We start from the raw sequence: 72,089 nt of genomic DNA, 5'->3' as shown, positions 1-72,089 counted from the left end.
GTATGCACTTTCATCCAAGGCATTTATGAATTAACTCCATAGCTAAATAAGTATTTATAGTTTTTTGACCCATGTGAACTAGTAAGAGTATAGAGCATTTTGTACAGGTGAGGGAGTGTATCTGCATTCCAGAAATGATAGGGCACATAGACATTGGGCTTCCAAAGAGAGGTTGATGCCCACAGTTCCATAACATTGTGGTATACATTTTAGCTTCACTGCGGGTGAAGTTGAGGGCAGGTTACTAGATTGGCATGGTTAAAAAAAAAAAAGGGGGGGGGTTGATGAATTAAATCACTCCAATCATTTGGTTTTTCCCTCAACGAGCCTATGTAAACCTACCTCTTGTGTGCCCATCGGGAAAATATTCCAGTTTCATCCTGTGGAAAGTGTGATCGGTTTATGCATAGAAACATTGTGAATATGTTCAGTTTGTGTGTTGCTGTTGCGGGAGCCTTTTCCAATCAGTGAATCAATAACGACAGCAGGGTTAGGATTTCTACTGCTGGGAAATCAGCATCCCATTTGCATGCCTGCAGTATTTTGTGTGTGCTGTAGATGCCCATACAGCACAGAAGGTCTTCTGGGTTTAGATGACCTGTCTGTAAATTAGTTAATAGTATTGTATTGGACCTTTAGTCAATACCCAGTGGTCACTGATACCAGTGTGATAAAAGCATCAGAAATGTATTGGTATCACACGAGTTGTGTTGGGCAATGGGTTATATCACAAAGAGTGAAACACGTGGTCAAATGATGTAGTTTAGAGAGGTCAAATAACTTCTATAGTAGCAAGCCACTTGCATCAAAGAGACTTTCTCACCTCTTTAAAATGTGTTGTACTAAACTGGGTTCAAGTCACTCATACACTTGATATTTTCAATAATAGTACATTTGGTTTGTAACCAATGTTATCACCACGTGTTATGACTACTTTTATGCGTGTCTGTTGCATAACATAGACTTCACAAAGGTGTTACGAATCTAATATAAAATGTCCAAATAAAGCTAATATATTATTACTCTGTTCCCTGCTCCTTCTTTAAGAAGGTCGGTTTTGAAAGTTAAAAGATTCTTAATCTTCTAAGTGTCTGGTTCAGTTTTATTGCCAGTCCTGAGTATCTGTGCAGTCATGGAGATTTACGAGAGTCGCATTGCTCGCAGATCACTTTTGGGCAGACAGGAACGGAAGTCTGGGAAGGTCATGGAACAGCATCAGGGCACTGTGTTGATTCACAGACAGCCTCTCTGACAAGACAAGAGCACTAGCATTGAGCATTCTGCTCTGATAAAATAATGCTGCTGCTTAGCGCTCTGCATGGGGACACAGTGCTGAAGAGAATTCTTGCTTTAAGTGCTTCGGTTGAGGGAATCTTGTCCGTGTTCTTAGAACTGTATGCCTCTGATAGAACTGATACCATAAAGTTTCAATAGTTTACTGTTTGACTGAAATATAATAAAAACTATAATAACTATCTGTCATCAGTAATTAGGACCATAATATAGAAATACATTTTTCAATACAAGTGAAATAAAGTCAAGGAACCTCGTTCACTCACTAGAATACGGTCTGGGTAAATGAAGTATATGTGCAAGTCAAGTACCAAGTCAGATCAATGTTTTGGTGCCCTGCGTCTTCATCAGGATTCAAAAGACATAGAAATGAGTACAAGTGAATGAAAGCAGCCACAGATGCTCAATAAATTTGGTGACCCGTCACATTTGCATTGCAAGCCGCTAATCCAACACAAGCACTTAGTAAATGTTTCTGTGAAGCTGAATGCCTTGCTCTAACCTAGGAGAAGCTCCGGAGGAGGTGGATTGTAAGCGACAAAGCAGCTGACTGTTGTTTACAAAGTCTTGCCATGGTAAGAGCACAGCTTTCAAAAGCAGCTCTAGAATAGTCTCAAAAAAATGCAATTACCGATGCAGTATTCCAGAAGTTTATGGTTAATGACGCGTATCAGAAATTGATCCATTTAAAAGGAGACAAACCCATACATTTATAAAGGTTTGATCAATATCCTTTCGGCATTGTTGGCTCTCAGAGGTGCTTGCAATGCAAGTAGCCCTGAGCGCAGATGGACAGCTTGTAATGGTTTTCAATCTCATTTCCCTCTTGCTTTGTCTGAGGGCTTTTAAAGTATTGCAATCTCATCACTGGTGCTGGAACGGATGGAAGTTTTTAAAGGAAGGGTGGCTGACCACTTTATATAACGCGTCGACCCATGCAGTGTGATCTTTCTTACCAAGGTGTTATTAGAGTCTGATGTTTTTCAATTCAAAAGAGTCCATTTCTGATAGATGACGATTTTCATTTCTTACTTTCAAAAATGTTCTTTTGCACAGTTCTCTTTGTGTGCAGAATGTACTACAAAATTTACCAACTGGACTCCATCTTAAACAGAGGTGGATAATATTATGCAGGGGGCACACATTTTGTTTTAGTGACACTATGTGTCTGAGAGGTTTAAAGCTGCAGTTTTTAGAAATTAAAATAGTGCTGTAGTGGAAATTAGGAATTGCCCTTACTAGAAATATTGGAATGGTCTTTGAAAACAATAATATAATTACAGTACATTGTCTGTTAGGTAAAAAAAAAATTGAATAGGATTCTAGCTCTGATCAGCATTGGTTTTACCCAGGCCGAAGCTGCTGGTACAGCATTGAGGCAGGTCCAAACACTTCCATGCTGGTTCAATCTGGTAAATGTCGTGGAGTTATAAAACAGGGCTTGAGATACTTTTAAACCTATCCTCTGTCCTCTTATTAGAACTAGCACTAGCATCACTGCTCCACCTCGTCTGAAGACCTTTCTTTGCTTGTATTTTATACTTCAATTTGAAATGTGAAGACACCTCAACGTCAACACTGTAGATGAAAAGGTGCTGTTTATTCCTTAGACCTGACCACTTCATTGGATGCTGTACTGTAGTTCAAACTCAAAACCAAAAAAATTGTGATCATGTTCCCAAAATATAAACCATTTCTAGGTTCTAGGTCCAAATTACCCAATCTGTGACCCCTTCATTGCAACCAGGGTTTTTTTTTTCTACTTCATCAAACTGCAGACAAGCACACTGTCCTCAAATGTCCGCGCTGATAAACTGCCACCAACTTGCCTGAAGACATTTATTTGAATAAATTGGTGACAACACAAATCTCAACTCTGGTTAACTGCTGCTGTGTATTCTTGCCTTCACAGTTCTACTGGGAGTACCAGTGGCCAGGCACACTTGCTCTTTTAAATTCCACTTGGGTAACACAAAGACAAGGGTATCTCTACTGCTTACTGTTGCAATGAAATGTGCATTAACGCAAATCCCTTGAGAAGCCTATTCATTTTCTGAGAGGAGAGCAAACACATTTAATTTTCTACCATCACAATGTCCTACCTGTCATTTACTTTTGAATGAGGAATCTGCAAGTTTAATCTGCTGATGTACATGGATCAGGTTCGAAAATAGCATACGGGCTGACAGCCTGCTCTTTTAGAGGAGAAAACAATGTAATACAGTGTGTCAAGAATAGACATTTACTTTATATAAACCCAAAAGGATAATGGTTTGTTATCATGTAATGGTTCACATATAGTCAGATCTGAAGTGATAACATTTTGGCAATGTCCTGTTGTGTTTAATATACTGTACATTTTTTATGAGAAGCTAGCTTATTCGTTTTGACATATACTTCCTTGACAGTTTCAGAGCCCAGATACAAAACAAGAAAATAATATTTTTAATGCCGCAGATTCATTTTAACTATGGGTAGGCAATAAAACTCCTGTTGCATAACAATATGAACAAATGCAGGTCTTACTGTGAATTTAAACAAGTTATGATAATTAAAATCAATGTTCGTTTCCTTTGAAAGCCATAGCAACATTATTTCATAATGCTATTCAGGTATGTACAGCTATGGCCAAAAGTTTTGCATCGCCCTACAGAATTAATTAATTTGGCTTCATAAAGTCGAATGAAACCTGCTGAATAATGTTATATTTAATTACATACCACTTTGTAGTTTTCCATATACTTAACGAAAAACTGACAACAAAATTAAAGAGGTGCCATTTAAGAAGTCGGTTACTGTACGACTACACCGTGTAACAAATTTTTTTTTTTTTTGTTCCTGGGTAGTAAGGTACTAATTGCTTATGCCTCAAAAGTAAAGAAAATGGCTATTATTCCCTGCAAACTTTGCTTTTGTGACCAGGACAGTGATATTTTGGAATTTACCTATTTCCAATGAGAAAACGGGCAAATTTGTGTCTTTTCGTTCACATAGTCAGAAAAAAACAACATATGAATCCAAATTAACATGTGTTTATACTAAAGTAATACAAAAATGACTACAAAAGAGTTAGAAGTGAATGGTTTTTCGAGATTTACGATTATACTGCACAGGGTCAGAAAAAAACAGGTTCCTAATTTTATCCCTGTCTTTTTTCCCTGAGGGGGGCTGTTGAGCTGTGCTGTCCACCATTCAGCTCTGTTTAGCTGTCCCGCAGTCCCGCTGAGAGCTTTCAAGCAGAACAAGGTTTTGGTGGGCATTGAATAATGCAGAACCCTCACTCCGAATTCAAGTGGGTGGCAGACAGCAGTGCTCAGCTAATCCTAGAGTCTGCACAGAGCAGCTTTAAAAGGAATTGTACAGACTCTGACCCACCCTTGCACAAGTGTCTCATATCTTAAAAGAAGCAGGAGATCAGTGCTTTGAGCGTTAGGCTGCAGTGTAGAGGCTCGGGGGTTATCGATTTGGAGAATCATTTGGAGTTATTTCTATATGGTTCTCAGTCCTTAACCCTATTGCTGTCTGCTGATGCCTACAGGACATCTTTTTTTGTGGTTTCTTTTAACTCTATGTGGCATGCATAATTGTACGCCAAGGCACTGATGATCATTTTTGACTGTTTACATATAGTAAGGGTGGTTTTTACATGGGGAATACATGCTTATGGAAATAAAAATAAATAAATCATAACCTATATTTAAATCTGTTTTCGTCAGTCATAAAAAAGGAAGTGACTGCAAGAGGGGATCAATAGAGTTTCATTGGTTATTGTCAAATATCTCACGTTGTATTCCTTGGTGATCAATTCAGAGACGGTCAAATGCCCAGAGATTTTTACAATGGATTTTCAATGATCCTTCCACCTGTCTTATTAAACTCTTTTTGTAACGCAAGAGCAGCTGAGTAGTACTCATTCACATGTGTCAGGAGGCAGGCTGTCTGGGTGACTTTGTATCAATACATGCATTGATTAGATAACGCAGGGGTTGCATAATAAAAAGAGCAGCCTCCAAAAGATAAGTTGTACTGCCAGCTGTGGTCTAACCAGATTTAAAGAGTAATACAACAAATATATCTGGCAGCGTTTGTCCCAGGAGTCTGTATTCAGCCTGGATCTGACTCACAAGGCAGTCTGAGTCAATAACATTTCTGCAAACCATCCCATTTTAATGTCTCTGGAGAAGCAAAGATGCTTCCTCTGCACTCTGCTTCGGAATACAGAACCACCATAGTACATCTACCCTTCTCAATGCACTGCTCATTATTTCTGTGTGTGCGTGTGTGTGTGTGTGTGTGTGTGTGTGTGTGTGTGTGTGTGTGTGTGTGTGTGTGCGTGCGTGTGTCTGTGACTTGTGACAGCTTTAATTAGGAGAAATGAGGAAAACATATCCATGTCCATCTGACTTCTTTTGTGGTCTAATAAAAGTATGAGGGACTGCACAGAATTACCAAGCAGAAATAGATTGATTGAAAGATGGATGGCAATGCACCATGCGTGCCATCACTATTCACCCCTAAGAAGCATAATCTTCCTACATTAGTATACCTGCATTTACAGATCCTTTAGATCCTTTGTCGCCCCCCCCCCCCCCCCCCCCCCCCCCCCCGTAGTTTCTTTGTCGCCCCCCCCCCCCCCCCCCCCCCCCCCCCCCCCCCCCCCCCCCCCCCCCCCCCCCCCCCCCCCCCCCCCCCCCCCCCCCCCTGTTATGCGCAGGGCTGTATAGCTGCCAAGGACATTTTCAGCCCCCCCCCCACAGGCTATAACCTCAGTCTCATTTGGCACCTTCATCCTGGTACAATACCATCTGTCACTTGCCCTTACAAGCTAATAATATGAGTAGCGTTATTATTCCATTCTCCTGTGCTGAAAGAGTGCAGCGGGTCTATTCATTCCAAGCTGATACATAAAACTGAACAGCAGAAACCGTTCAACTTGAACTTCTAATTTGGAACTGTCTTGGTAAAAACGAATGGATGCATTGCTGAACAAATGTTTTGCATTACCGGTAACATTTCCTTTTAACACATTGCGTTTCCGCATTATCTAACTTTTGCCTCAATCGAAGATCTGATTGGCTAGGTCTTTAATTCCTTGTTAATGGTCCTCAAATGTGTACTGTCTGCAAAGTAAAACAAGCTTCCTTAAAACCATGCTGCAGTTTCCTTAATTACCTTCTCACCTCTTTGCCATAATGACCTTCTCTCACATCCCTGTCAAAATGAAAATAAATACGCTATTTTGCTCGTATCTAGTCCTGAAAGTTAGTCCAATAGAACATATCAAAAACTGAACCTATTTCAGAAAACCCATTAAAAAAAAAACATTGTTCTCTTAATTTCATTTAATTAAGATAGTGAACATTCTCGCTGCAGGGAATTCCAAAAGAATTACTTTTGAACTTAATTGTTTTAAGCTTAAACAATTACCTGAGCAAAATGGAACTGTGCAAATACAACATAAAAGTCTATCTGTTACAATGGAGCAAATTAATTATTCAACCAGGGGGGTGAAGTGTAGTACATTAAAACTTGGAGAGACGTCAGCTCATGTTAAAGTGAAAACGATAATAATGAAAAATCTGAAGATGCAGAATTCATTTAAAATGAATAACTGATTGCACTGATGAAAGACAGTATACATAAAAAAATGAGAGGGAGAGACAAATCCAATTTAAAAATGTTTTCACTTAATTGAAAAATCATTATTCTGTAATGAGAAAACAGTTTGCAGTTCCTTTAATATATATGTAGTGATCTAAATAACATGCTAAATCATTTTATATTTTACTATATAATAATAATAATAATAATAATAATAATAATAATAATAATAATAATAATAATAATAATAATAATATCTTTATATAGCGCCTCTTTTCACAACCAACATAAAGCGCTTTACAGAGGCAGGCTGTGAACTGTGCATTATATGCAGAGTCACTTACAATAGGACATTGATTTAACATTTCATCTGCAGGATGGAGCACACGGAGGTCAAGTGACTTGCTCAGGGTCACACGGTGAGTCACTCAGTGGCATTTGATCCACAGGATATGTGTTTGGTAATATGTAATAAATTAATTATGATGCAGTAATGTGATAATGTGATAGCTATAAACAAAGAGAAAGAGCTTTTAAAATGGTATACTTGCTGTATTTGTAAAATTTGGGATTTGCAATCAATTGGTGTATTTTTTCCCTTACATGCACGGTATGTTTCAAAACATTGCGATACATTGTAAATGATTCAACATAATTAAAAGGCTGAACTGATTTGTTGTATCAGTTTCTGCTTCTCATCTGACAAAAGGACCTTTCTCGTGCCGAAAGCTAGTGTGTCCTACTAGACTATAATATCTCATCCTATTCTTGATTCAACATCTGTTATCCAACGTATGCTAACTTTTAAAGAAAGAAAGAAAGAAAGAAAGAAAGAAAGAAAGAAAGAAAGAAAGAAAGAAGCCCACAACATATACAGTGCACACACCCTTATTCTCCCCATGATAACAGCAGTGTGACCTGACTAGGTTAGTGTTCCCTGAAAATAGTACAGAGCTAGTGTGGTTGCAGAGGATTTAAAGATTTAACAATCCATGGAAAACCAAAATCAATACCCGCTTTCTAAAACACAGCTAAAAAGGGCTCACGGAAAACTGCTGTAGCCATGAATGGAAATGAAATGAAGCTGCTGATTTATTGCTACAAAGATTTGAGAGCAGATTCTGATTTAATATATTAGGGGGTGCCTTCTTTTTGGGCTCCAGTTATCTACTGAGCAAATTATTACAAATTGGAATAGAGAGTAGGACAAGAAGGAGAAGGGTTGTCCATTAGATTGTGATCTCCTGTGTGGTAGTCCATCAAACTATGTTTAATAGGATGTACTACTCTAGAAGGGTCATCAAATAGCAATGTCCATGCAGGACAGTGTGCACTGCCAATCAGAGTCACAGGCATTGCATTGTTGTAGACCTAATAGCTGTTGCTCCCTGTTATATCAGCCAATCGGATTGTAATCAACTTATTAAAAAGAGCATTATCAAGGAAAATCATCCCATTCATAAGTGCGTGGCCCAGCATGGGCAATGGGTTGCTTTCTAAGGTGTATGATCAGAAGCAAAGCAAATTGCAATCTACCTACCACTTCAATTTTAATTTAAGGGCGGTCAATAATAGATTTTCCTGAGAAGGTTGTAATCAGTCAAATGAACTGATTTGCTTCTAGGTAAAAGGTCCCATCTGGTCCATATCAATGGACTGATATTAAGCAATAGAATCTTGATTTGAGGGCAGTACCATCTGTTCATTACCTGCCAGGAAGGACAGGAGCAGACCCTAGGTCAACATACAAGACTACTACACAGACCAGGTAATAATCAAGGTTGTACTGCAATTAGAAACTAGTAAACAGTGTCTTTTAAAATGACTCAACTCTCTAATTTGTAGGCATATTTAATTATTCAATATTTTGCTTTAGTTGCACTTTTTGAAAGCTTGCCATTCTAATTGAAAGTTATGTGTAGTAGTACCCTGCAATGCAGCTTGCTGATTGGTGGATGACAGTGCTGAGGTTACAAATCCTATTTGCTCCATGGACAGACCAGAGGTCACTGGTGATAAAAGGTTGAAAAAACACTTTTTGCAAAGAGGATAATACAAGTGTGGCATAGTTTACTGAGTGAAAGAAATTAAAACTGACTAGACCCTGGGGCTATACTGTATTATATTCTTTGTTCTTCTGGTTAATGATGGCTGAGGTGCTGAACAAGTACACACAGCAGGTTTTAGGCTAGATAATTTGGAGCAGTTCTTTCAGGCTAGGAAATATGTTCCAATTATGTGGTGAATCCAGAGTGGTCCAGTCAAAAAGACCCTAGTACAGGAGTTAAATGCAATTCACCGCAGAACATTAATCTGTGAAAAAACTGTAAAAATTATTCATGGTATGTCAATTGTTGTTTTATCCACTTCCTTTAAAAAAAACGAACAGGTGCAAGCCTTTCCTTCTGCTATTGTATAATGTTCATGGATGATGTACAGTTTCTGTTATATTTCTAAAAGATGTTCACAGTAGCAAAAATATATCAATTCCAAAGCAATGGTAGGTTTTCTTATTTTTATTTTTTCATGATTATAGATCAAACTAAAATATTGAAAGAGTTATAAAGGCAAGACATAATCCTATCAAATATGTATAAACTGATAACCCAATGCAAATGTGAACATCTAGTGCTTTAGCCATACAGCTCAGCATGCCAGCGAGGCTTTACTGGAGATTCAGCACCATTTTCTCGGGACAGCTCCCTTTGTAATTAGATTCTAAGACATAATGAACTCATTTGTAGGGTTGTATTTCAGTAGAAAGAATAGTTTATTTTAAATCCCCTCCTTTGTGCATTTCAATCTCTATTTTTGATGCACACAATTTGTGGTTATTTTGTTTAGCCCAAATGGGCAATCTTTTTTTTTTTTTTTTCTTGCAGTATTTGGATCTGATATAGCTGTGTGCTGTTTTAAGTCACTGTCTTATTAGGATCAATTGATAACTCCTCTCGGGTCCACCTAGCCTATTTGTTTCACAGTATTCAGACATTCTAACCCAGAACTGTTAAACCAAACACATGCTTTTTATTACTCTATCTTCTGCCAGGGCGACCATTTTCAGCAGCGACGGAGACAGACAATTCCCTGACACCTTGGCTTGATAGCTGCCCTGGCGTGCTCTGCACTAACAAGCTATTTTAGTTGTGAATGAGCCAAGGAGACTTTATATATCTGTCAGTATCTGGGGCAGAGTGCCTGGCTGGCCTACTTTCCGTGACCTTCTGCAGGGGTGGTAAAGACACTGCAGGGAGCAAAAGAGACTTTCTCAGCAGGAGAGCAAACAGGAGTGCCTGTGTGAGAAATCATTCCTCTCACTGCCAGGACTATCACTGGCCCTGTAAGTATTGATCTATAGGCACATGTAAGTTTTTTTTTTTTTTTAAAGATGATACACAAATGCAATCCCTAACTTGTATTCTGTAATATATTAAAGTCCTGTGTTCCTTATGGAATGACCAAAATGGCAGAACTGATAGACTTCGTTACAGGGCAGATAACAAGTGTTCGGTTAGCAGTTGCTTCCATAACCACAACAAAATTAGTGAATCCAGACAAAGAACAACTTCTCAAACACGATGACCGCACAGACCATTCTACAGACCAGCTGCCACTGCCGCGAGGCTAAATGGTCATCGTTTCAGACACCTTATCAACTCTGCAAATTGTGTCATTGCTGACTATGCTGGCCCTAGACCCTTTTGATAGAGTCATGGTAGAGCAGTTGTGTAGTCCCCTGTAGACGAGGGTTGATGATATGGGATTGCCGGTCCTTGAACATAAAGATACAGTATGCAATAAGGACATAAAGACACAGTATGTAATAGTCAAATTAACTGTTTATTTATCCTTCCTGCTGATGTTTTTGGCCCGTGTGGTGGGAATCTTATTTCTTTCCTAAGACTCACTGTGAGAGGAACAGCATGTAATGGTGGAGCAGAAGTCAAGATCGATCAGTCCTTGTGCCCTGGGATTCATGACTTTCCTATAATTGTCTTAGCCAGCAGGGGGAGCTTGTTAGTCAGCACAAGTGCTTTAGGCATTATTGATGGAGCCCTTTGATAAAAGAGGGGAGGGGCTTTTCCCATATCTTAACTGTTAGGAAAGGTTCATTCATTTATATTCCTTTTCCATATAAGCCAAGGCTGTTGTTCAAGGGAGGAAGAATGGGGGCTTGCTTCTCTAAACAATTCCTTCACCCCAACTTAGTTGAACCTCAAAGAAACCAAAACACTCACAGCTGCAACTTCACCGTCTTTCAGAGGGCAGTGGCTTCCTTCTTCTCTTGAGACACAGGACAAGCTGACCTTAAAAAAGTAACCATGCTCCAGATATTGAATCAGTGCTCATGAAAAGTAAATGATTCATATTACTGGTTCCTGACAGGGTGGATGCTATATAAGCCTCCTCATAATGCAGATCCAATGCACCTCAGCAATCCTGAGCTGATTAACTTCCCTGTCCTCCCTAACATGGCTTGCAGACTGAGACAAATCGGGTCAAATCTGACAACATCAGGCCTCCGCAGGTCAGCCACTGTGTTTCTGGGAAAGTGAAGGGCTGAGAGGCTAGTGTCAGTGTGTCAGAGACAGCATCTGCTGCAGATTTGGAAGCTAAGTGATAAAAGTGACAAGTTAGACAACAGATTATCAGGCTTCAAAGAAAATATTCACCCCAAATTGCCAGGTGGCAGTTAACTGTATCGCATCCAGTAGAGTCATTTCTTTTTGCTGATCTGAAGTAAAAACAAACCCACGTAAAACCATTAAAATAATCCAGTTTAAAGTTTGAAATGTTTTCTCTATGCTGAATTCTTTATTCAGTAAGTCATGTGCTTTTTATGAAGTCTTTCGATGACAATGGGAGTCTTTTTAATAGTATATACAGATTACAAATGCACACTGCAGTAGAATCACTTTGTACATACAATGGTATATGATCAAGTCTTTGCCGAACCAGGCTGTGTAATATTTAGTGCTAGCACTATATCTATAATTCAAAGACATGAATAATAGCTGTGAACATGTGTGTAGATACTTCATTGGCTGCAAGATTAATGCGAGCTTCTGCATGATTAGCAGGTGCCTATGCCAAGATAAACAACCACTACTGATCAGACATCCTTCTTTAATGCATTGAGTGCATTTGTAACACTTATGCATGGTGGGCAATTACTGGACTATATAGACATATAACAAAGTTAGGCAAATGTAAATAGATAAGAATTGATAGTTTGTTAGATTGTCAAATAAGACAATTAAAATGCCACCAGTGATACATCTTCCCCAGTTAAGCAGGCATTACCATTAGTCATGCAATTTTAGAAAGCCTCATCTTAAATAGCTGCCTGATAAAAACAATGTATCCAATACCCACCCCTCTCCCTACACACACACACACACACAGACACACACACACACACACACACACACACACACACACACACACACACACACACACACACACACACACACACACACACACACACACACACACACACACACACACACACAACACACACACACACACACACACACACACATGTGTGCACACTACCAGTTGCTATGTTAGTGTTTCCATGTATCTAAAGTTACACACACACACAGCTTACACATTTAGTGTTAGACACAACACATGTGGCACCATTGCGTACCTTCAGATAATCCTAAATATTTTTGCCCACTCTGAGAAATGCAGCAGCCTTTAAATGCTAACAGTGGATGGAGCTGATTAGGAGGCAGTGATTATATAAGATTCAGATACAGTTTCATTCATGTCAGCAATATCTTCTGTTACAGCACCAACAGCCTAAATGCTGAGTTATTTTCCAGCATTAGTTCTTTCTTTTTTTTTAATTTGTTTTTGCTTAAAAAGACCATTCAAGATCAGGTGTCAGTAAATCCCCAGCACCAGGCAGGCAGACTAGCTGACTTAGAAGTTCCTAGTCTTTAATCACAGTTTAAAGAAAAGCTCTGTATATTTGGTATTTGCTCAGTTGGATTTGAGCTAGATACCGGCAGTGAAAGTTGAAATAAAAATGCCAGCAATTTCCCTTCAACACACATTTACTAAACATATCTTGCCACAGAGAATTGCACTCCTGTAACCATCCACTATATTGTAGGGTAGTTTCTCTCAATTCTCTCCCAGCTCCAAGATACTGAACCCTGGAGTCGAGGACAGGCCGAGACTGGGAAGTCTCCTCAGGCCTGACCAGTAGGGGGCGTATAACCTAGCTGAGCAGACCTAACTCCGGCCTGTATTCCTCTCTAACCCTTGCCGGAGCACGAAGCCAATACCAGTGGAGCTCCAGCTGAGATTGTCAAACTGACCCATATAAAAAGATACCAGAAATGAGTTAATGGCGGTGAAAATCACAAAATGCCCTAAGCAGCTGTGTGACCATAAGCAGTGCCAGAGCAAGTGGTCCCGTTGGGGACATCATGCTCTGATTAACGAGGGTTCTTTGTGCTTCTCGTGTACCTAATTTCCAGTAAAGCGTAGTTCAAGAGCCAGGCACACCCTTGTGTGGCTACGCATGCCCTGTCACACAAGTGCTTAATCCTATTATGGGGTCACATACTTTCATTTAATGCCTAAATGGATTCACTCAAGGGGTACCCAAGGATAGTGGGGAGACGCAATGCAGTATCAATAAATCTGAGCCTTTGTATTTCTTAAAGGTGTACAGCTGAATGGATTTAATATGAAGGGTCAAGGTTTCCTTTTTCATAACAAACGACTCAGTCATGTGCAACAGTGTGCTGTATAGCATGGCTAGAGTGGTGCTGGTCCATTCTTTTGGATACAATCCCCCTAAATTAATCGAGGCAACATTATATTGATAGACAGGATATAGATAGTTAAAGTGGTTTCCATGTGGAAGGTTTATTTGTATTTAGTTTGCTGCAATTATGTGAAAGCACTGTGGTTATTTAAAGAAAGAGTACAGCGTAAGGGCAGGCTGCAAATCAATCCAGCTACTGTGCAGGGTACAACAATTATAATTAAGTGTTTGTTGTACCAACAATACAGAACAAAACCTTTGAAATACTTTGCTTTATGGTGAAACAGTTTAGAAGAGGTCCAGATAATATGATTGGTTTAATTTAAAACGCTGTCACTATAATTTTGCTGGAATTAAATGATAGGCTCTTGTTGTTTTGCTGTAGAATACTGTTTATATAAAGGGCTCTGACCTACAGTAAAAATACACCGACGTGTTCAGGATGCACAAAATTTTTATTAAATAGAGCTGTGCTGCTTGATTTGCGCTGGTTTTCCGACATTTAAAGGGCATTTCGTTTCAACAGAAGCTGCGTTTGATGTGAAAAGCCCATTCAAGTTATCAACACTTTGACAGAGTGCCTAAGCTTGTTAGAAAAAAAAAAAACACGAAAACAAACAAACAAACAAACAAAAAGAGTCCATTAGTACTGTTTCACTAGCGCGCACAAGCACACACTAGGGCAGGCGCGAGGTTGCATGTAGTGCAGGCGTAGAGAGGTATTATGCAAATGTTTCGTCAAGCCGAGAAATTCAATTGAACCGAGGCACTGCAGCATGTAATGCAGATTTGGAGCGCAGTTTATCATAGCTGTCAGAGCGGGAGTAACTGCAGACCCGGGGTGTGTTTGTCGCAGCGTTTGTCGCCAGTGGGGCTGTGCTTACTGAGGTAGGGTGTGTTGTAAATCCCAAAGCGGCTACAGTGGGAGATTGAGCATCTTCACTGAGCTTCAATCGGATTTTTTTTTTTTTTTTTTTTTTTTTTTGGCAACGCGCTCAAAGAGATTTTTGATTCTGCAGCACACGCAGGTGAAAGTAAAACCGCGAATGAGCAGGCAACGTAGCTCCACCCCGCGACCTCCTGTTAAAGACGTAGTGGTGACAATCAAGTTGCACATATCGAGTTTAATTAAGACGCACATACGTATATTGTCCCCTCTGCAGAATCTCATAAAGTCGCTTGTGAAAAAGCAACGACAAAGATACATGCAGAAAAACGACGAATAGGCGTTCATAAGTGTTTTGAACAGTGGAGCTGTCCGCGTTATGTGGTGCTGAATCTTCAGAGCTGAGTAGAGGAACTGTCTACAAAACGCTAAAACATATTTCAGTTTATATATATATATATATATATATATATATATATATATATATATATATATATATATATATAATATATATATATATATAGATAGATAGATAGATAGATAGATAGATAGATAGATAGATAGATAGATAGATATCACTATATAGCACTGCATTATCCATCTATTGCATTGTCTTACAGGTTACATTAGCTGTTGCTTCCCCTAGTGTTTCTCACTGATCTCTATTCCCCAACACAACTTAAATACATCTTAATCATATCACAGTGTATCAGGGACCAGCCCTTATTCCCTGTGATTCACTGGCATGTATGTGTATATAATGATGATATTGGGCTGAGCTGCAGTCTGTAGTTTCACTTTACACCAATAGGGGGCTTAGCAATCCGCTCCATTAATTTTACTAGCCAAAATGAACAATACAGAACCATTCAACATTCTCACGCTTGAGGTTCCCAGAGTTACTTAAGAGCTTCAACAACCAGCATGGGGAGATTTAAAAAAAAAAAGAAAAAGTTAAACAGAATTAAAGAGTAAAACAAATCCATGAAAAGCATTTGCTCATAAGTATAAGTGACAAAAACAGGCATCTTTAATCCAGAAATTAAGCTATAATAATGATAATGAGATTAGTAAATGATTACAAGTTAGGAAACTATCAAAAAGCTATAACTGCCCCTCCTTCAACACAACTGTTTCTTGCTAGCTGGGTAAGAATAGGTACAGACTTGCACTCTCTTTAAAATCAGGACTCAAATGTGTCTAAAACTCAAATGTTTCTCCTTGGCAACTTAAATCCCTGTGTTGGTGCGCTTCTGAGGTCAGTTTGTAATGTAGGTTTTAATGAAAGTAATTGAAAAAATGCTCCCCTTATTTCAGAATTGATCTCTCAGTTAATTATCACAGAGCTCTCAGGTCAATATATTTAATCACAACTGGATAAAAGGCAGCTAATGACATTGGGGAGACATATATCTGTTCTACATGGACTCCCTTGTCTAAAACAGCAGCCGTAATGAAGAAACCCAGGTAGAAACAGGGATTGATGTTTTCTGAGAATGATCAAGTTTTCTGGATTATAAATGCGACTGGATGGATTTATTTTTCTGGGACATGTGGTTGGTCTTGGTCCTGCTTGGCTGGCTCAATCTGAGGTATACAAAGTGAGAAACTGTAATTCTTGCATTCACTTGACCTGGTAGGCCCGAGAGCTGTTTGTTTTGGGTAAACTTACTTGCTTTTGTTATTATCAGCACTTGTAATCGACCCAAGCTAACTATAATTTGCTTATATGTTATGCAGTATTGTACAAGGTTTTGTTTGTGGTGCTGAGACCCAGGATACACCTTGTATATTTTATTCATTATTGGTGCACATTGTCTGCTTTTAATAAAGCCCTAAGCATCTTCAGCTTTTGGATTCTCTTGACTTCTCTGTGGTTTTTCAACTTGAGTGCTGCCTTCTAAAGATATGAGGACAGCTCTCGTTCCAATCGCAGACTTGCTCTCCGCACAGCTGAGCTTCGCTCTCTTTAGACAAAAAGTCAGTCAACAAATAGATGATCTAAGCAGTATTTAGCCATTTGGAGTGGTGATATGAGAGTCCCTTAACCCTGCATGCAGTCATGCATTATGCATCACAGGTCAGCTTTTGAACATTAAAAAAGGCTGCATAGTCTCAAGAGGAGAGATCAATTCAAAGATTCAGGATACAGTTTCTAAAAAGCCTGAATAAAGTAATGAAGGCACCAGGCCCAAATGAGATTCATCTCCAGTTTTATTAAATGTGTAGTATAAACAGATTTATGGATATATTAGTTATGTGCTGTAAATTGAAGCCAGGCTAATAAAAAGCCTATAGCTTTCATGCTGAAGTGTCTTAATTTAGGATATATTTATTCAGGACGGGCCGAAAGAGACTTCCCTTGAGACTCTTTTCCCCAGCTACTGTAGCGTGAGGAAACAATGATATATCCAGGGTAATGTTTCAGCCTGTGTGCATCTTTCCCCAGAGCATCAACCCTTTGCAGGGCTCGTTAAGTGATTATATTTCACTGATTACTTGATCCTTATGTACATATACACACTCTGACAAATAAACTGCACTCCAGCCAAAATCCAGGGCCTCCTAAACATGCTGGCATCCGTTCTAATTGGCAGGGCTATGCAGATGCACATATTGTAACAGGCCTGTTCATTATGTTCCAGGCAGTGTACAGAGCCTGACAACTCAGAAAGTGTCCAGGTGTTGCTCTCAGAGTGATAGTCATTGCGTCTGCGTCTGAGATTGTCGTGTTTCACAAGGATAGCTGCTCGCTCAGAGGTTTTGCGAACTCTTCTTTACCATTGTAAAAATAAACACTGTCAGATCTTTCTCTGTGTGAGTGTGATCACAGCTGGTTATAGCTTATAAGAACAAGAAATGGAAATATTGTGCTGTTGACTTTATAGAACAGTGGAAAGCAATTCTGAAGATGAGCAAGCCGGTGGACTAACCTGAGTCTTGGTTTTACAGAGGGGAAATGATGGTTCCTAGTAATGAACTGGGAGCACTGCTACTGTAATGGGCCAGAGATTGTTAGAGCTGAAATCTTCTTCACTCTTGTGTAGTTTGTTCAAAAGCAGAGCCATCTGTACCCTGGCACTGCTTGGCACCCGTGGATCAGCTCAGAACAGATGTTGGAGTCCCTCAATAGTGGCACTCACTAGCCCATGGGGCTGAGTTTAACCTGTGCTGCCCTAGGGCTGATTCTAAACACAGCAGATGTTAACGCTGCATGCTGGAGAGGCACAATTCACCACCGAGGCAGGAGGCTGGCTTTTGCAGCATTTGGAGAATAACATGACAGGGGCACAGATGCCATTGTTATGGAATAGGCAGAAGTGAAATTTCGAAACCAGGCTCGCGCTTGATATAAATAGAGCCATCATTGGTATTGTTTAAATTGGAAGCTCTCAGTGTTGTTTTTCTATATTGTTGTTACACAAAGGCACATTGGATTACCCAAATGGCAGCTACATTTCAATCTACAGCAGCTTAGTTAGTTACAATTAGTCTGGAAAGCAAACCTGAGAAATCATGAATTTCAGACTCCCCAAAGCCTGCTGTGTAATATTTCTGACTAGCAGCACTCATCACTGCAGGCTGAGAGCATGCACAGGACCTAGCAAAGAATAAGATGTCATAGGATGCAACATCAGAGCATATTGGACTTAGCTGTGGAGAATAAACAGAGAGACAGCAAGGATTAAGCGAGCCAGTAATGTAAATTGTAAAGGTTAGAGGTGGCTAACGCAAATACTCACTCCACACATACAAAGGTACATACAGAAAGAGACTGAGAAGAGCACTTTGTTTTTCAAGAACAAGGATAGTATTTTGCTTTATGCTTCTCATACACACATTATTAAACTGATAATTGGATAATACAGTAATAAATAATCTTCTCACATTGATACAAATGAATGACAAATGTGTGTAACGCTCTTGTGATGAGTGCAGGTGTGTGTGTGTGTGTGTGTGTGTGTGTGTGTGTGTGTGTGTGTGTGTGTGTGTGTGTGTGTGTGTGTGTGTGTGTGTTTGTGTGTGTGTATGTGTGTTTCTGAGTGTGTATACTGCACACGTGCCTTTTCTGGCAGTACAACCCTAAACAGACATGACTGTGTCCTATATTTCCTCAACCCTACCTTTCTATATACCGGTATAATAATAGGCACGTATTAATCATCAAGCACTTTCCTCTTTTTTCAGCACAGTGCATTTTCTGGGTGCAGTAAACTTGCCCACTTTTAAGTCTATTGCTTTTTAACTTTGTTCCTCGCATCTTTACAACACAAGGATGAACCAGTGCGTTGTGCAAATGAATGACAGCATATCAAAGAACCTCCCAAACGTTGTGGATAAACCGTAAAAACAAAAACCCTTATAAAAGACACTTTTCCTAAACTTACCCGAGGAGTACTGTTTCATTTTATTCTGCTGTCCTTATGGTGTCTTTTTTAAAAGTACTAAACGACAAAAACTGTGAGAACGAACATTGCATGGTGGTATTATTATCTGCCTCTGTTTAGATCATCAATCATACATCCTCAGTGGTCCTTAAAGCTGCATCTGGGATATCAACCAAAACAATGTGTAATACTGCGATAATGAGGTCCAAAAGTAGCAGGGGAAGTCATTAAAATCTACTGCAGCATTTTTCACATTAACAGACAAAATATTTCCTGTATATCCTATAATTGCATAGAAATATGTCCAAACATGCAAAGGTAAGACCACAACAATGTTAAACCTTCTAAGAAATGTGGAACCAGCCAGCAATAAGCAAGAATGGGTATACTGGGTAACACTTTGCTTTACATGAAGTGTCTCTAATTACTGTCCGTTTACATATTAGTTACATAGTAAATACAAGTGTACTTACACGTAATTACAATGCTATAATGCATACTTACAATGTACTTAATGTATACATCTTTTTGCTCAATATATGGAAGTACACAATTGTATCAGAAAAGGGTTGGGATTAGGTTTACAGCTAGGGGTAGGGGTAGGGGTAGGGTTAGAATTAGGGTTATATCATATTTAAAAAAATGACACATTAAGTACTTTGTAACTATGCATAATAACATTGTAATTATATGTAAGCATGCATGTATTTACTAAGTAACTACTATGTAAATACACAGTAATGAGAGACACCATGTAAAGTGTTACTGTACACTGCACCACACGTGGAGACACATCTAAGTTAAAGGACTGACCCAAAGCTGTCTGGATCTTTAGCCCTGGCTCTCTCTGAAGCTATATTGTGCTGACTGGTGTGAGGAGCTGCTCAGTCTAAGAGGAAGCTGATATCTCATGCCTCAGATGCTACTGGGGAAAGGTAATGTGGTTTTCACAGTGAATGAACTCAGAATACCCTAATGGCTTCCTGCATCATGCTCTTAAGGCATGGCTCTAGTTTCTCTGAGGTATGCAAGCAGGAGCGAGCGTGAATACATTCTGTTTTATTGAAAACACCATCTGTAAGAATGTCCTACTTTAGAGGCGCCATCACTTTTGAAAATATTCCTTGTAAAATGTCAATAATTAGTGTTGGATGCAGCAACACCGATCAGCTGATCCCCTGCTAGAGACTGACTTGCTGACGTGAAACACATGCCTCGTATTTCTTCTGAATGCTCTCATTATTGAGGCGTAACTGATGTTCAATGGTCTTTTACTACAGAGTGCAATTTACACCATTTGACTTGAAACACAATCACAATTAATTTACCGATACAGAATAACTTTCGATAAATGTGCTCCTAAATCTCAAAGTTAAATAATAAGAAAACTGAAGTCTTGACATGCACCTTGATAATATAATTGTCTAATTAATGTATTCTTTAATTAGATCCATTAATGTAGTATTGATATGGTTCAATGTTTTCCTGGTGACAGTACTGCAGTCTGTTTTGACTCTCACTGCTATAGCAGGCATGCTCAATGCATCTCTCACTATTAAACCCCTGCAATGCAGTACTGCCTGACAGCATCTGACAGGGAGCAGTTTTTTATTGTTCTAGCCTCTATAGAACGTGCTTTGAAAGATATCACCTAATTGCATTTACATAAATCCTTTGTTGAAACACATGTGTTTTTGTCTCCTGTGAAATCATTTGTAAACATTTCAAAGCCACTACGGGTAACCCAGTGGGGTTTGGAGTAGAGGGAAGGTAGGAATATTAAATATTCAGATCTGTTTTCAGTTTGAGCAAGTATGCAGAGATTGATGGTTCCAGTACTGAGGTTGCAGTGTGGAGGGTTTGAGTAGCTTTGAGGTGAGAGTGTTGTATTGCAGCGTGGAAGGTACACTAGAGGTTTTAGGTGGCTCAGTGGTTAGAGTGCTGAACTGCGGTGTGGAAGGTAGTGGGTTTCAGAAGCAGACCACCACATTACCAATAACACAATGGCTTAGGAATAAAAAATATGACATTATAGTTCTGCTATAGTTCTGATATAATACTGTGGTGTTGTAATGGATTACCAGCTAGAAATGGTTTGTATGTCAACATATACAATTATTCCTCTGCTGTACCATTCTAGTGATGACTTATGTTATGATAGTAGCTGCTGTGCTACCGTTTCCCTTAGTCCAAAACCTTTGTGTTATCATTGAAGAGCAATAGGCAAGGGCAGCATGGAAACATGCAGTACAGGAGAGGTTAATATTACCTTGGCTGGATTCCTTCATGCAGAACCTAAAATGTACCCCTCGCTGTGGCCTGTATCTCTCCAAGGACACTTTTGAAAATAAGCTGTGACATCTCAATTACTGATGTGTCAAACCAGCATCGCTGCTTGGCATGCTGTAGACGAAGAATCACAAATTCTCATCGGTGAGATCTCTTGACATTTTTATATGAAACGGGACAGATTTCTAAATTAGCAGTCATTTGTCAACACAATTAAAACGTATCGGTCTGGTCCTGGTAGAAACAATGGTAATTTAATAACCCTGATTTGTCTTCAAATAGATCATTGCTAGAAATTCTGACCAATTTTAACAAAAAACATAATTTTAACCATAGTTAGCAACCATGTTTCTATGATTTCCGTGTCACAGTGAGATAGTACACTGTATGACAGTCCCAAATGGATGACTTACCCAGTATCTATTGTACTACCTTTAAGTACCTTCAAATGCAACAGGGCTATGCGAAAGAGCTTCCTCATCTCACCACCAGGGGTCAGAATCTGTAACGGCAATGCATCACAATACACTGTCCCTTACTCCAAACTCTCTCACAGTCTCTTACCCCTGTCCCAATCAATGGGTTGGGATGACTTTCGCATTATTACAGATGTGCTTTGATTTAGTAACTGATGCAGTAGCTAAGCTTTCCAAAGATTGATTGGCAATTTCCCACCCCCATTATCTAAAATAAATACAACTTCCTGGTTTCCTTTGTCTCGTGTCACTTCGAATCCAATGATCTCTAGTTGTTCTCGACTGACGCCGTGACACAGGCAAGGCATAAATAAAAGCAAAGTAGGAAGCTCAAACTAATTAAGGTACCTGGGGGGAAGATGATCTGTTACAGCCAGCACCAACTCAGGCTCCAGAAGCTTTACACAAGCTCCACTATCTGCAAGGATTTAAAAAAAATTATGCTCCGAAACGTGTAGCATTCTTAGGCTTCTTCAATTGTGGTGTTTTAATGATCATCATATATTTTGTTTGATTATTACTTAAAAAAGGAAATGTATAATTTGACATCTGCAAACGAGTGCACACAATAGCAACAGCTTCTTTAGTGAGTTTCCATTTATTAATTCCAATATTCAAAAGTACCTTCATCGACAGCGTAAACATTTATCGTTAGACGCAACAAATGTGGCACCTAATTATAAACAGAAATCAGATTAGGACCTAATGTGCTGGGAGATAGCTCAGGTATGGAAATGGTCTGTCATCAGGATTGAGGTATCTTGTCTAGCTCACACTAATGAGCGCCTGTCTTATATAACCTACCTGCCTGCAAGTGTGAGACGCTGAACCTGCTTTGCTTGTGCTCTGCTTTCGTATCATTATCATCTATTTCTTGACGTGAGTTATAATGTTGTTCCAGACAAACTTATGCAAGGTTACGTGTAACACAGTTTATCAATTCCTAGTTCCTGGGTTGAAAACATCCCTCTGTTGATAACAGCATACCTTTCAGCTGTGCTCGGCATAGAGCTCTCTTCTCAAAGGAAGAAACCAATTATTTCAAGCAGCTAAAAACAAGTAAGAAAATGATCCCCTGCAACTGATCCATAAGCTTGTTACCTGTAGTCACGATGGCAATGCAGATACATATTAAAGTGCATTATAACTATACATAATAACTTTGCAATTATGTGTAAGTGCACAGGTATTTACTAAGTAACTGCTATGTAAATACACAGTAATTACAGTCACTTCATGTAAAGTGTTACTCTGGACCCTTATACACTAGTTAGCAATTGCATCTGTATATAGTTAAAATGTACCGCTAGTTTCCTGATTTCAGAGTGCCTGTTTTGTTATCTACACTGATATATTTCCAAACAAGCAGATTTTTTTTTTTAAAAGTGTCTGGATATTTCCGATAAAAATCGACCTGATTAAATGGCAACTGCAAGGTGAGTGCATTGCTATGGTTGCTATGGTAAATGTGTGTGATGTAGCAAAGATTAAGCGGGAAAGACGTTTTATTTTATTTGATCCCAAACTCTATATTCACAGAACATGCATCACAGAAGATGATAGGGTTGAAAGACCTTCTCTGTTGTGTCACATAAATTCTAGCAAAGACTGCTGCATGTGGCACTTTATTACAATTAAAAAAAAAAGTTTTTCTTTCTATAGCTAAAGTTAACAAAACCTCAACTTGTGTTCAAATTGATCACATGCTGGGCATCATTTTATCTGAGAACACAGGGAATTGCAAATATGTGCTGTGATTGTGTCCCTCAACAGGGTTTGTGTGATTGCAGTCAATCTGACCTGACTACAATTATCTCCAGAGGGTCCCAAATCAATAAGAATTGAGGAGCTGACATTTTTCACATGTGTTCAAATGTAATTTTTAATTTCAACTCAATCTGCAATGATTATGTTGGAACATAGTTCACTATTGAGCGATTTGACTTGGGATAACGTAGCATTTTGCTCTGCCAGAGTTACTTTCCGAATTTAGACATACATTTCTCTTTATTTATCTTGAACTGAGTCACAACAGCCATCAATAAGCAAAACCTCCTAATTCACCGCTGCTTTTTTTTGTGTTGGTTCGAGATGGTATTTATATTGTCTTTGCAAGTTTATCAGAGCGCCACATTTCCTGTAAGAAAAGCAGGTCGCTTTGTCTCATGTTAAATGCTCCGGAAACGTCCAGTGGCTTCAGTTGTAGAAAAAGAATAATATTTAAGCAGAATAACAATTTAGCAATCTTCCGATAACTAAAGAACCGTTTACAGGAGTAGATTACTTACAGCATATTTCTGTCAACAGTTAATTGCTTTTGACGCTGTACAAAATGTGATTTTAAAGTGTTTGTTCTCAAGGCCATTAATGTAACTAAAAACTGCAAGGTTTTTTTTTTTAATATGGAGTTTGACCTTCTTATTCTCTTACAGTTTGGCTAGCTTCAGGTCCCTTGTATTCCGTGTTATTATATTCCTTGGAGGAAAACACTCCATGATGCAAAGGATCACAAGTAGCATTGTGTTTATAGTATCGCTATACAGTTGCATTCACTTCATAACAGTGTTTAGAATAACATTCATGGTGTATATATATATATATATATATATATATATATATATATATATATATATATATATAGACACACACACACACACACACACACACACACACACACACACAAGGGTTTTATGTGTTTTAAGCTTCTACCAAACTCATGGCTAACACAATCATCCTCTCGTGTTGACCAGGATTCAAGGTAATGGACTGAGCATCCACTCTTTATGTAAGTATGCACACTTTCTTCCTAATTATTACTTTAATGCATCTCAGAGAAATTGAATATTTTACTTGTAATTATTTTTATGTAAGATTACCTAAGTATTGCTGAACGGATTTGAATTTAAAATCTGCTTTCACTAAAGTCAATCACGTTAGATTGTTTTTTTTTTTTTTTTTTTTAATCAGCATCCGTTTGCAGTAATTATTGACAAACTGCTTTTGATTTCCTAATGAATAAGTTAAATTAATTTAATCACTGATAACTGAAAAACATACTTGATGGAGTTAATCTTTCACTGTTTATTTAATGAGTTTGGACAGCAGTGGCCATATTGTTCTACTCTGGAAATCTTGAAAGAATATTAATATAGACATAGAAAGCTGGAGAGATTAATTTTATTAAGTGTTTTTCTTTTCAATTAAAAAAAATCATTTTTTCATCATCTTGTTATTTCATTATGAAGACAGGACAGTTGTATGGTAATTACATTATCACAGCTTTCATGCTTTGATAAGGACATGCAAACCTGTTTTTATTTGTATTTCTTTGGAGATTACTTGGCCATTCTAACAAAATGGATTATTTTCTCTGGTAGCTGTTTATCATTTTTGCCAGCATTGGCGGGTTCTGTTCTGTCTGTGAATATCTTTGCCATAATAAATGCTACAGTTCAGGACATATTTGGTTTGACTAGTAAAATGGAGCTTTGGTCACCCCTGGCTACAGAGATGCCTTTTGGCAGCTTTTTTGCTCTTCTGTTTGTGGAAACAGCTGCTAATACTAATGAGAAGTTGCAGTGCAGCAATAGGTTATTGTTATAATCTCATTACGTTATTTAACAAAGTGAATACAAGATTAATTCCCATATTTAAAAACACATTATTAAAGAAACATATACTGTAATATTACATTATAATAAGAAATAGTGTTTGCAGAAAAAAAAGTATTGAGGTGAAAATGCATTTAAATCATTTTAAATAATTTACGATACCAATGTTACATGTAGGTTTGTGTATTATTTTGGAGTATGGCTGCTATAGTTGAAATATGATTCGTACAGCAATTGTTATACAAAAGTCTTCTACCAAACATATAGTTGCGATAGGAGTTATTCTTCATAAGCTATATATTTTCTGAATGAGAATTTACCACTGTAGATTGGAAAAATAAATGGAAAATATTCCAGTTAAGGAGTCTTTTCAGAAGAAGCTTGTCTGGTTATAAAGTCTTCAAGCCAAATAATAAGTAAAAAAAATATATATAGTAAGACAAGTTTGGTTATTATACATCATTTTGCAAAAACCTTAGAAATGTCAGTTCCATGAGCCTCATTCTTATACTTAATGATTAGTCATGTTGTACCTCTCTGAATAAGAAGCTGTCGTTTATTGCGTTCGGTGCCAGGGGGCATGGCAGGCAGTGGTATTAATGTGCCACGGTCGAGAGGCTAGCCTGCAGGTACAGTGCAGTGCAGTCGGGGGGAGTATTATAGGTGCAATCTCTTACCGGCGGCAGATTTACCTTAAAACACATTTCCATAAAGGGTGTTTTGGCGCTGCCCCAGAAGGCAGTAGTTTCTAAACAGGAAAGGATTAATCACCTGCTTTCCTTCAGGTGACGTACAGACTTCATGAAGCTAATGCTGGTATACGGCTTGTGCTGTACACTAATAGCCCTTCGTGATTCAGTCCCTGTGGAATTCTGCATTCCTGTAAAATCACAGGGCTAGCAATGAAGGGGAATGGAAAGCGAGGCATGGGGGGTGGGGTGGATTGGAAATAGACAAAGCCACCCTGCTATAGAGCTAGATCCTTTAACTGCATCCATGTCTGCTTCCAGAGGTCAAGGAGGTTTAGTTGGTTCAATTAAACAATTCGGAACAGAGTTGGGACCAGGAGTGGAAGGACTCACTTTGCCGGCCCACCTGAGCTAGAATCACTCAGAATTATAGCAAACACCATATTTGAATCGAGATTCTTGAAGACATTAACAGTAGACATTAAGTGATTGTGGAACAATAACAAGTCAAAAGACTCAATTAAATCGGCCAAAATAAAGTTGATATTTGGTTTTACCATCTAAATGTATGCTTTGCTTGTTTATTGTAAAACCAAATTGTAAAAGAAATAACACACACACACACACACACACACACACACACACACACACACACACACACACACACAAACACATACACACACACACAAAATAAGTATTTTATAAGGGTTTCTCAATTATAAACCATGTCATATTCTATAAATAGCAGACATTTTAAACTGGCTCCCATTGAGATACCTGTTTAAGACACAGTGCAGCTGCAGTGGGTAGCAAGAGAGGACTCACTTTCTGGATAGAGAAAGACTGAACCAGCCAGCAATCTGCCTGACAGAGAGGGATGTCTGCGCACCTGTCCAATACGAACACATTGAAGCCACCCCAGGGAAGTGTAATGAGAATAATTTCAAGGTAATTTAATTAAAGACTGAAGACTCGCTCTAATCAGAGGGATTAAACGCTTCCAGCACAATTTCACTCTTCATTTCTCCTGATTACAAAACGGCCACCAACCAACAAATATCAGCTGTGGCTGAGTGACTGGACATTGAAACGGAGAGTGGTTTCATTTTTGCAGGCTGTACAAATTACTGACGTCTTACGGGGGAGACAACCTCAGGGGTGCTGACTTTGTGGGCAGAACAGACAGTGCTGCACATTTTGATGAAGGAATCAGACAGCAATTCTTGAGGAATCCAGAGCAACTGAAATCTGTGAGATCGTTGAATGGGCAGCATCCTGTTTGACCATGGCGTTCCTCGACCACGTTGCTAGAGTGTGTGGGGAAAGGCCAGGTTCTGAACTCATCTCTACCTAGTTTTGTGTTTTCAAGGCAGCTCTTGCAGCTTTTGACACGCCACGAAAAGTGCTGGTGCAGTTTGGAAAAGAAGGTAAGAGCGTGAGCGAGCCAGGATCAGAGATGGAGGCTTTATTTGTAAAAGCTAATGATCTATACTTCAATAACCATCAGTCACCTGGCACTATTGATCCAAGAACAGGTGTGGTGTGTGTGTGTGTGTGTGTGTGTGTGTGTGTGTGTGTGTGTGTGTGTGTGTGTGTGTGTGTGTGTGTGTGTGTGTGGGTGTGTGTGTGTGTGTGTGTGTGTGTGTGTGTGTGTGTGTGTGTGTGTGTGTGTGTGTGTGTGTGTGTGTGTGTGTGTGTGTGTGTGTGTGTGTGGGTGTGTGTGTGTGTGTGTGTGTGTGTGTGTGTGTGTGTGTGTGTGTGTGTGTGTGTGTGTGTGTGTGTGTGTGTGTGTGTGTGGGTGGGTGTGTGTGTGTGTGTGTGTGTGTGTGGGTGTGTGTGTGTGTGTGTGTGTCTGCAAGCCTTTCTATAGAAGATAAGATCATTTTGTTTTCCATTTATATGAAAGCATAAATTAATAAAATAGTGAGAGCCGACATGAGAGTTATATGCATGTTTTAAAAGAGTGCAAGGCTTTTAAATGCAAGATTTCAGAAGTCTGTTTCCTTACTTCCTGTTCCCATTAGTAACATTATTACTGGTGCCCTTTTTTTTCACAGAATGTTTTTGTTTATAAGATAAGTTTATAAGAGAAAGGATCTCTGAATCACCATTCGCTATTGAGAGCACCTGCACTGCTAGATAATTGCAGCGCCCCAGATTATAACTCTGGGTTTTTCCTCTTTTCATCCACTTGTAGGATGTGGAGGGCTATTCTGATTAGGAGTTTGGCTATATTACGAGTCAATGCGCTGAAGCTGCAAGCCGCTAAAGCTGTTTTAAGTCCTGTGTTGTGAAGCCACAGACCCAAATCCTAAAGTTTAAATTGCTTCAAATGACATTTCAACATTTCTTTCACCATCTTCTTACCTTTGTATTGTGTTATCAACTGTTCTAATTGGTTCTAAATGCTCAGGCTCAAGTTCTATTGCCGGTTTTGATTGCTTTGAGCAGTGTGGGGAATGTTTAGTTATACTGGTACATTCTCTTTCATTGTATTGTTCCATTGATGTTCGATTGCTCTACTGTGTTTGGAAACAGATCTATATGCTGCTGCTCTTTAGATCACAAAAAAGATCTGCTGTGTGCCAAGGTTAAGAAAGCATGATAATCGACCAAGGCAATAATTGATACTGAGGCGGTAATATCAACAGTGACATTTATTTTTAAATAAAAGACAATGCAGCATACTGCTCAGCACAATACACAGCACTGCCACAAAATTGTTTGCCATTTTATAACACATTCATTGTGTCTAATATATGATTATGATGATTCCCTTATATCAGTGGCTCTTTCAATCTATTGCATCCCAGGACCTTGTTCCAGTCATATCCTTCATCGCTGGATTAAGCCATGCGGTGCCCTTTTCCAGACAGGTCTTACGAATTACGAACCTTGGTGTCCTGGTTTCAAATGCACTGAAAGAGCCAGCAGCTAGGGCCGCTGCCTTCTGCACGTGGATCCCATAAGCTATTCTGCATCACTGAAACAGAAACTCTGCAGCGTGTCAAGCTGTGCCTTTGGAGCTGGCAAGGCTGTGGTGCTCATCTCCTTGCTAAGCGTTTGGCCAATTATGACATAAGCAGAATCAGTGTTTGTTCAGTTGGCTTAACCCCTGAGTAATCTTCCATTCACACCCAGGTTCAGTGGGTTTGTTCTAACCTTTGATCAAACAGCTGGCTTTTAAAGCTGTCTGATTTCCACCTCTTAAAAAAGGTCAACCTACTTATTTAAGACAGAGGCTAAATTAATCTCAAGAACCCTGCAGTGGCTCAGTTCAGATGAAGCTTCAGTCACTTCACAAGTGACCAGCATGAACCCTACACTATAACACCTGAAACCATTGTCATTATCCACACATAAGAAACACTTTAGGTCATGCAAAGTTAAGCAGCATGCCAACATGTACAGCAAAAGCCAAACATTTTCAGATTGTGACAAGATTTTAAAAAAGGAATATATAAATAATTTTAAAATAGTGATAGATTCTAATATATATATATATATATATATATATATATATATATATATAGTTATAATTAATTGTAATTGACAACCGTAATTAACAACGTGCAATCAAAGTTATTAACATCATGTGTATTGCACTGTGTGTGTTGTGTGTGTGTGTGTGTGTGTGTGTGTGAGAGAGTGTGTGTGTCACGATCACCAAGTGTGTGTGTGTGTGTGTGAGAGTGTGTGTGTGTGTGTGTGTGTCAGCAGTGTGTGTGTGTGTGTGTGTGTGGTGTGTGATTGTGTGTGTGTGTGTGTGTGTGTGTGTGTGTGAGTGTGTGTGTGTGTGTTTGATTCACGTGTGTGTGTGAATGTGTGTGTGTGTGTGTGTCATTTGAATGTCAGTGTGTGTGTGTGTGTGTAAAGTGTGTGTGTGTGTGTGTGTGTGTGTGAGAGTGTGTGTTTGTGTGTGTGTGTGTGTGTAGTGTCAGCTCCCATCAGTGGGTGTGTGTGTGTGTGCATCTGTGCATTACAAGGTCCTGTTATAGATGTAAATCCATGTAAACTTCATATTGAAGTCACCCTAAAACCGTCTTCACTAAAACTATTTAAAGCTGCTTGGTTGTACTGTAATGGTCTAGGCAGTGGCAGATCTTAGCACTGCAGTTCTTTTCTTCAGACCTGATTTCACTGTATTTTTTATTAGTCTTATCTGTAGTAATTTTATTAACTAATTCTAATAAATAAATTAGTCCTGGGATAAAGATCAGAAGGATTAATATCAAGTTAAGGAGCGGTCGTATTTAGATCAGACACTGTTTAGATCAGTAAAATAGACCCGTTGTGTCACATATTAAAATACGATTCCCAATAACTTTGTGATACATTCTTCCAGTTGTTTCTCCTTATGAATTCCCTAGAGGTATATCTTGCTGCTAGCACACAAGCTTCCTCATCCTTTAGGTCTAAACAGTCATGCTCTTCAGCTGCCAACAGCATCAGCAAGTGTCTCTGAACTCATGAACTGAGATCACCGTGCAGGTCATCACGATCACCAAGTCATGGTCCTAGCAGCAGTCTACAGGAATGAGGATTGGAATAAGGTAGACGAATAAGTGTTTGATTCACGACGAATTGCTGATTCATTCATTTGAATTCAGTACCGATTAAAATAATGTGGCAGTTTAAAATGCTAGAATGCTCACAAAGCATCTAGAATATCAGCTCCCATCAATGGGCTGTTTGTTCAATGCTGTGCATCTATGCATTTCAATTGCTTACCCTTTTCTATATAGACACGGTACTTCCTCAATGTCGGTGTCTGCAACCATCAAGTAATTATATTAAGTATCTGAGCTATTAATCATTGTTACAGATTGTTCTGAGGGACAGTGACATTTTGTGGAACGGGGGGGGGGGGGGGGGGACTACTTGAAGTCTACGTTGTTACAAGGGTGGGGGCAGCAGGGTTATAAACTCAGAGCGGCGAATGTAATAATGCAGAGCTTGCTGGTAAAACATGATTTATGGAGTGGTTTTATGCGCTGGGCTGTAGTGGCAGCATTACCCTGTATGTTCTCATTCCTGATTCAGTTAAGTCATTTCCTTGATTGATTACTGCTTGAGATCTCACAGGGCAAAGAGCCTGGCAATAAAATAACTTCAAATACGTCTTTCTTATTTTTGTATGCGCATAACCCCCTGGTGCTCTCTGACTTATTTTATTTACGTGCGTGCGTGCGTGCGTGCGTGCGTGCGTGCGTGTGTGTGCGTGTGTGTGCGTGTGTGTGCGTGTGTGTGTCACTGAAGATATTTAAAAGGGTTTGTTCCAAAGGTAATTAAGAAATAACACCTATAAGTCTAAGAATATTGTATGGGATGCGTGAATATAATATAACGTAAAGCTTTCCAAACGCTTATGAAGAAGACAGAATGGCCCATCACCACTTCACATTTTGTGAACTGGTAGATATTATATACAGATAATAGATGGCTTGTATCTTCCATTATTAGGAATATATTCCTTATGAAAACGTTCAGGGGTTCAGTCAAGTGTAAACCGTGCCACCTTCTGTCTAGCGGGTTATGATGATTCTGAAGTCCAGCCATCATATATATTAATCAATCACTGAATCAAATTTAGGCATCCCAAAGGAATCCCAAAGTGCCTCATACAAATAAATAAATAAATATTAACACAATTCTAAAATAGACCATTCCAATCTACAAAAAGACCTCTGCATAAAGATGTGTTTTAAGCTTTGATTTAAATGCTTTTATTGAGTCAGCTTTACAGATTTAAACTGGAAGATTGTTCCATAATACAGGTGCATAATGACTAAAGGCTCTTCCACCACAAGAGCTATGCTTTATCATTGTAGTCACCAGGCCATGCATATCCTCTATCATATATGCATGCAAACATGCATACATGCATACATGCATACATAAACACAAACAACCACTAATGCCCTATGTCAACACTGCTAATGATTTTTTTTCTAAGTTTTACCTGCCTGAGAATTTGAATTTAAATGGAATATTAATTTCTGCCTATACTGTAGTAACTAAAACGACACGGAACTTGACTTGAATCTTGCTGCTTCCAGCACGTGTGACTGCGTTGTTGATAGCTCCAATCTGTTTCCTGAATCGGCAGCAGAAGGTACTCCCCAAACAGATTGGAGTGAGATTGGAGTAAGATTGCAGTGCACTACAACAGGAATGCTGTCAGCTCCACAGAAACTCAGCGGCATGGCACCAGCATGCCAATGACAAACAGGCAGCGGCTCAGACGCAGCTGTGTGTGTGAGCGCCAGTGCGCACTGCATGCATCTGAAAGGCTTTTTAAAATCGGAACGCTAAAACAAAAGCACCTACAATACGCTGCGTGGCTGATTCACTTGTTATGCAAATGGTATCCCAGACAGGTATCATGTGACATTTAAAAGCTTCATATCCCAATCACTTTCAGTCACAATGGGCAAGAATGCAGGTGTTTCCGTTTTCCAGAATGCACCTATTGCTAATGGCTGGTGATCCTGTAGTCTATCTGTTAAGACAGATCATATTGTTTTTGTGCAACCTATTTGCAACCCTATCCTACCTGGAGGGGTCTTATATGAACATATCTGGAAGTAATTCCTTTCATACAGCATGTAAGGTTCATTTTGTATGAGCTGTTATTGCCCTGCTGCTTTCCTATTCCTATTCAGTTATAATCGGGCAGTTTATATGCAGCAGGAGAATCTGCTGCATTCAGCCCACCTGGTAATGTCTCTTTATGAGAGCCGATTAACAAATCATTGGCACAACCTGTAGCAAAACGATCCACAGCTCTTTCAGAATCCTGGGTCAATTTTTCAGTGGTTTCAAGTGCAGAATACGCCTCTAATTAATACGAAGGGGAAGATTCTGCTCAATTTCCGTTTTTGATTTTTAAACACATTTTAATCTAACAGTTATCTTGTTTTGCCTCGACATTATCAAGTGCGTCACAAATATACATGTACTGATGCACTGAAACATTTTTCTATACTCTGCCTTGCATATAGTTAGCAGTGGCATTGTGAATCGGGTGTCTTTATTGGCAGGCAGGAGGAGACACTTATTCCCTGTTGCAAACACAGTGATGGGGCCTCTGTTGGTTTTGAGTGCTCACTGCTGGGGAGCTGTCAAGGCAACACGTTAAAGGCGAGACAATAATTATCACTGACAGATAATAAATACGACCGCCCTTGCAATGCTCTGCAGAAGGCAGGTGTTAATCGGGGTGGCCGAAGGCTCGTGTCACCAAAATCACTGATTTCAGGTTAAAAAAAATCCCATTGAGATACCATTATAATACCAGTGCCACCCCAGAAGATACCCTGGCAGAACCATTGCCAGACTACACCATTACCAGGAATTGCAACACAAATATTGCATAGTCCTTAAATGGTGCTTTCCTGGAAATGATACCACAGCACTATGCAGTACCATTGGTTGTGACACCTCTGGTATGTCAAACTATGAACATGTTACAGCTGTGGTGTCATTCTACAAACGGCTCATGCCATTGTGGCTCCCCTCACCCCTCAGTACAGAACCATTACATTGCAAATGTAGGGTTGCATTGTCATTTTTGGTCTTTGTACTGCATGTTTCCTTGTAAAAGTTTCCCATAGTATATAACAAAATGTAATAAAGCATGGGAATACGCATGCAAGCATTGTAAAGCCCAGACAGATATGGTAAAGCATATTAAAAAAACATGCCATGGAAAACGAAGGTAAGTGCTTAGCAAAACCATGGAAAAAGCATGAGAAACAGAACGGTGCAGCGACAACAAGTTCTGCTTTCTGATGCGTGCACTGGAGGGTTAAACGTTAAACGGCAAGGAATCGTGTTTGAGTGGAAAACGATGCATGATTGTTGAGCAATGCAGCTTAAAGACAATGGTTTCCATGTGCTAGAGTTGTGCTGCTTCTCTGAATTATCGGTGAACCCTCTCCCTCACATGGATAAACTGATACTAGCAGACTGTGTTTCTCCCTTTTGATAAGTTGCAAATCATTCTGCTGATCATTCTGGTCCTACAGCAGCCCGCAGAGATCTAGAGGTCCTGGCTATTTGTTACTGTTCAGCGATCAATAGCCTTTACACTTGGGGTGGGGTTAATGCATCTCTTTCAAATCTAAGGTATCCCGTTTGGGAAAAACAACTCAACAGCCACAGAGAACAGAGGTTTTTTTTTTCCTTATCTCCATCTGCACCATGAACTCAGCTTGTTAAATCAGGTTGCAGTATAGAACTGGGGCTACCACTGCTTCCTTCAGGGATCTACAGCCTAGTCTCCAGCATTAAACAAAGGCACCATCAATACTCACATTTCAGTGTTATTTTTATTTGTACATTCCTTTACCTACAATGTTTTTTATATAAAATGTTAAATTGTTCTGTAGCAAAAGCCAGTTTAGATAAATCTTAAATTATTAAAAACTAGAAATTTAAATTATTCAAAAACCAGTCTTACACTCAGCAATTTGTTTAAAAAAATTAAATTTTACAATTATTATTACCGCTAACATTGATACTACTACTACTAATAATAATAATAATAATAATATATAATAATAATAATAATAATAATAATAATAATAATAATAATAATATGAAGCAATGTTTTAGACTGCTGAATGACTAATAGTGAATTGAGTAGCAGTTTGGTTCTGATTTTGAGGAAGGATCGGTGTAGAGCGTCATCCCTTCTTTTCCTCCATCCACAATGGGGGGAACCAGGTAGGCACTGCCTGTATCTGGAAATAAAGTGCCTACCCTTAGTTTAACAGAGGAAGAAGAAAAAAAAGCTATGTGATTGGTCAGCCTTGTCACTCCTTGAGCAGCGCCTCTCCAGCTTGCTGCAGTGTGCGAGGAATAGTCTTTGATTTTTCCTTCCCCCTCTCTTCACACACAGCTTGGAATAAGCCGGCAGCATGTTCACAGGGGGGGCAGCTTTGCATATTGATTCTTTAGGATTGCCCTTGAATGTTGGGACAGGGCATTGGGGAGTACGGCAAGCAGAGTGCTGTGAGGAGCATTGCAAATCAGGAAAGGGAGAGAGCGAGGGGGAGAAGGGGAGGGAGAGAGAGCGTGAGTAGAGCAAAAGAGGGGGGTGAGAGAACTAGTACTACTGCAGTGAGAGAGAGAGAGAAAGAGAGAGAGAGAGAGAGAGAGAGAGAGAGAGAGAGAGAGAGAGAGAGAGAGAGAGAGAGAGAGAGAGAGAGAGGGACTGCGGTTGTAGAGCTAATGGAAAAGGACCAGGGGACGGTACCACACTGAAACATTAACCCTCAGTGCCAGTGTTGGATGGGTCGGCCCATCAAGAGAGGACCAGACAAAGGAACAGACACTGGTAAGGGGAACCCTCTTTATTTAACCCTTTTTGGAATGAACACCCTCTGATGACCTAGGCAGGTCGTTTACTGGAAGTTATGGGATGCTGAGCAATGTGTTGGTTGGTTCAGTTACAAACTGCACAGGCTGCCAATGTGTACATCTGACACATCCTCAAATAGATGCTTGGAGAAACACTGTAGCTTACTGCAGCATTGTCCTGTACTGAACATTTAGCTTTACAATGTTATTGCATTTATTTTCCTGCTGTTTGTTTTATTCATGTTACAAAACATGAATAAAAATTCATGTTTTTTGCAGCACAGGTAAATACTGAATAAAAGAACAGCTGCTAGAATCTAAAGGTCAAATGAAAACCAGCCAGTGGCCTCCACTGGGTAAACTGGAATTTAACTGTAGACCTACCACTTCTTGAACTGATCCTCTGAATATGTTCCAGCTTGAAGTTTAAAAGTGCCAGCATAAGGTGATGTAAATTCTATAATTAAGTGCAGATTTAAAATATAATTAGGCACATTTCATTTTCACAAGCACACTATTTTAAAAGCACACTGCGACAGACAGAAATTAGATATTTTGACTTAACAGCCCACGTGTAAAATTAAGTTAAAGCGCAATTTCCTTGCAAATCTTAAAGGAACGCAAATCTTATATATATATATATATATATATATATATATATATATATATATATATATATATATATATATATATATATATATATATTCTTTTCAAATGTTTTCTTATGCATCAGTATGAGTTGCTAAATCATACAAATAATTGAGACTTAAAGGGTGTTGAGTTGGCTGGGGATCTTGTTGAAGTTGACAGTGCTTTCCAGAGTGATTTTACCATAAGAAACATGTCCAGGTTGGTTTACAACTGAACACAGGGGCAAATCCAAGGGCAAAACAAATGTGATGTTGCTGCTACTTGCCATAGATAATTGAGTCTAATAATACTATGTACTGTACTATAGCAGATAGCTTGAAATGAGTGACATGGCAAGTAGGAATATATATATATACAGTTTACAAATCACCCCAGTGGAAAAGTCTCTTATGGGAGATTGGATGCCATATACAGTATACTTATTTTATGTTGCACATACATTTATTGGGACATAAGATTCATCTAAAATGTTTGAACATGATCTTAGGAGCCACTTTCAGATATTTCCCACAGTGATGCGTTTGGAGCGTGGTTGAAAAGCATTGAACCTTGAGAGGTGGAGAAACCAAATGATGGTAGTCAAGATACTGGGATTACCTATAGATGGTGCTGCTGTGCTATTGCTTCCAATGTTTATTGGGTCATCATTCGTCTTATGGAAGGCGTCCATCTTTTCACAAGGACGTAGACCGATGAACTTTTTCAGTTCAGTTCACCAAACTCCTCAGGACAATAATTTAGCTGTTCTTCCAACTAAAAGTGTTTTTGCTAGTTTTGTTTTGTTAAAATAGCAGTATTCCTCTCAGCAAAATAACCCCTGAACTTGCTTCAAAATAAAGTCCTCAGAAGTGTTATGCTGTCCATGTTTCCACTCTTTGAATACAGTATATGAAGTATTGGCTCCCTTGGTGGATCAACGATTCTCAACCAGAACTTTGAAATGGGCCTTTTTCCATTTCGCAATGATGCTTCTTTTATCTGAAATCCATCCATATGTCTTCCTTTCAAAACTCTTCTGTGAAGTGAGACTGACTGTTTCTCTTCCAACCTTTTAAAAAGGGATAAAAAAACCCTTTTAAACCTCATCGCATTTGTGTGTGTGTGTGTGTGTGTGTGTGTGTGTGTGTGTGTGTGTGTTTGTGTGTTCATGTTTCATCACTGTATCATTAGAATCTCCCTGCTATGAACAGCATCTTGCATCTCACAAAGGTCCTCTCCTGGAATGATACTCTTTGAAATTCTTAGCACAAGTATTCTTCACTGTGTTTTCAAGCACCTTTTTATTGGAGGAATACTCAAGTAATATAAGAACCAGACACACTGGTCTGGTTTTATAATACAAGCAATAGGATCAAAATGATACATGTCATCCCAGATCCAAATCTGATCTAACGTTATCCATATTGTAATAATGTTCAGAGAATAGCATTAGTGATCTAAATAGATTACCCCAGTCCTTCTGTAGCACTTCAAGGAACAGAACTTGTGACAATGATTTCTATTGCATGAGAACAAGAGAAAGTAAAATAAAGGGCTCACCATTAGCCCCCATAACAAAAGAGCTCTTTCTGCCAGTTCTGTTTTCATTCTCATTGTCGTGCCGACCTTGTACTTTCCCTTCTGCTTCAAACAGGAATGAATAGAGGGCTTGACAGTGAAGAATATTACACTACTGTAATCTTAATCTTGTTCTTTCTTTAGTCAGTTACATTAACAGTTTTTTCAATCCCAATTCATCAATTACTGAGAATATCTATACAATAGCTGTACAGTAGTCTGTCAACTGCATATGCAAATTCTAACTAAAATAATTTCAACCAAAACATCTTGCGATCTCTTTGAAAAGTTAATGACCGTTAACAGGTTATTGCTCTGATTATTCGAATAGATACCTTGGCCCATGAAACTTCAATCCTATATTAGCCGTGTCTTGAGGTGACATGGACAGTACTTGCAGTGAGGCTTCAGCTCTGTCTTCCAAAGTTGTGGAGAGACTGCAGCATGTGAGAGATCAGACACACTTCTATTAAAAAAAGAGAAGTAAAGAAATCTGTCTGTTGACACCCAGTTTAACAGGCTGGTAGAATGCCCTGAAGCTAGAGATTACCTTCAGCAACTAAACTCTTGTAAGAATGAGCGCTCTGGTGTTCATTGCTGTATAGTTTTGCAAACAAATTTTCTTTGTTAATTAGTCATTGTGAACAGATCATGCAGCAGTCACAAGAATACAAAGCAGTATACATGCAGAACTTAATTTGTATTTTCATACTGCATTTCGCATTTATCATACTGTATGGGACCCTATATACAGTGGACAGAGAGATATACATTGAAATAGATGGATACTATTCATCCTGCAGATGTATTTATTTTACATAGTGTTTCCTGGCATATCTTAAATGATTTTTCCCAATGTTTCTGTTTTGCTGCCAGTCACTAACTGTATAACCTCCTACAGCTGCAAGATGTAATTGAGGCAGGTTATTGAGTGAAGTGATGTGGTTTTAACTAACATTTCCATTGAGGAATGAATATCAACTGGAATGTCAAACAAGCTCACTGACTTTCTATAGTAAAGAGAAGGCTAAGATATGGAAAATGGGGTTATATAAGTCAGATTGTATTAAATTGCATTAATGGGACATTTGAATACATGTGGATCTAAATGCTGTCGTTATTCATTAAAATAAGGACCTTTCCAAGGTTATGAAAATTATAGGTGAGTTTCTGTAACGAAGTGTAAATTGTCAAGGCAGGTTCTCCTTTATTGATTGAAGCAACTGGATTTGTCCCCATTTAAATCAATTGAATAGACCCATCTATTCCATAAAGGGCTGTTCACCTAAAACGCTCTGTGGCAATTTGATTTGCAGTGCGCAGGTTTTGAAGTGATGTGGTGCACAAGTAAAGACAAACAAGTGATTACAATCCAAAAAATTTGGGGGAGGGTTTGTAATCCTGGTTGTTTGTGACCGCAAATAATAATCCCAGGCAATACACAGCAATGTGTATTGTGCTGTTTACTGTGTGTTACAGTCCTGAAATACTAAACACAGCTATTAAACACACACAAGATACACACACGATCATAAGTCCACAGTGAGTGCTAACATGCAAGTGGTGAATAGACAATGAATCCGTGAACAACGGTGTAGTGTTGCTTGGGTTTCTGCTGGCCTTAAGCGACAGCTCCGGATCGTGTTCGCCATCTAATAAATAAAAAACAGTACAATTAAACTTGACAAAACAAACAAACACTAAACACTCACGGTTATTTTACTTTCGTCCTTCAGTAGTTCTCTTTATCATAAACAAAGAATCAGATCACGTAGCCACGTCCCCTTTTGTACCCTCAGTCACTTCCCCTTGGTTAGCGAGTGCAGACGTTTCTCCTCCAATCTGAGGTTGCCACGTCGCTTTCCCTCTAGAGCGATGATTTAATATACCGCAACTGTGCCCCTTTGCAAGATGGCCAACTTCCAGCTAACCCTGGGAATGAATTGTCAGGCCATCCAGTCCAGGGCACTCTGTTCCCTTTACACAGCGCCCTCACAGGTTGGGAGGGAGATTCATCACCAAGAATCATTCTTTCATTGTCACCAGCTCCCATCTATGTTTAGCATTGCGTTGAAAGTGTCTCAGTTTGCATCCCCTTGTCCAGCCAGGTTAGGTATTGCTTGGACATTGTACCACTTGGCTTTGTCAGCTAGATTCACTTGGCTCTCCATGGGAGAGACAGTTGATTAAACCGCAACACGGCAACAGTTGTAAATCACTTTTAGATTCCCTTCCAAACAGCATTCTGTAGAGATTGACTGCCTTTTCTACAAAATGTGATTTTCAATCTACTAATGAGTACCTTAATTTTACACTGACTTCTGAAGGATTGTTTTGAATTAGATTTACCCGATAGCTTTCTTTACCTAGAGGTATCCTACGAAAAGTTTATTTTGCCAGTGTAATTATTTAAAAGAAAGTTGTGTTCTTAATAACGGTTTTGTGTCTGGAGTTGTTTAAATTTAAAACAGTAACAGACAATGGCTAGGCCAGCTTTTGTGTGCTTTACACTGGATTGGCAAGACTTTATTCAAAACATTATTCTAAGATCAATGGTATGAAAATTATGTTTTTGCTGAGATTTTGGGATGGGAAAAAAATGTGGCCATTATCTGATTAACAAGTTTGGGAGAAAAGACCACACACCCCCCCCACACACTTTACATCCCCTTAAGGACTGAAAAGAATATAAATTTACCTGTTGTAAGCTCTTTTTTTTGTTCAATTGTTTCACATTCCTCCACCACCCCCAATCACCACCTTTTTAAAATGATCCCATGGTGAACCAGAGGTTTGAGGCTGCCAAATGTTTAATCTTGTACCATATTTACATTCTGTGTCGTGGGAGTTTGTCCTGAACTAATGGAAATTATGTTAAATGTCTGATTATGGACAACACAGTTTGTGTTAAATGTTAGTCAGTATATACAATAATAACGCCTTCGCTGGTGATAAATCCTGTATCTGTCTACCCTGCCTCACTCTAATCAGATAAGCCAGGGCGCTAATTGAAGTGGGTTGGTTCCTTTGATTTCCTCCCAGTGCACAGGTCAGACTCAATACAGACAGACGCTCCGCTGTTCCTCTGTAAAATGCCCCCTCCCCAGGACAGGCTTACCCATTAATGATCGCGAAGCAGCAGCTTTGTGAGTCAGCAAATGTTACCTGCCGCTCTCCCTGCCTCACAGTAAATTGCACAGTTTGGGCTGTTCCTTGGCAGAGGATGACTAGCCAGACATTGTTGTTGGCATCTTACAAAAAAGCACACACAAATAAACATACTGCAGGAATAGAGAATAGCATATTATATTGCATTAGATGACAAGTGAATCTCCTTGCCTTTCAATAGAATTCCAAATACGTATATCTGACATATACAGATCAAAAAGGGACATCACAAAGACTCCCTCTGCAAAGTGCAGTCACCGAATGACCCACAGATGTGTGAAGAAATGGTTTAAAAACGATGTCATTCATAGTTCGATCTCTTGTTGTTCATTGCAAACTAAATTCTCAAATGTTTTATATAAAAAAGTACCATCTTCAAGTCATTGGGTTCAGAAGTGTTTGTGTTAACAATTTAGAAGAGATAAGTACATTAGTATGGGTCTGGTTTCAATGTGGAGATGTAAATCTCTAGATTTCATAACACAGATGTAACTGCTAACTTGTTGTGAGAGAATTGTAAAATAACTGATTTTGAACAAGATGTGCAGATAATAACACTTAAGAGCAGCTGCATATGCTATTGTACCCAGCATCTGGTATTTAAGGCAATTTGTGCTCATTACTACAAATCTTAGCTCTCCTTGTTGATAATAAAAGTTATTTTCTTTGCGATCCAAGTGCAAACAGCCCTATTCATTACTTGTTATAGTTTGGGTTTTATTGCAGCAGAGGGAAAGCCGTGGAAAGCAGATGCAATAAGGAGCGTTGTGGGAGAGTGATATAAGTGAAAACTCTATCAAGATTTTATCAGCTGTAATCAAAAGGTGGTTGTAGGTCTGTAAATAATACTAGAGACAGGGAGCTCAATATGAACCTGCAGGCACTGTGGGAATGTCTGGGTTTACTGGAAAGGTGTCTGAGATCCGAAGACAAAACTACAATTCCAGTCTTCAGAGTTTCGGCGTGCTCAAAACACATGCAAGACTGAAATGCTATCGTGGCCTGAGCTGCTGCCCTCTTCTTCTGGTTTATACTCACTCTGTGAATGCATTATATTGTAATCACCACCCGTTTGTATTTTTCATACTGTTTAACAAGGTTAGGCTGCAACTGCAAACCCCACACCACGATCTGATGTCTGTCCTTGGATGAACACCCAGTACCTCCTGTTAACTTTAAAAGTACCGAGCTGTGCAGCAATTATCCCTGCTTTCAAATGTTCCAGCTTATTCATTTAACTTGCTATGTTCAATTTCAGCTGTTGCCACTGAACCAAATTACTACTAAAGCACAGACCACATCGTACAGTCTTATAATTTACTACGACCTTCATCACAAAATTGGTGGCATATACAATAGTCCAGAATCATTGCTTTCATTGGTAGTAAACAACATTGCTGCAGGCATGTTGTGATAAAATGAAAATGAATATGATCTGCATATGCAGGATATAATGAAGGGGGGTTTAATCTGCAAGACAGGTATCTACTTCCCGTTGTCTTTTCCCCATAGGTTTAAATTGCAATTTAATGCATGTTTCAATTTTGCCCTCAGGTAAGAGAAAGCGAAAGAACTTCTCAGGCATGGTCAGCTTTACAAAGGTAGAGATGGGCAAATTACATTTAATATAGAAAAGTGCAAGATACTGCACGCAGGCAATAAAAATGTGCATTATAATTACCATATGGGAGACACTGCAATTAAAGAAGGAATCTAGGAAAAAGACCTGGGAGTTTGTTGACTTAGAAATGTTTAGACAATGTGGGAAAGCTTTAAAAAAGGCCAAAAAAATGCTTGGATATATTGTGAAAAGCGTTGAACTCAAATCAAGGGAAATAATGTTAAAACTGTACAATGCATTAGTAAGACCTCATCTAGAATATTGTGTTCAGTTCTGGTCACCTCGCTACAAAAATAATATTGCTGTTCTAGGAAGAGTGCAAGGAAGAGCAACCAGAATTATTCCGGGTTTAAAAGGCAAGTTATATGTAGACATAATAATTGAATCTAAAAGAACTGAATCTCTTCAGTCTTGATCAGAGAAGACTACGCAGCGATCTGATTCAGGCATTCAAAATTCTAAAAGGAACTGACAACTCAAGGGACATTTTCAACCTGAAAAAATAAACAAGGACCAGGGGTCACAAAAAGAGATTAGATAAAGGGGCATTCAGAACAGAAAATAGGAGGCACTTTTTTTATAGAGAATTGTGAGGGTCTGGAACCAACTCCCCACTAATGCTGTTGAAGCCGACACCCTGGGATCCTTCAAGAAGCTGCTTGATGAGATTCTGGGATCAATAAGCTCCTAACAACCAAACGAGCAAGATGGGCCGAATGACCTGGAAATGTTTGGCTTTCCCCACGTGGAAAAGTGCTCAGACTAGGAACTGTACTTCAATGTAAAGTACAGTTGCAGCCCAACCCAGCTATAAAATATGGCACAGTACTCTCCACGATGAAACTGAAGTCAATGCAATATGCAGTTTAGTTAACTTGTTCTGCATCTTCTGCACACTATCTGATTAGGATCTGGTTTGGCACAGGGTACTACTGAAATACAATGTTTCACCAGCAGGTGTCACAACTGAAGCTTTTCAACTACAATAGTTTATAGGAATAAAATACAGCACAGAGAAATGCTGCTTTCACATGACCTAACTGACTTATCTGATTGTGAAATAGCAAGGGAACAGGTCCTATGCAGAGATACAACATGACGAGGATGCCAGCTATGGTATTATATTTAATAGGAAAAGCAAGTGTATCCTGTGGTCGTTGTGTGAGAATATTGTTGCCCAGACGATTTCTCCATGCCTGCTAAAAAAATCTGCACGCTATCAATTTACATTTTAAAAAGGCAGGCTTATCTTTAATTGAAAATATATACCCCTCTGTGGCAAGCTGGTGAGTGGATAGAGGCCCAGAGACAGTCTGAAGTTCAAAAAAATAACTATTTTATTATAAATAAACACAAAAATGAAAGTGAGCAAGGGCAAAATAAAAACTCTTCAAACAAATAGAAAGACAACAAAACAAAACTTACAAAAAAAAAAAATAAGGTTTCCAGGCTGGGCAATGCCTTCACTGGAATCAAACCAACAACAACAACAACAACAACAACAACAACAACAACAACAACAACAACAACAACAACAACAACAACAACAACAACAACAACAACAACAACAACAACAACAACAACAACAACCTGCTTCCTCAACTCCCTCCTCCCAAATGAGAAGCAGAGGCCTCCTTTTATGTCAGGTGGCTGGGCGCTGATTGATCGTTAATTAAGTTAATCATTTAATCAACTAATCAACCCCAGCCACCTGAACATAATAAGCCCAGGCAGGTAGGGGAAATTAACCCCATCCCTGCCAATTTAAAAATAGCAGAGCTTTGCTCTGCCACACCCTCCTTCTTTCTTCTTCAAAAACCTTTTGATGTTATGTTTTATATTGTGCAGTATCATTATCAAAACTGTTTCATTGTTTCATTATTAAAACTACCACGTACAGTACCATTTCACTGTTGAAGTAGCGAGGGTTGTGATTTTTTTTCTTCTTTATTTTCTTTTTTTATAGATGTTCTTTTTATTTTTCCAGTCTTCTCCCCTTGTTGATAGTTGCTTGTTTCATAGAACAAAAAACACGGATGTTCTCCCAATTCAGCGGGAACATATACAACTTCAAACCTGATGTATCATCACCTTCTCAACCTCTCTCTGAGCTGTAATGAAACAGATGTCACAAGTATAACATTTTCTCACTGGTCTTATAAAACAAAAATATATTGTTCCTGTTCTTCTTTGAACACTATTTGAGTGTAACTTTTTATGGTTTGCTGATTGTTTGTACTTCCCCGCGGAGTGACTGTAAAAAGCATCATTGATGTTTTTCTGAGGAAGAGTAATGCTTGTTTGTTGTATAAGGTGTTTTCACAGTTCATGAAACAAAATAATGTAATAAATATCTGTTACCACTAGTGCCTTTGTACAAAGTTCGTGCTTGAGTGACGATATACTATATAATTAGATTTTGAAGTTTTTTTAATTTTTTTTTTATATACTATTCTGTTATAAAGGTCTGAATTTGTAATGGTAAATGAGTAAATATGATCCATAATCTCAATACTCAATCATAAAATCCAACACAACTAAAAAAGAAATGCATTTGTACAATTAAACTGATGTTTTTCACAGTCTCATTTTACTAGACTTGAAAATGGATTTTATTTTACTAAACATACTGTAGATCGGGTTTAGGTCGGCCAGGGTGTCATCGGCTCGCCGCGCACCAGCGCCCCCTGTGGTCTGGCCGGGCGCCTGCGGGCTTGCCTGTAAGCTTCCCGGAGCTGCGTTTTTCCTCCGGTGCTGTAGCTCTGAGATGACTGCATGGAGAGTCTGCAGTGTGAAAAGAAGCGGTCAGCTGACGGCACACGCATCGGTTGACAGCGCGTGTTCGTCTTCGCCGCTCCCGAGTCAGCGCAGGGGTGGCAGAGGTGAGTTGAGCCTAAATAATAATTGGATATTCTAAATTGGGAGAAAATAATAAAAAATAATTGGCGACTACTAAAAAAAACTAACAATAAATAAAGGCTTGTCTGTGCTGCACACTTCTCATTATCGAGGGATTTCAATTGGTCATCCCTTCTGCAACAGAGGATAGAAGAAACTGTAATATAACGTAGAGAGAAGGGGCAAAGTTTGTGAAGGACCCTGCCTGTTAAGAGATAATGGTTTTATATTGAGATTGATTGGGTAGGGGATTTTGTCTGGTTCTGCTCTGTCGGATTATTTATTAGGAACTCCACTAGCCTCTTTTCTCTGTGACCTTCTGACTGGTGTCATTTTTATTCCTCAGTGATTTTATGAGTCCTTGTGAGCAATGCCCTCATTAGCAGTGTCAGATTTGGAGTGTGATCCTTTCAGATTGAAAAGTGACAGTGTCTCACCACACAGCAAAGCAGGGTGGGTGTTTCCGTGCCCTAAAAACCAAAAGGCTACTGGAGATCTGGATACTGTTATAATACCAGACCACAGTATTGCCAGCAATTGACAAAAAGAGTGTATCTGGAACAAATATTGCACAGTCTCCTGATAGTAGCACATTGATATTGAGAACATAGATCTATGAATGAGAGAAGGGCATCTGATCATCAGTTCCTATTGATATGAGAATGTAGATCTATGAACGAGAGAAGGGCATGTGATCATCAGTTCCTATTGATATGAGAACGTAGATCTATGAACGAGAGAAGGGCATGTGATCATCAGTTCCTATTGATATGAGAACGTAGATCTATGAACGAGAGAAGGGCATGTGATCATCAGTTCCTATTGATATGTGAACTTAGATCTACGAATGAGAGGGCATGTGATCATCAGTTCCTAGTAGCTGTTTAGTCTCAAAACTTAAAAGGATCCCAAATGTTTCTGCATCAACAACGTGGTTAGGTAACCTATTCCATAACCTCACCAGACTTTGAGTAAAGAAGTGTCTCCTGCCATCTGGCTTAAGAATCCTTAATATAAGGCTATGGTTCTAAGGTACTGCAATAGAACTGAGACTTGTATAATTCCATGGTGATACCGTTGTTACTGTATGTTACTTCTCTGATAACACTCAACCAGTGGTTCATACCATTGCACCTGTGCTTCTAGATCCATCGCATTGTCATTGTAGTGCCACTTAACTGCCATTGATGATCATGTGGTAATATTTTGTGTTTGGCTGCTTGGCAGAGTAACTTTAATTATCAGTTGTTAGGGAGCAGCTGAACAGTGATTCTTCATTCCTCCAGCATTATTAATGGCACTAGTCAGCCAGAGTGCTAATCAGGCAGAGAGGTTTGCATGATTTATGATGGGCGAGGCTTCTCAATTAGAACAGGTTTCCCTTGGGGAATGGCCCTGTCCACACTCTGCATGAGGGCCGCCATTAAACTCACATGGAGAACAATTTTAGGCTTAGACTGCCACCGGATTTTGAATGGTCCAGGTTGTAAAGAGAAACTCTCTGCTTTCAAAGGAGATGCATTGGGCAGAGAGTCGTTTGATTGAAATCATGTGTCACATTTGACCAAGGATCATATGGGACTGGCATAAAGTCTGATACAGTGGTGTAACATAGCCAATGCAGAGTGCTGGATTCTGGTATTGGCATGAAACACAGTACAAAACAATGCCCCTGCTGTTGAAGCCTTTCAACAACACCCCTTTTTAACATTGTGTTCCCTTGTTGTGTGCCAGTACCACATTCGACACCCTACTTTGGCTAGATATTGTAACCTGAAAGATGCTGCTAACAACACATTTTCAGTTAAAAAGAAAAACAAATCTCTAGTAAAACTAGCTAGCTACTTGCAAGACCAAAATCAGCCACCGTCACAAACCCCTTGATCACTAATTTGTAATACATTTTTGCTTGTATTTAAACGAGGGGAATGTAATTAGGGAGGCTTCTCACTGATGATCTCTTCTAGACTTGCAGAGCCTTTGAAAGCGGCTTTTATTGAAAATGTGCCTCCTTGACGGCTCCAGCATGAGCTAATTGCTAAACCAGTCCTGAAAATCACTCACACTGGCCCAGCTATCAAGGACAAGCCAGTCCTACTCATTTCAAGCCAGACAGGCCAATACTATCACTTGAGAACTTAAATGTGTCACTTGAGACTAGGTGGCAAAGAGGACATATGCACTAGCTCCTGCCAAATGATATTAAATGACAATGCAGGTGCAATGCAATGACAATGACTGTGTACCGAGCAGCAATGAAGTCACCATACAGCCACATGTGTAAATGCAGAGTAATTACAAAAGACTCCAGCAACTACAGCAACAACATTTCCCGTGTTGTAATTAGGCAAGTTGTTGCATTATAACCACACAACCATATATGTAATCACAGGGTTATTACAGTGTAGATAGAGACATTTTATATATTATCAAATACATTACATTAAGGTCCTTCTACTTTATTACATTTCATTTTTAGGGTCCTTCCTCTAAGATTGTGTTTGATTTGCACCCGTATTCACCAGGGTTTGGATTGCATTTGACTGTAATCCGATACATTTCAGATACAGTGCGATTATTACATAGTTAGGAGGACTCTGTTGTTTTATGCAGAGGCAACTGCTGGTTTAGGGTACTTGGTAGTGGGACTTTTGTGACCTTTGCATTTCAACAATTTTCAATATAGATACCAACTTTGATTTATTCAACTTTACAGAGTACATTTCCAGAACAAGCTATCTTGATTTCCACATTAGTGTATATAAAAATGCTGTATGTGTGTGTTTGGTTGCTGGGGGCTTTTGTAGTGCCTCATTCTCTCGCTGCCAGTCTCGCTGTACTGTTTACAGCTGACAACACTATATAACCCATTAGAACTACAGCACCAAGGCTGCGTGCAGAATATTGTTTGTGAAAACAGAGCAGGCTGTTTAGCAACCTTTGTCCATCCCCTGCAGTGACCGAATATTGATCTGAGCATCCATATTATCAATACCACTGTAGCTGCCTGGAGGGTTCTCTGATGTGATTTTGAGACATCAATATTTCAAATCCATTAATATTTCATGCTACTCAGTATCAGCTCCTGTAAAACTCTACTGCTTTTGAGAATGGGCAGTCATCTGGTTATTCTTTGAAACGGCATGCATTTTAAATGTGATAGTCCCTGTCCTTCTCCTGCTGTCTATAAAAGGTCTAGATTCTGTAGGCCTTCTCAATATTGCATCAGAAGTGACACATTCCAGAATCCACACCAATTTAAAGCAGTTTTAGCAACCTTATCATTTCTGACCAGGCAGTGTGTGCACGTATTTTAAATTCGGTGTTTGTGAATGCAGTGCAACCACTCACAGCTCTGTGAGCCAATTTAAACACCCACATTTAATGTACTGCCCTAGATTTTTCTCAGAGACTAGTACCAGTTGTGCAGAACTGTGTTTTTTTGTGATGCAGACACACTGGTGACCTGAGTTAGATTCAAACACATGTTACTGAACAAAACTTTGTTACCATTTACTTATATGGTAACGCCATATCAATGCTAAAATTACACAGTGCCTATTAATGGCAGTATGTTATTACTCTGCAGTCCAAAATCATTGTTGTAATAAATGCGTTATAACTGATAGTGTCCTGCAGGGAGCACATCACATGCTAATGCTGTCTTCCAAGAACACTTGGAAAAAAAAAAACTATGAATACAACGTTCAGTTCTCAGTGTTCAGTGTAATGCACGCAAACACTATCCTATTTTAAGAAACAAGCTGTATTTTGAGTGCCAACGTGGATTCTAAAAGCGGTTTGCGCCAGAGAACCAGGCCCTAGCGACTTCCAAGGAGACACAACAGCATTGCAGGGTCAGCTTGACAGTAATTGTGTGCGTCTGCATTGTGCAATGAAAAGAAATACAGACTTTTATACATTGTTGTATGTACAGTACGTGTACTCATACAAAACTCCTTCAATGAGCAACCGCAAAGCGAATTGATATAGAGTGCTGTGCCTGTTTGTAACATATAGAGGGGGCGCCATTTATATTGATGGTTTTATTATGCTGCAGGGACCCACTCCCATTACAGGGTAATGTAGAAATGAGAAAGAATCACCAGACCATGCAGTGTTATGCAATAGATCAACAGCAAAGTAAGTGCAGGTTTATTAAGTGAACCAAACATGCTGAATCAACTACAGAGAATGGAGGACATTTCCGCAGAATAAATGAAAAGGATGGAGCAGTAACCGAGCTTTGGCACTATAGGGGATGTGCAATGGTTTCTTACTAAGAGGCAATGGCAGCACAAGGGCAGTGACTAGTATTGGTATTGGGAGAATGGAAACCTGGCTTATAATGCTTTTGATGTGCTGGTAAATGCATAAGACTAAAGAGTGCTAAAGCAGTGCTTTAAAATCAAATGTATTACCACTAAGTAACCTTTACTGGTTCCCTTCTGTTGTGCTAGCAATATTGTGGTTATTCACTTGCTTTTTTATTGTAACTATTTTTACATTATCCTGATGTTTAAACACATCAGAATCAAAACTATAGATGAACCATTGCATCCTGATGTCTCTTCTGTAGAGGGGTTCAACTATTCACTATAGCTTTTCATAGCTGTGTATTCCAAATTATAAAATGCAAGCAAATGACCAAGAGAAGGGTACCAGGGTTTACATTGCTGTGTAAGAACATTGATTTTAATACCCTGGTTAGCACTCATTTAATGTGTTTACTGGTGCATCTGCCCTTCAGCTGACCTTGAGAAAAAAACGTGTGCTCCGCATCTGCACGCAAATTACTGCCTCAGATAACCCACTGAAACATTCGATATTATGGTAAAGAATGCAAGTGAATTCCTCGCTCTCAAAACCATGGCAGTTCAACGCATTGCTAATGAAGGCAATAATTACTGCAACATCACAAGCCATTAAACACAATCTCCAGAAGGGAATGCTCACAGAGCCATTGGGACTCTTTTTCCATAGATTTTTTTTGTTTTAACCCCTACTCATACAGTACAGTAAGTGATAAACACCCTGGGTGCAGGTTAGCACAGTCTGCAACGAGTTTTTGGGTTTTCTAAAGCTGGCAGTCTTAGCCTCCACAATATGCAAATATTCCCAACACCTCTGATTCTGCAATCATGATTAACTCATTTTTAAGGAGTTACTGAAGATTAAATCTCAGACTTTGTATTTTTGTATCGTACAGAAGTGATATACAGTTGAGTATACATGCATGGCACAGGATATGTAACGTGGAATAACCTGAAGCTGAGGCTGTGATATTCCAAACTAGCTGCTTCATAAATAAAACGCTTCCCCTCTGAACAAACTCTTATTTCCTTTTATGTCTTTGAGTCAAAGATGTTCCAGCTGTAAATCAGCATTGCGTTTACAGTTCCTGCCCACTGCCTCTTCCTTTTCTGCTTCTGAATTTTATAAAGGCTATGCTGTACTCAAGGACGCTTAATACGTTATTGAAAAAGTCATTTTCCGAACTGCCGAAGAATGGTGTTGAACAGTCCATGAAAAATAAAGGTTTTTTTTTTTTTTTTAACATATTTAAATCAATTGTCGACAAGTCATCTTTAGCTCTATCCATCATCCATCACATATTTGCAGTCATGCAGCTCAAGCACAGTGAGTTTTATGCTAATTGTGTTAATGCCAGAAGCTCTAATCAAGGAATTCTGTACGTTGGATTCACCACCGCTGAGATATACAGCAGGATTTGAAAATGTCATTTTTACATTGTCCTGCAACCTTGCTATACAAACAATGCCCAAGGTATTCAAAAACGTTACCTTGCAAGTACACAGTGCGTATTTTAACCAGGCGTCTCTGTTTCCTCTCTGCAGGGAAGCCCCCTCTCGTTTAGTTCAGAATGACTTTGGGCTGGTTCAAGAAGAAGCCTGAGCCCATAGTGGCCCCCAAAAACAACACAGTGACCATGCCTCCTCCGGTCATGTCTACTGTGGCTGACAACTCGACTGAGGTGGAAGGACCTAAAGGTAACAAGAAAGACATCTTCGAGGATATCAGGAACAAGTTCATCAACGAGATCGACAAGATTCCTTGTGAGTAGAAGGGAAGGCAGGGGGTGGGATTTATATTCAGTGGTTTATTTTCTGGATGCCACTGCAGTGTTGTCTGAGATAGTTCCCAACCTTTTCATTACATGATTGCCATTCTGTTGGTACGCACTACCTAAAGACAAGATTAGCTTTGTCATAGAACACATTTCTAGAGACCAACTTCAACTGTAGTATCCAGTATAAAAAAAGGGTTAAAAGAGGACTAAATCGTATTTTAAAAAAAATACAAGTGTTCTCATGCATGATTTAACATTCCACATTTGTCAATGTTTAGTGGGAGCAATATGCCTATTAAATATTCACCTACAGTTAAGTAGCATTTTACCTCCCAGCTCCATCCTTAGCTCCTTCAGTCCTGGTTGTCTCTCTTGGTCTCATTAACCCTTTCCCCTCACAGTCCTGACTCCCATGCAAGGATTGCATAAAACACTATCAGTGGGGTGGAGGATAACCGTGTACAGCCAGAGCAGCACTGGTTCAAGGTTCTGAAGATCAATCAGTGAGGGACATCTACTTTATTGAATGAGTGCTGCACCACATTTGTTTGATGTGCTTTGTCCAACACCTCTACTCACATTCCCCTTCTGCCAAGTACCCACCTCGTATATGCCCTTCATTCAGGGTAACACTCCCCCCTCTCTTTTCCCTCTTTGCACAGTGCCACCCTGGGCTGTCATAGCCATTGCCGTGGTTGCTGGCCTTCTGCTCCTCACCTGCTGCTTCTGCATCTGCAAGAAGTGCTGCTGCAAGAAGAAGAAGAACAAAAAAAATAAGAAGGACAAAGGTGCCCTCAACATGAAGAACATGAAAGGCGGGGATCAGGTAATGAAGCAAACTCCGGGGGCCAGCAGAAGCAGCCTCTACTGGCTTTGAGCAGTCCACCTCTGTGCTATTAACAAAAAGGGCTTTCAAATAGTTGTCAGTCTTAAAAAAACAGTTGTTTTTACACCTTGGTTAAATGTATTATAGACACTAGACATGCCATGTATATCTCCCTTTATTATGGAAAACATGTGCCACAGTCTAGAGAAATTGAATGCCCACTTTTTCCATGACGCAGTTCCAACGATATATTTCTATCTGTCAGATTAACCAACACAACTTGAAAAGTCTTGACAGCTTTAGAAGAGAAATGCCCGTACAGCCAGGAATTGGCCTTTGGTAATGGGAATGTTGGCTTTTGAGAACAGAAGTAATTTAAAAACTGTTTTAAAATTCATAGAATATTAAAGTTTCAGCAGCTAATTGAATGGCAAGCAAGACATGTTTGATATGTTCTTGATATTTTCTGTTATAAGGTTTTTATGTGAGAAATGACAGCTGTATATTCCTGTGCTTTGGGGTTTGCTGGAGAAATGACAGACTTTGTTGAAACATGCATTTCAAATTGTTATTATTTGCTGCATTTAGCTATTCAAAGCAGGATGCATAGATTTGAAAATGTTGCATGCATTTCCTTGATAAATGTTTTGATAAGTGTGATACACAGCACTTACTGTCGGAATTGTCATGTTTTAACGGTTGTATGAGAGAAAATGTGTTTTCCATTTTGTCAAGGATTATTTATAAACTGCAAACAGGTAACCAGGCAACATACACAATGCCACAGTGCAGTGCAGTAAATATAAATATGAATAATGTAAAAAATAAAATTGATAATTTTGACAATTTAAAACAGAGGTACAAAATCTCACCTTGCCACCATTGCTCTTTGAACAGCTTCTGGCTTCAAGGCATCACAAGGACTAACATTTTATACAAACATCACAAACTGAAATAATGTACAATTACAGGACTAGCCTTATATTAACGCCAACTCACATACAGTATTCAAACCAGCAGATTGCCAACATTAGTTTATGCCCTCTAGGCCTACATTTTGTGTTGCGTTTGAAATAGCAATTTGTTATCACCAGCGTTTAGGATTTAGCAAACTTCAATTAAGTCCTTCCATATCTGTCTTTACTCCCTGGACTGGGAAGAACCCAGTCTATTAACTACAGTAATGCCAGGAGAATTGCATGCATTCTGGAGTCCTGATACGTTTCAGAATCTGGCTTAGTTAAAAGGGCGGCCAGAAAATGAAATGACAAAAGCTACGATGAGAAGTCTTTGTTAATTATTATTATAACATATTATAATAACACGTTACAACTCGAAAGACTGTGGCATGTTTATCTCATTTTAAGTTTCAACTGAGTTCTTATGATTAACAACTTGCTTCACTGACCCAGAATTACACTCATCGTGGGACTGCCTTACCCAAGTAACACTAGGTCGTCTAAGATCAATTCATAAATGCTTAAAGTTATTTCTTAAACAGAGGAAATGGCAGTTGTGAGCAACCTCCATGGCATATCAGTGACTTTACCTTAACATTTCACAACTGCATTTACTGGCCTCTCTCAGTCGCATTGGTATATAGTGCTCTTGTGATGTGCTTTAGAAAGGTTAATTGTATTGCTTGTTATTTTCAAGTCTTTGCAGGATTTAGCGTTTCCACACTAATAGACATTGTAATCAGAAGCCGAGTGTTTCATTTCTCTGCGTTCTCCTGCCGTGTTGTTGATTGCCTGCTGTATTTCCTGTGCCTGTGAGTTCAATCTCTCCCTCTCTCTCTGCTCTCCTCTTCCGCTCTATGTCTATCTGTCTGCTGTGTATCTTGACCCTCCCGGATTGCTGTGCTACGGTAGGTGTCCGGCAAAGGGCTCGCAGCTCACGCAGGGCTGTACGGCCCCCCAGCACTAAGCTGAGGGGCTGATGTGACTGTTGGAGCTTTTCCTTTCTCACAAGATGAGTTGGTGAAGATGCTTCAGGGCAAGTTTAAGCTGCTTAGTATTTCACTTCTGATATGCCGCACAAAATGCTGCATCTCGGGAATTAGGAGAAGGCTGACATTTTGGCAGAAAATCAAACGCTGAAAAAATGTTAAGCTTTTTTTTTTCTTTTCTCAAAGGCATGTTTTCTTAACTCTCTCAGCTTAACCCTATACTGCGGTGTGTCCAGCACAGTGCAAGACAGTTTTATAGTGCTAGCAGAAAAAAAAAGTAACTATATTATAAATATTAGGAGAAATTAAGTAAGTAAAATGGCAAGATGCGCTTGAATAATTTCCATGTGCACTTAGTACTCTGGTCAATTTTCAATCTCATTACTGTTTGGGTTTAATAATTCTGACCATTCTTGCTGTTCTGGCCACATTGCAACATATCATTAAAGTTCACTCGGTTAATGGTTGAAAACTACACCATGCGTGACACAACAAATTGTGTTCAAGTTATTGACACACTGCACGCTGTGGCCATGGGCTGTACCATAGGCTTAACACTGCCCTCGCTAATACTGTAAATCATTGCTGGATCATGCCCCAGTCATTGCTGTGTGATCACTGCCAATCATTACAAAACAGACTCGGCTGTGCACTAATAATATCTACCAATGGAAAGTAGCACCCTAATTCAGACTGGGGACATTTGACATTGGGACGAGTATACAAGCTTTAGATTTCCATGTTTCATGGCAACAAATGATTCAATGATCTTAAGAATCTGCTTATTTACATTGAGTGGCTGAGCTAGGGTGTCAAGCCCTTCACACATTAAGAAGAGTTTTTTTTTTCAGCCATTATTATGAGCTGTGAGAAACAGGCACCCAGTGCTTAAATGATCTTGGTTGAAAGCTGTATGCAAATGATAATGTAGCCTAAGGGATATGTTGACAGGTTTTCTATAACTGTTGCCTACAGCCCTGTATACATAGGGAACATGTCTTATATCTAAGGAAAGATGCTTTAATATGACAGATGCATGCTGATGCACTTATGAAAAAGCGTTAGTGAACAGATTGATGGTTTCCACTGCATCTTGCCCATTTTGTCCATCCAAAACAACAAGCCTCTAGATACATATTTGACTCAGGTTAGGGAAGAATTGGCTCACTCTGATTTACAGATGGACCATGCAGCTCATCTGTTAGTAGCCCGCAGATCTGCAAGAGAGAGAGTGAATTTCCCACCTTAGAGCCTGTGCTAAAGAACCTCAACCTCTACAGCTGGCTGCCTTTGTAGAACAGTCTGTAAATTCGATCTTCCTTGTGTAGCATGATGCCACCATCCAAAACTTTATGATGCATGTTAGTCCAGGTTTATCTTATTGGCAACCTGCAGCTTTAAAGAATACAGTATAATTTTCCTTGAATGAATTGCTGCTCCCTAAGCCTGGATTCAATTCTTAATTATGACTGGCCCAAAATTCTCGTGAAAAGTTTATTTGATTTTTTCAAGTAAGTCATTTTTAAGCAGTCGACTCATATGTGGAGGACTGCAACTTCCCCTACCAGGAATTCAGAGGAGATGCATAAGGGAAGCACAAAGGCTCAAAGGCTAAAGCAGCCCTCTCTTGCATCTTAGGTTGATTTTCTCGCCTATTCATTCATTAACAATATTACCAGCCCCCTCTTTATTGTACTAGGAATCTTTCAGTTCTTCACTTTTTATGTTAATTCAGAATATGCAAATATTTATAAAGAATAAAAACACAGCTTCATCCTGGGTCCTTTGCTGTACAATAGGTCACAGGTTCTGATTGCAGAAAGACCTCAGGAGTGAGTTTGAACTGCAGAACAATACATGAAGTTATTAGGTACCAGAAATCTGCAGAGGAGATCCATCTTTAGCATTGTTTTTTTTTTTTTTTTTTATATCTGCATATTATGAATTGAAGCATTCAATACAATCAAAGACCCAAAAGATCCCCATTATACAGTCTTTATAATGTATTGTAAAACCTTGGTAAGCACTCCTCTACAGAGGTAATCAGGAAGAAATGAGTCACTAATCAAAGCTCAAGCCAAAACGTTTGTGTGCTTGACTTGACTAACTGTTTTTGATTGGGTGTTTAAAGCTATGGAAGAAATGAATGACAGAGATGGACTCTTGTAAGTGGAGCATGCCAGTACCTCGTCCTGCGTTGTGCTGCTCCAGAAGCTGCAGATGTTCTCTAAGCTCCTCGTCCTCTCTCTGGTTGGTTCCTGCAGAACAAACAGGACGATGACGATGACGATGCAGAGACGGGGCTGACTGAAGAGGACGAGAAGGAGGAGGAGAAAGAACCAGAGAAGCTGGGCAAGCTGCAGTTCTCACTCGATTACGACTTTCAGGACAGCAAGGTGAGAGGGAGCATTCGATGAAAAATAAAAGCAGCGGCAGTTCACGATGGAGACAGTCGAGACAAACGTTTTCATTGATTTTGTTCAGTTTCTTTAGTATTTCTACATTTAGCACTATTGAGGGTTTTACTGTAAATGTGCGATTTTTCTTAGGTTTGTCACATGTTAAAACAAATGTAATGTGTTGCAGTCTCTTATAAACATTTCCATAGCAAAAGAATAGCAGAGTGTAATAAAGCATAGTGAAAGCATGGGAAAGCATAGGCAAGAGTGGTAAATTATAGCGAGTTATAGTAAAGCATATTAAGGACGGATGGTTATTGTATTAGCAATCACCAAAGGCCCTGAGTCATACCACTCAAACCATGCCAGTGAGAGAATGGTACGAACCAAATATACACTGCATCCCATGGTACCATGTCAGATCCAGACAGTATGTTTTAAATCTAATTGTCGCTAACGCTGCGGCCAGCCAATGGCTCTGCAAGAAGAGCGACTATATTTCCTGCGTGTCCAGCTGTTGCCTCAGTCCTGAATGATCTGCTTGCTTCTTCTCTTTAGTTGAACGTCGGGATTATCCAGGCAGCTGACCTCATCTCCATGGACACAGGTGGCACTTCTGATCCCTACGTGAAGGTCTTCGTCCTGCCAGACAAGAAGAAGAAGTACGACACCAAGGTCCACAAAAAGACGTTGAACCCCACCTTCAACGAGACCTTCACTTTCAAGGTATCCTAGCTCATTGGAGCAGGCTCGCCTCCACAGACACACACAGTCTGATTAATTGAGGCGGCTGGGTGTTCTCAGCAGGCACTGCTATGAATATATTTAAACGAAAAGGGGCAGTCAGTTTTGCCGTTGAAGTTAACTAATAGTCAAATTCATGAATAAGAATATAATAAAACTTACTCTATTAAATAATTGATTGATTTGTTTATATCATTAGTTTGCTGTTCAGGGTTATTACAGTGATTTTCAGATTGCAATTGTCTGGGACACAGCACACCCATGAAAATTGCCTCTCTGAAACAATTGATAAATCTTTACACGTTTTATGGCCAACTAACTAATCAGCTGTTAACAGTTCATTTGAAAACTCCCAGTTAAAAAAAATGAAGGCTTAACAGCACTGTCATTTGCCAAAGCTGCCATGTAATTCTAAGAGTTTCCCCACCATCTGGACCCCTGTTAAAGTGCTTAGACAGTGTGAAGTCTCAATTACTCTTCAAGGGTTTGTTTATATTTCTCGACCGCAGTTTTCTTTTCCTAATTACTGAAGACTGGCTAACACCCCTTTCTCAATACCACAATTATAACAAGAAAACACTTACTACACCTTACAGTGTTATAGTACAGTACTGCATAGATCAGGGGTCTCCAGCCCTGGTCCTGGCGCTACAGCTGGTTTTTGTTTCAACCAACCTCTCAGTTACTTAATTGAACCAATTATTGGCTTAATTAGTCAAGATTAACAGGAGTTCCAGATCTTTAGCCACTGATGATGTGAAGACACCTATAAAACCCGTTGGATAGGGGCTCTCCAGGACCAGGGTTGGAGACCCCTGCTATAGATATATAAGGAACTGATCAATATTGTGATGACTTCCCTTATCCATCACAAGCCTAATGCAGCAGCTATGGAATTGATTTAGTGTTATGTTCCTTTATGCACATTATGTTTTTAGTGCATTTGGGTGCTATTTTCTACTATTAGCACACTGTGTATAAAGTAAATACCTCATCTGTAACTGACAGAAACACAGGCTAATGATGTAACAGTTTAAACGTCCTGTCTGTTGGGAGAAACTTTAAAGGTTCTCACCCTGGCTGGTCGAAGTTGCTGATCTTCAACACTGTAAGGGACTGTTTCTCCTCAGCGCACCACAGTGACCCCTGCTGGCCAGACTTCCTATGAGCTCAGGCACCCACAGGGCTGTTCTTTACACTCCAGAGGCTAGCGGCAGAGTTCCTGGATGTAAAGAGGCGATTGGTTTAAGAGATGAATGAAAGGACGGCCACTGGTCTTCAGTTCTCCTGCAAAAATAACAGGTCTTTCTAAACTGGGGAGAAACACAAGGGTGAAATAATTTGACAACCTAAGGTTTTTAAAAAAGAAGAAACTATAAAATGATAAAGTTGAAAGATAGAAGTTTGTCTCTAAAGGTGTGATATAGAACAGATAAAGTAACAGATAGGCAATTTAAAACTGTTTTGAAGCCCAGCTCACAAGTCCTTGCCCAGCAATCATGTCGTTACTGGGTTTTCACAAAAGAGTTCTGTGTGAAGTTTTGTGTTGAATTTATCTGCAAATCTCTATATCTCCAATCTGCCAGCAGTCATTGATTTTGAAAGCTAAAAACCGTGGCACTCAACCCGGACTCAAGAATAATGCCCTGCCCTTTCTGCTGACACAGCAGTCTGTCAGGAATCAAGCAGCTGCCGAGATTTCAAGGGCACTGAGATTCTGCTTAGCACATCGCTTCTGCAAAACTGCAGACACTCTAGCAACGCATCCAGAGCAGAGAGAATGGAAGGCAGTGCAGGCATCTGTTCATTAACCAGTTGTAATCTTTACAAGAGACTCAAAGCATTTCCACCAGCCTTTAATTAACTCTTCTTTTTCTCATGCAAAGAGAAGATTCCATGTTAATGCTACACAACTGATCAAACAGATGACCTGGCTCAAGCAGCGTTGAATCATATTATCTATACCATATGGATGCTACACTACAATTGCCATGATTGTGCAGCATTTTGATTCTGGGAATAGGGTGTTAATTGTTGGGTCATAGCTTTGTCAAATTTGACACTGTTTTTTCACCATTTTAAAAAATGTATTAGTTAATTAAGGTTAATGAAAATGCAGTATATGAATTACTGTACAGCACAAGTGTTGTCTTGAGAGGCATACAGTACAGTGCAATTCATAGCTGTTTAAATTACAGGTCAAATGGACAGAGGGACTCTGTAGCACTGCAAAGTGGCACCAAGTAGTTGTATTCAATATGGATCAGAAGCTTTCATAGCCAAGATCATTTAAGGGGAGGGCACTGAACTCTCTCAGGTGGCATTTGAAGCCAGTGTATATAAACTGTGTTGTATTGAGAAGAGCTCATGTCACATCTGCCTGCTCTTTACGTTTGCCCGCCAGATCCCCTACGATGAACTGGGAGGAAAGACCCTGGTGATGGCGATCTACGACTTCGACCGCTTCTCAAAGCATGACATCATCGGGGAGGTGAAGGTCCCCATGAACACTGTGGATCTGGGAAAGCCCATTGAGGAGTGGAGAGACCTGGAGAGTGCGGAGAAAGAGGAGGTGGGTAGTGCAGGATAAGCTAGCACTCCCAGTGGTTAATGCCAGCACCCGCACTAAAAGCATTACAAGCTTTACACACGCATATGTGTTTTACATGTACAAGTAGCAGCACACACCCCTAGTGGATATTGTGTTTAACCAGGTTGTATTTCTTTGTACTGTGTAGCCCCCCCCCCCCCCCCCTCTAACTGGTTTCTGCTTGTTTCCACAGCCGGAGAAGCTGGGAGATATCTGCATCTCTCTGCGTTATGTCCCCACGGCAGGGAAGCTCACTGTCTGCATTCTGGAAGCCAAGAACCTGAAGAAGATGGATGTGGGTGGGCTCTCAGGTGAACGAACGAGAGACCACATGTTGGACACAGCAAGTCGGAAAACAACAGAGCCATTTAGAATGTCCGTTCAGATTTAGAATGTCCTTTCGGATTTAGAATGTCCGTTCGGATTTAGAATGTCTGTTCAACTGTCTCCCAGGTAACATCCTGGAACATTAAAATGCTGGATGGAAAGTTCTTACGGAATCTCTGAAAAGGATTATGTAAATGTTATGTTCATATTGTTGATCTCGCTGTAAGAAGCTGTAGGGCACCATCCACTGGCCACTGGCAGATTGGCAAGTCGAATTATGAAGAAGGTATTTTTCATATTTTCATACTTGAGTTAGGGGTATCCCTCCCTCTTGAGAACATTTTGGACACTGATCACTCTGACCTAAAATTATTAAAATTAAATTTCGAATCAGTAAAAGAAAAAGAAAGCAGCAACATTGATTAATTTAAAATGATATCATTTGCAGCTTGAATTAAGAACCCATCAATGAATGGAGTGTACATATAATCATACAATCATATGCTGATAATGACAAACTTCATTTTTTTACATCACCCAAACAGTTTAATCCACTTTCTACATTCATATGCTTATTCGGTCTGGTCTAGTCCTGCGCACTGCCGGGAACCAGCCAGCTTTAAACCCAATCTTACCTATGACTTTAATGTTATGGATCGTGCAATGACTGGCGCGGGTCTGGGGTTTTTAACGTCAATTTGCGGCTCTTGACCCGCAACATGCAGGGCACCTTGGGAAGGGACAGGGCTGGTGCCCAGTACGTGTTGCTGCAGCCCTCTGATCCCTGTGCTCTCCGCCACTCCAGATCCCTATGTGAAGATCCACCTCCTGGCGAACGGTAAGAGGCTGAAGAAGAAGAAGACGACGGTGAAGAAGAACACGCTGAATCCCTACTACAACGAGTCCTTCAGCTTCGAGATCCCCCTCGAGCAAATACAGGTACCCTCTCCATCTCTCTGCTATACTGAGGTCTCATAGTATTATTATTATTATTATTATTATTATTATTATTATTATTATTATTATTATTATTATTATTATTATTATTAACTGTCTTATTTAAGCAATATAGCACGACAGAGTGTGCCAGGTGTAACTGAAATCTGGTTTCTTTCTGCAGAAAATCCAAGTGGTGGTCACAGTGCTGGATTATGATAAGATTGGCAAGAACGATGCCATCGGCAAGATCTTAATAGGCATTAATTCCAGGCACTTTTCCGACATGCTGGCAAACCCGCGTCGACCCATCGCACAGTGGCACCCGCTCCAACCCGAGGAAGAGATAGACGCAGAACTGGCAAAAAAGAAGTAAAAAAAGGAGTGACAGAACAAACAAACAAACTAATAAACTAACAGACACTGCATGAAATTACTGGATTACCAATACTAGAAAACATGATAAACGTTACAAACCATTACATAAAGCGCAGCAACTATTGCAGCTCCAGCAACAACTACCACAACATGATTTCTAATAATCAAAAACAGATCTGATTTAAACTATAAACAAATCATGTAAGCTGGACGAGATGGATCTATCAGTTCACTTCTATACGTTTAAAATGCACACAAGTTTCAGTTTTAAATTGTTACGAGTGTTTTATTTAAGGTTCTGGGAAGAATTGATAAAAGGTTGCAATGTACGGCATGCATTTTCTAGGTATATTAGTAAAATGACATCTCTAACATTATGCAAATGCATCCTGCATCTGGTGGGGGAACGTATGATAGTTTATACTGTGAATTAGTATCAAAGGTAAGCAATGCGGTGACATAAACCCACGATGCGAGACGGTTTAGTTCTTTCTTGGTTGTTAGTGGTCTTTACCATCGCGACCTTTTTGGGGGTCAAAATGAAAAGCAAGAGTTCTGAAAACGAACCCTTTAAAGAAACGAATTTGAAGAAAAACACATTTCTAGACAACGGTGGTTGGATGTTTGTAAGAAAGAGGAAAAAAAAAACGCTTACGTTACTGATAGAAAATTGATACATTATAATCTAACAGCATGCTGTGCGCTTGATGTGTGTGACCATGAAGAAAGTAAGACGCTATTTTCATGCAGCGATATTTTAAAATCCAGAAATATAATATAAAATGAAGTAAAACAAAATAAAAAAAAGTCTTGTATCTTTGTGTGTGTGTGTGTGTGTGTGTGTGTATACAGACACACACACACACACATATACAAAGATGTGTTTTACTTCATTTTATATTGAAATATATATACATACATACACACACACACACACACACACACACACACACACACACACACACAAACATACAAAGATGTGTTTTACTTCATTTTATATTGAAATATATATACATACATACACACACACACACACGAACATACACAATGGTTAATTCTGTATTTGTTTTTCTGTCCAATGCAATACAATTCGAAAAGATTTAGGGATAAACTAACAGCCATATTTTTTAAAATCTGTAATTGCTTGAAAAAAAAAAAGAAAGTGTTGTTGTTGTTTTTGCGCGTCCTACGTTTGTTGTTGTTTTTGCGCGTCAACTATAAACGCACAGGAATTTTAATCCTCCTGATTAAAATGCCGGTTTTTTACGGTGCAAAAACCCCTTTGAGGGGAAACTCCCGACTTTAGTGGAGGGATGACAGTGTCTATAATATTTTGTCCCTTATATTGGGACCCTGATTCTAAGTTATGTGACTCTCAACAGGCGGAGTGTGGGTGGGGGGGGGGGGGGGGGGTCGGATGGATATATGTATCTGGGAACCATGTCTTCTACCTATTCAATAGGGATACTACCCTCCAAGACTGAAGGGCATTTTACTGAGAGCTCCACTCTAGACAAACACGTATTCACACAAGCACTGACCAGACCAGTAGTGTACCACAGTGACCCCTAGTGATACAAAGACAGCTCCACAGTGACGAGGCGACAGAACAAAAACCATTACTTTCTTTTTCATAGGCTTCTCCTCTGAAGAAAAGAAAAAAACGATGCAATAAAACCGTGGTTTATGAAGACTGATATAAGCGTAAACGCTAAAAACAGATTGGAAGCAAATCGTAATGAATAATTGAAAGACATAAACTGTGATTTGTCATGTGGTTTAATGACCCTACTTTAAGATGTGTTAGCAGCAGTTCCAATGCTTCTAGTAGCACCCATCTCTTATTGAAGCAGAGTGACTAACTCTAATATAACTGATAGGCTGCCCTAAAGCATTGGCTTCAGGTTTCACAGGCTTGGAGACTGTGAGGTGCCTGTTCTAACAGTACGACCTGTCAGCTGGTGTGAACTTCATAGGAAATCAAGAATTCCACGACCACATTAGTGGATATTTATGCGTTAAGGTTCCCTTGCGATAGCCCGCACAGATGCAGAACTTTCTAATAATTTCACGAGTGGACGAGAGAATGAACTGAAACGTTGTTCAGAACCGTCAACATGTTCACATTTCTGTATCCTGTATCCAAGATCTTGATGTGAATATGCTAGGTGTGTCCCAAGCTTAGCAAATCCACCATCTATTAAGTAGCAGACCCCCTAATAAATACCCACAAACCTCCGTTTAATTTGGAACTGATCCTACAAAGGTACACTAGACCACACACAAAAACGCACGATACTTGAGTGTTACTAAACTGGAAAAATAAAAAGAAAGAAATGCAATATTATGAAATTGAATGTCTTTAGTTACATTGAATAAAACAGGTTATTATTTGCCGGCTCCGTTAGATTAAGTGTTCTGTCTCTATTTCCAATGTCCAACGTTTTTCGGTTATAGCTACATTAATGCAATACAGCCACTCGGTTTCGAAACTTCAGATTTTTTTAAGCCACCTGAGCATCTCACTGTGTTCCAATTAAAAATCTATTAACTAAAATAAGGATTCCATAGGTGTTTAGATTTGCCTCTCTTCTATATATATATATATATATATATATATATATATATATATATATATATATATATATATATATATATATATATATATATATATATATATATTTTATTGTTAAATACTGCATGTTTCTATACAATACTGTAAATAGCAGCATGTTTTAGAAGAGAGGAAGAAAACATTGTGTATGTGTGTATCATTTGCCATTTTAATAAAAAAAAAAAAGAAAAAAGAATACAAAAAAAAAAAGAAAACATGCACTGACTGTATATTTTCTACGGGACGGAATCTGTATTTTCCACAAATGGATACGGGAAAGAATGTAAAATCTAGATTTTTAATTTCAGTAGACAAACTTTTAACTGCCTGATTTTCACGTGCAAAAGGGTGTTGTGTATAGTCCAGTGTGAGTCCAGCGCAATGGTGTAAACGCATGCCTGCTAACTGTTTCAGTGTTAACACGTCTCTGATTCATGTTGTTGGGTGTCTTTGTGTTCATGTATTTTCTATTTGTTTGTTTGTCTGTACAAGGGCGTCCAAGTTGAAGTGTTGCATTCCAATAACACAGATCTGTCAACAATTGATAGAAACCAGTTACATCCAAATCAAAGTGCTATTCTCTCAAAATGATCATAGCACTTTATTTTTCACAAATCCTTTGACAATCTTGAATCTGTTATACAGGATATGTGCTGTCTGTCCTGCTCTGGTAATATCTGCTGTTGACCCTGATATAAGATCATCCCTGTGTGTGCACAATAAGAGGTCATCTGTCTGAAATGGTGATTCGGTTCACATGTGTAATGAGCACTCTTTTATAATACTCTCTCATTTTGTAAAATCGCTGCCGTTTTGTATTTTTACCGCTAATATAAAAACATCCCTCCTGCATGTGCTGCTAACATGCCACAGAGAGCACTACTGAGTCAGTTCCATTGAAAACATAACAGCCGCAAGATGTATTGGAACTTCAATGCCCTTGTGGATGTCCTTTTCTAAAGCAGCTATATTTTGTGACTGCTAAGATAACCCTATGCTCATGCTTCCAAGCTTTTTGACTGCAGCGTCTTCTATATGTGTGTGTGTGTGTGTGTGTGTGTGTGTGTGTGTGTGTGTGTGAGTGTATATACAGATTATTAAAAACAAGAAAGCCATATGAACACTAATATATTTAGCGTTCAGCTACGTAGAAACTAACCTACTTATATCATCACTGTTTTTTGTGTCTTGTAGTGCATAGTACTTCAACTTACTCCTTTTTTTAATGCTTTGAATCCTTAGAACTGCTGTTAATTACGAAGACCTTGTCTAGGATGCAAACCCAAACATATAGTGTAACTGGTATTGCAGACTCCAAAGGCGAAGGCATTTTGAATAACACACATGTATCCATATGGACATTGTTGTATATCATTTTGTTTGTGATGTTACAGTAAGTATAAAAACAGTTTGTTGTTGATATGCTTACTACACTGATATTATAATATGTAATATAATAAACTTTTTTTTTTTTTTTGCTTCACTAAAATTTTAGGTTGCAAGCCACTCCCTAGCAAACTGCATATGAACCTTAACTCATAAGCTTTTGAATAAAATAAAGTTTGATATTCTTGAAATGTTTCTTAGACTGCTGTTCAACGGAACAGTGTCAGTCTAGAACCATTTAAAGAAAATCAATGTCATCCATTTTTACAATGTCAAGCATTTTGAGCCTAGTATGGCACCTGCTATATAGTTAGTACGTTGCAGACTTGCAGTGCTGAGTTGCCATGGAAGCTATCCTGGCCAATCAGAAATACTCTTATTGGGTCGGTTTCATACTGAGACTAAGGTGGGCCATTTCAGAAAATGTGTTGGGTTTCTTTGATGAAGTAGTACTGTTCAAAATGACAAATAATAACAAAATTACAGCAAGTATGCACATTTTGTTAATAGTCCATTTATGGTGCAGCCATCCATGTGTGAGCAAAAGAACATTTCCAAAACGTTCCAGCATTCCAAAGGTTAATTGAAGCAGTGTTTGAATTTGGGACTATTACACCCCCCACACCCCTCCTCCTTCAAATGAATACCTTATGATTTATATTGTAGGAAAGATTACTGTTTTCAAGGTGAAACAGAAATTCCCCAAACAAAAATAACTTAACGGATCTCTCTAAAAAAAAGGGGGGGGGGGGGAGTTCTATATAAATATATATTTTCGTTTTTCGTATTATGAATATTTTGAAATATGTGATATTTTAGTAGAGAATGCAAATAGGTAAAATAATACAAGGGATGCCATACAAAAAAACCTTGGAATTAAATAAAAATCTCACGTACAGTATGGAGTAACTTGATAGGGAAAACATTAAATAAAAGTGCGCTTCCATCCTTACTATAATGCTTATAAAATCAGGTGCAACCACTGGTCTGGCATCAGCCCTGTCTAACAAAACTACCCCTGTTGAGATACCAGTTTACTATTGAAATGAACCAGCCATGTGAACGATCAGACTCATGATAAATCTAACCCAAACTGATAAAATAAATAATAATTAACGTGATTCATTGAGTTTCTATTGTCTCGTGTGCACAACCTTTCCGATAGAGGGGTTCTCTTTTGCATACATTATATAATACTGTACATATGCTTTCAAATCTTGATGCTATCCTCTGAGATCCTGTATGGGTTTTTTTTGCATGGATTGATATAGGGCTTGGTTATCTGTGAGTGTAATTTGTCTTCATGTGCATATTCTTCACTGCTATTTGTCTATCTGCGACCGCCTTTTAAACATCATGCATAGATACAATTAGATGTGTATCACTAATAAAAATGACTTTAAAGCAAAATGATTATATTACAAACACTTCAAGCAGAGATGTTTTGCCATTATGATGTAAATAACTGGAGTCAGGTTTATTCTAAGAGATTTCTCACATGCTTATTAATTTATGTCTTGCACTGCATCTTGAATTCCACCAGGTGGTGGTATTGTAAAATATGGATCACAGTGTTTCCTGCACAATAGCACCATCTGTAGGTAAAGCCCAGCACTGAAACTGCAATTGTCTTCCATTTCAGAACTGGTCACCCCATCCCTTCTCAATTGTAAAATAATATCCAAAGAACTGTTATTAGGTGGGGGGTGGGTATGGGGTCTCTTGTATTTAATTTTCCCTGTCTTTCTTAATGTTGTGGTGCGTTCATGTCAGTATTGTACCTTCTGTGGAAAGCATGCTTTATCCCTTGATGGGACACTTTGCAAAAGTTGCTCCAGCAACAATGAACTCGAACATCAATGCATCAGCAACCCTTGTAAAGACTTCAAGGGAACCAAATATGATGAAATATCTCAATAAAAAATGATCATGTAAGTTACCAGCTCTGTACCGAACATATAGGAAATAAAGGCCTTTTAGCTATCACTGTCTCCTGTTCTTTTATTTAATAAGGTGCCATGCTAGTTTTTAACATATTTGTTTATTTATTGATATACTTTGTGATATATAGGGTCAAGGAACTCATAATAATGTTGCTAAAGCTAATAAGAAAATTGATTTGAAAATCTAAAAATGAAAGCTGTCGACTTTCAATAGTTGGGTATTGGAACAAATATTTGTTGGTTTCTTACAGATCTATTCACGGAACACGGCTTTACAACAGTAAAATCTAGGAGTGCAGACAACAACCAATTGAAATTGACATTAAAAGGGTTTTAAATGTACTATTTTTTTTTCTCTTCAACCAGCATTGTCTCTTGAACCTGCTTGACCAGATAAAACTGCCAGTTCTGATCAGTAGAAACCACAACCACTGCTCACTGCTGGAATTTCCAGCAAGGCTACTTTTAAAATGTATACTTTCACAAGCCAAGAACGTCTAGTCAGTTAATGGTAAACGTAAGAGAAGCAGTAGCCAAATGTCTACAAAACCAGTTCCGATCATTTGTAACCAGCAGACATTCTTGACAAAGATATTTAGATGCAAAGGTTTGTATCCCATTCAAAACAAACGACTACAGAGAGAAAACTTATTTTTATTATATATAATTTATATCTTTGAGCTAATATATATATATATATATATATATATATATATATATATATATATATATATATATATATATTATTTTTTTGTTACTGGAATCAAAATATCTCAATGCATAACTTGCAATGGTGTAAAAGCATGCCTGTGTTATATTCAATTTACAATACATTCATTCAAGCTGGAGATTTAAGTCTCATAGTTTTCTGTTTGTTTGCATATCAATATAGCAACGGTATACTGCACTGCATCGCTACAGCAGCTTTGTAAGGATCATGGTGCTTTTAAAATGTTGTGGCAGAAGCTGATTTCTCCAATCTTCTTGAAAGGGGACACTCAAACACTATGATTAATATTGCATTCAAGAACACATACTCTCTGCTAGGCTTCAGACGTTTTCAACATGCCTGCTCTGTAGAGACCCACGATACACAGAAGAGTGTGAGAGGTCTATGCAGCTCCTTTATAAGCCTTGTTCTAGTGAAGATGCCTGCTGTAATGGGGTCATTTCTCCATATATACTTTTGATATCGAAGAACCAAAAACAATAAATACAAATGCACTGGGCTTGCTGTGTAGATGAAGCAGTTTATCCCTCTTGTAGTCTGTGATAGTCCAGGGGACAACAGATAAGAGGCAAACATTGGTGCTACAGGAATTGATCTCATCTGAATTAACTAGAGCAAAGAATAACAGTATATCATTTTTTTTAGATATATAATCCAATAACTTACAAGGGTTCAATGCAAATTCACCTTAAAATGTACTTATATTTAACAAACATATCCGACAAAAAAAATCTTACAACAGCTTGCTCAACAGTATTTGCAAAGGTAATTGACTCAAAACAATGCCGTATGTGTGACTGTGCATGACAAACAAACAAGGCAGGTCGTTTTTCCAAGCATGTTCGAATAGTGATGGCCATTATTAATCACATAGACAAACATGAGCATTTGGAAATGAGGGTTTGACACCAAAGTGCTGTGATGCCTACAATCAGTGAACTGGGGTCCCAGTGGTTAAGCCAGTGTCCTCTGAACAGTAGTCCAGCTCGCAGAAAGATCAGTAGAATCTGGAATCTGTAGCGATAGGAGGTTGGTCTGCATAGAAAATTACCTATATGGTCCAAATTCAGCACATGCATGCAAGAGACAGTATATCACTTACATAGACTTAACCCTATACAAATATGCATGGTTTTCATACAAAGCATAGAATATCTGGAACCCACTTGTTTGATAAAGTATCACGATATACAGCACAACAGCAATAAATTGACTCCAGAATTACCATGATGAACCGCAGCATCTGTGAAGAAAGGTCAGGAAGACTCTACTAGGATCAAACTAGTTTCCTTCAGTAGTTTGAAGAGGGTCAAGGCTCTAGGCTTTACCCCACTTTGATGCCTCACTGATAGCGTCGAATCATGCAGCAGTTCTGGTTAGCCAAGCCGATGGCCCTGGCAAACCCCATGAAGATCTGTCCAATCCAAGCTCTGCATAGCAGTGAGGGCGTGGCTTGCATACAGGAATATGATGTGTGCAGTACTGCGGTGTGCCAGCAGGTGCGCCTGTCTGAAGACACAGTGGGGAGGTGTGCTATGGTGTTCTTTCAGCGCTGACGGATCACGTCACTTTGACAGCTTACTGATGACGCGGATCAAGGCTCCGTTCTCGTCTTTGAGCCTCTGGTTGTCAGACTTGAAGTCATTTAAAACCTGGGAAAGCAGATGAGGACGATAGGGGAATTATAAAGCTATTAACCCTTTTGATGATTAACTATGTATCATAGAAAAACATCTCCTGTCATGATCCATCTATAGTCTGCAGGCTTCATCTTGTCTGTTTTTTTTTTTTTTTTATAATGTGAACAAGGTAAAGTAAAATAAGATAGGGTTACTTTACTGTTATAAGATTGTAACACTTCTCTCTGTTTTACATGTTGCCTGCACTGACACCTTTGTTAATATACAGCAATAAGTGTATATGACAGCTGCATCATATCATCAGGGTGGGGTAATGCAGTTCAGCAAGTGATCTAAAATTGGCATTCGCGATTCATAGTTCACCAGAAATCAGGGAGATATGAAATAATTTGAACTCAGAAGAATCTGAGATCCCATTTTATGCTATTTTAATTTAATGCGCGTGTGTGTGTGTCTATATATATAATTTGTATAGTAACCAATTCAGTCTTTGTGAAAAAAAACAAATACTGTTTTCTTTTTTAATTTAGTTTGTTAATTGAATATATGTCATGATTTCAAACATAACTGCGATGCATATAAAGTGACAAATCGTATTGAATAATGCAGACAGGACAATGGTATCTTGAGTGTAAGTAGCACGCTGCATGCAGTGTCGTCACAGAGGCCATCGGTGCTGAGGATCTGCAGAGGGAACGGCATCTAGGTTTGTAAGGAACTTCAAATACACGAGGTACCTGAGAACTCAGCCCCTTAAGATAATAGAGAAGTGACAGTGCAGAGGCAGAGCACTCAACACAAGTCTACTGATCTCCTGCTTCGGAGGTTATCTGGTTTTACCTTGTTTTTCTCACCAATTTTAGGAATGTTCAATTGTGTTCCCTCACCACAGCAATTCTCCAAAACAGCTCAGGAGAACTGAAGGCCAGTGGCCATCTCCTGATCCCACAGCCAAGTGGAACATGACAGCTTGCTAGCATGAGTCACTAGTGACATTTTAAGTTTAGAAATACTTGCATGAAACAAACATTGCTAGATCCGTCTATAATGCTCGCACATTCAATTAGATTTTCTAGCCAACCAAGCGGAAAGACGCTCCACATACTGTAGCAGTTGTAATCATGCAATGATTTCAGAGTGCATTACTGAAAAGAGCCACCAGGGGTCAGGTTTTTGCCCTAATAAGCACCATTGTGAGAAATTGAAGGGCAAATACATCAGCAAAATCAAAATCAAATCAACAAAATACACTAAGGACTGGACCCTGTTCTTTGATCTTTTGTGGTAAACGAGATCATGGTCCAAAAATCGATGTATTTGTACTACAAAATATAAGTATCAGTACTTTATATACTGTAGTAAAGACTATTATGCAAATAAATAAAACAACATTTTAGTCTAGATTACATTGTAATTGAAAATGGTTACATTTGAACAATAATGGATTTATTCTACCCAGGGACACAGTTTACAATCTTCAGAACAGAAGGTTCAATAGCAATTGACATAGTAGGGGAATGTCGTCATGTAAATGTTTGGATGGGAAAGTCTGCTATAAAAAGTTATCACACAGCCACCAGATGTGCAAGAGAGAGAGAGAGAGAGAGAGAGAGAGAGAGAGAGAGAGAGAGAGAGAGAGAGAGAGAGAGAGAGAGAGAGAGAGATGAGAAGCACAGTAAAAGGCGAGACCTGCCTGGGTGCAGCCAGGAAGGAGAGATGTAGTGAAGTGAAGGAGGTGGAGGGATGGGGAGGAGTGAAGGGGGGGGTTAGAGGTCTTCGGTCTCCGGCAGTGGGGTGAGCCTTGAGAGTCTGTCGATGACACGTTTCATAGCTCGGTTCTCCGCCACCAGACGCTCGTTGACCTGCCTCAGGGTCTGGACCTGCCCCAGCTGCGGGAGGCTCTGCAGAGATCAGACAGACAGGGGAGGATAGGCACGGAGACAGACAGACAGATAGAGGGGCAGCCAGCGTGCAAGAGTGGAACACACAGTGCCATTCACCAAAGCACCACAATATTGTTTTCATCTGTGCTCATTACATGTTCTGGGAAGATCCCTGTCCTGTTGTATTGTTCTGAATGGCTTATGTCAGCAGGAATGGTCCCTGCTTCATCCCACCTTATTATAGTCAGTAGTTATTTATGTCTTCTCTTTCTTCCACTTCTTATCCATCTCTATGACATTCGATTTAGGGGCAATTGCCTCAGTGGAAAGATTAAGGGTCATACAGTTCATTCCAAATTGAAACTTGAAAAGA

At 39.2% G+C, this 72,089-nt stretch overlaps 2 protein-coding genes and 2 long non-coding RNA genes across 11 annotated transcripts in view; 1 reads left to right on the top strand and 3 right to left on the bottom strand.

Moving 5' to 3' along the window:
• The first annotated feature begins 35,216 nt into the window (after positions 1–35,216).
• On the top strand, positions 35,217–62,351 carry LOC121299791 (synaptotagmin-2-like). Of its 4 annotated transcripts, none has more exons than XM_041227861.1 (9): positions 35,217–35,363; positions 51,140–51,358; positions 52,035–52,198; positions 56,420–56,542; positions 57,104–57,271; positions 59,694–59,861; positions 60,073–60,190; positions 61,012–61,145; positions 61,327–62,351. In XM_041227861.1, the coding sequence occupies exons 2-9, from the start codon at positions 51,166–51,168 to the stop codon at positions 61,516–61,518; spliced, it is 1,260 nt and encodes a 419-aa protein (XP_041083795.1). In that variant the 5' UTR covers positions 35,217–35,363; positions 51,140–51,165; the 3' UTR covers positions 61,519–62,351. The 4 variants fall into 4 exon arrangements, with proteins under 4 accessions (XP_041083795.1, XP_041083789.1, XP_041083794.1 ...); XM_041227855.1 differs by having other exon boundaries at positions 56,411–56,542; XM_041227860.1 differs by lacking the exon at positions 35,217–35,363 and adding an exon at positions 50,674–50,819 and having other exon boundaries at positions 56,411–56,542.
• LOC121299794 lies at positions 44,117–51,170 on the bottom strand. Its single transcript, XR_005947474.1, has 3 exons — positions 51,086–51,170; positions 45,014–45,167; positions 44,117–44,494 (listed from the first exon to the last, which is right to left on the bottom strand). It is a non-coding gene; the product is annotated as an uncharacterized LOC121299794 (long non-coding RNA).
• LOC121299793 lies at positions 51,205–56,477 on the bottom strand. Its single transcript, XR_005947473.1, has 3 exons — positions 56,333–56,477; positions 51,976–52,119; positions 51,205–51,286 (listed from the first exon to the last, which is right to left on the bottom strand). It is a non-coding gene; the product is annotated as an uncharacterized LOC121299793 (long non-coding RNA).
• Positions 62,352–68,700: 6,349 nt separating the features above from the next.
• Positions 68,701–72,089, bottom strand: part of LOC121299792 (protein phosphatase 1 regulatory subunit 12B-like) — a 27,504-nt gene continuing 24,115 nt past the window's right edge. For 2 of the 5 annotated variants that reach the window (XM_041227863.1, XM_041227862.1), the window contains exons 11-12: positions 71,523–71,734; positions 69,760–69,845 (exon numbers count right to left, since the gene is read on the bottom strand). In XM_041227863.1, the coding sequence (XP_041083797.1) occupies positions 71,600–71,734 (135 nt within the window). In that variant the 3' untranslated portion in view covers positions 69,760–69,845; positions 71,523–71,599. Of the gene's footprint in view, positions 69,846–71,522; positions 71,735–72,089 lie in introns of those variants that run through there. The other 3 variants (XM_041227864.1, XM_041227865.1, XM_041227866.1) reach the window with 3 other exon arrangements.

This window comes from Polyodon spathula, chromosome 25 (genome assembly GCF_017654505.1).
Source record: "Polyodon spathula isolate WHYD16114869_AA chromosome 25, ASM1765450v1, whole genome shotgun sequence".
Classification (NCBI taxonomy): domain Eukaryota; kingdom Metazoa; phylum Chordata; class Actinopteri; order Acipenseriformes; family Polyodontidae; genus Polyodon; species Polyodon spathula.
This window is presented reverse-complemented; position numbering and strand designations above follow the sequence as displayed.

Coding starts and splice junctions, on each gene's coding strand:
- LOC121299791 (XM_041227855.1), top strand. CDS start 51,166: ATGACTTTGGGCTGGTTCAAGAAGAAGCCTGAGCCCATAGTGGCCCCC. Junction 57,272..59,693: donor ACGAGACCTTCACTTTCAAG/GTATCCTAGCTC, acceptor TTTGCCCGCCAG/ATCCCCTACGATGAACTGGG. Junction 61,146..61,326: donor TCCCCCTCGAGCAAATACAG/GTACCCTCTCCA, acceptor TTCTTTCTGCAG/AAAATCCAAGTGGTGGTCAC.